This window comes from Lampris incognitus, chromosome 3, assembly GCF_029633865.1.
Source record: "Lampris incognitus isolate fLamInc1 chromosome 3, fLamInc1.hap2, whole genome shotgun sequence".
Taxonomy (NCBI): domain Eukaryota; kingdom Metazoa; phylum Chordata; class Actinopteri; order Lampriformes; family Lampridae; genus Lampris; species Lampris incognitus.
This window is the reverse complement of record NC_079213.1, coordinates 46,072,009-46,144,097: the sequence shown is the minus strand read 5'-3', so window position 1 is coordinate 46,144,097 and position 72,089 is coordinate 46,072,009.

Here is a 72,089-nt window from a genome sequence, read left to right as displayed (position 1 = left end):
TTGATAAAGCACACTGTTCAATTTGACAACGCACACTCTTCCCTTTGACGGCACACTCTTCCCTTTGACAACACACACTCTTGCCTTTGACAACACACTCTTCCCTTTGACAACATACACTCTTCCCTTTGACGGCACACTCTTCCCTTTGACAACACACACTCTTGCCTTTGACAACACACTCTTCGCTTTGACAACATACACTCTTGCCTTTGACAACACACACTCTTTCCTTTGACAACACACACTCTTCCCTTTGGCAACGCACACTCTTCCCTTTGACAACACACACTTCCATTTGAAACCACACATTCTTCCCTTTTACAAAACCAACTCTTGTCTTTGATAACATACCCTCTTCCCTTTTACAACACACACTCTTCCAATTGACACCACACACTCTTCCCTTATACAACACACACTCTTGCCTTTGACAACACACACTCTTCCCTTTGACGGCACACACTATTTCCCTTTGACAACACACTCTTCCCTTTGACTGAACACACCCTTCCTTTTGACAGCACACTCTTCTCTTTGACAATTTGACAATGCACACCCTTATCATTTACTACACACACTTATCCATTTGACAACGCACACTCTTCCCTTTCACAACACACACTCTTGCCTTTGACAACACACGCTTCCATTTGACACCACACATTCTTCCCTTTTACAAAACCCACTCTTGCCTTTGACAACACACACTCTTTCCTTTGACAACACACACGCTTCCCTTTGACAACCCACAATCTTCCCTTTGACAACACACACTCTTGCCTTTGATAACACACACTCTTTCCTTAGACAGCACACACTCTTCCCTTTGAAAATGCACACTCTTCCCTTTGACAAAGCACACTCTTACGTTTTACAACACACACTATTCCATTTGACAAAGCACACTCTTCCCTTTGACAACACACACTCTTGCCTTTGACAACACACACTCTTCCCTTTGACAACACACACTCTTGCCTTTGACAACACACACTCTTCCGTTTGACAGCACACACTCTTCCCTTTGATAAAGCACACTGTTCAATTTGACAACGCGCACTCTTCCCTTTGACGGCACAGTCTTCCCTTTGACAACACACACTCTTGCCTTTGACAACACACTCTTCCCTTTGACAACACACACTCTTGCCTTTGACAACACACAGTCTTCCCTTCAAAAACACACACTCCTCCCTTTGATAAAGCACACTGTTCAATTTGACAACGCACACTCTTCCCTTTGACGGCACAGTCTTCCCTTTGACAACACACACTCTTGCCTTTGACAACACACTCTTCCCTTTGACAACACACACTCTTCCCTTTGACAGCACACAGTCTTCCCTTCAACAACACACACTCCTCCCTTTGACAATGCACACTCTTCCCTTTAACAACACCGTCTTCCCATTGACAGCACGCACACTTCCTTTCGACAACACACTCTCTTCGCTTTGACAACACACACTATTTCGTTTGACAGCACACAGTCTTTCCTTTGACAGCACACTCTTTGCTTTGACAACACACCCTCTTCCGTTTTACAACACCCACTCTTCCATTTGACACCACACACTCTTCCCTTTTACAACACCCACTCTTGCCTTTGACAACACACCCTCTTCCCTTATACAACTCCCGCTCTTGCTTTTGACAACACACCCTCTTCTCTTTTACAACACCCACTCTTCCGTTTGACACCACAGACTATTCCCTTATACAACACACACTCTTGCCTTTGACAACGCACACTCTTCCCTTTGACAGCACACACTATTCCCTTTGACAACACACTCTTGCCTTTGACAACGCACACCCTTCCCTTTTACAACACCCACTCTTCCATTTGACACCACACTCTCTTCCCTGAAACAACACACACTCTTGCCTTTGACAACGCACACTCTTCCCTTTGACAACACACACTCTTCCCTTTGATAACGCACACTCTTCCTTTTGACAAGTCACACTCTTACATTTTACAACACACAATATTTCATTTGACAACGCACACTCTTCCCTTTGACAACATACACTCTTCCCTTTGACAACACACACTCTTGCCTTTGACCACACGCCATCTTCCCTTTGAAAACACACATTCTTGCCTTTGACAACACACACTCTTCCCTTTGACAAGACGCCCTCTTCCCTTTGATAATGCACATTTCCCTTTGGAGATGCACACTCTTCCCTTTGATAACACACACTCTTCGATTTGCCACCACACAATCTTCGCTTTTACAACACCCACTCTTGCCTTTGACAACACACACTCTTCCGTTTGATAGCACACACTCTTCCCTTTCATAAAGCACACTGTTCAATTTGACAACGCACACTCTTCCCTTTGACGGCACAGTCTTCCCTTTCACAACACACACTCTTGCCTTTGACAACACACACTCTTGCCTTTGACAACACACACTCTTTCCTTTGACAACACACACTTCCATTTGAAACCACACACTCTTCCCTTATACAACACACACTCTTGCCTTTGACAACACACACTCTTCCCTTTGACAGCACACGCTATTCCCTTTGACAACACACTCTTCCCTTTGACAACACACTCTTGACTTTGACAACACATACTCTTCCCTTTGACAACACATACTCTTCCCTTTGAAAACACATACTCTTCCCTTTGACTGAAAACACTCTTCCCTTTGACAGCACACTCTTCCCTTTGACAACGCACACATTTTTCCTTTGGACAACACACTCTTCCCATTCACACCACACATTCTTCCCTTTGACAACACACATTCTTGCCTTTGACAACACGCACTCTTCCGTTTGAAAGCACACACTCTTCCCTTTGATAAAGCATACTGTTCACTTTGACAACGCACACTCTTCCCTTTGACTGCACAGTCTTCCCTTTGACAACACACACTCTTGCCTTTGACAACACACACTCTTCCGTTTGACAGCACACACTCTTCTCTTTGATAAAGCACAATGTTCAATTTGACAACGCACACTCTTCCCTTTGACGGCACACTCTTCCCTTTGACAACACACTCTTCCCTTTGACAGCACACACTCTTCCCTTTGACAACGCACACTCTTCCCTTTAACAACACCGTCTTCCCATTGACAGCACGCACTCTTAGCTATGACAACCCATACTCTTCCCTTTGAAAACACACACTCTTCCCTTTGACAGCACATACTCTTCCCTTTTACATCACCCACTCTTCCATTTGACACCACACACTCTTCCCTTTTACAACACACACTATTCCATTTGACAACGCACACTCTTCCCTTTGACAACACACACTCTTGCCTTTGACAACACACATGCTTTTCTTTGACAACACTCACTCTTCCCTTTGACAACACACTTCCCTTTGAAAATGCACACTCTTCCCCTTGACAAGGCACACTCTTACGTTTTACAACACACACTATTCCATTTGAAAGAGCACACTCTTCCCTTTGACAACACACACTCTTGCCTTTGACAACACACACTCTTCCGTTTGACAGCACACACTCTTCCCTTTGATAAAGCACACTGTTCAATTTGACAACGCACACTCTTCCCTTTGACGGCACACTCTTCCCTTTGACAACACACACTCTTGCCTTTGACAACACACTCTTCCCTTTGACAACATACACTCTTCCCTTTGACGGCACACTCTTCCCTTTGACAACACACACTCTTGCCTTTGACAACACACTCTTCGCTTTGACAACATACACTCTTGCCTTTGACAACACACACTCTTTCCTTTGACAACACACACTCTTCCCTTTGGCAACGCACACTCTTCCCTTTGACAACACACACTTCCATTTGAAACCACACATTCTTCCCTTTTACAAAACCAACTCTTGTCTTTGATAACATACCCTCTTCCCTTTTACAACACACACTCTTCCAATTGACACCACACACTCTTCCCTTATACAACACACACTCTTGCCTTTGACAACACACACTCTTCCCTTTGACGGCACACACTATTTCCCTTTGACAACACACTCTTCCCTTTGACTGAACACACCCTTCCTTTTGACAGCACACTCTTCTCTTTGACAATTTGACAATGCACACCCTTATCTTTTACTACACACACTATTCCATTTGACAACGCACACTCTTCCCTTTCACAACACACACTCTTGCCTTTGACAACACAAATGCTTTTCTTTGACAACACTCACTCTTCCCTTTGACAACACACGCTTCCATTTGACACCACACATTCTTCCCTTTTACAAAACCCACTCTTGCCTTTGACAACACACACTCTTTCCTTTGACAACACACTATTCCCTTTGGCAGCACACACTATTCCCTTTGACAACGCATACTCTTCCCTTTGACTACACACATTCTTCCCTTTGACAACACTCATGCTTTTCTTTGACAACACTCACTTTTCCCTTTGACAACACACTCTTCCCTTTGACAGCACACACTCTTCCCTTCAACAACACACACTCGTCCCTTTGACAATGCACACTCTTGCCTTTAACAACACCGTCTTCCCATTGACAGCACGCACGCTTCCTTTCGACAACACACTCTCTTCACTTTGACAACACACACTATTTCGTTTGACAACACACACTCTTGCCTTTGACAACACACTCTTCCCTTTGACAACACACACTCTTGCCTTTAACAACACACACTCTTTCCTTTGACAACACACACTTCCATTTGAAACCACACATTCTTCCCTTTTACAAAACCAACTCTTGCCTTTGACAACACACCCTCTTCCCTTTTACAACACACACTCTTCCAATTGACACCACACACTCTTCCCTTATACAACACACACTCTTGCCTTTGACAACACACACTCTTCCTTTTGACAGCACACACTATTCCCTTTGACAACACACTCTTCCCTTTGACAACAATCATGCTTTTCTTTGACTACACTCACTCTTCCCATTGACAACACACACTCTTCCCTTTGACAGCACACACTCTTCCCTTCAAAAACACACACTCTTCCCTTTGACAACACGCTCTTCCCTTTGACAACATACACTGTTGCCTTTGACAACACACACTCTTTCCTTTGACAACACACACTCTTCCCTTTGGCAACGCACACTCTTCCCTTTGACAACACACACTTCCATTTGAAACGCACATTCTTCCCTTTTACAAAACCAACTCTTGCCTTTGACAACACACACTCTTCCCTTTGACAGCACACACTATTCCCTTTTGACAACACACTCTTCCCTTTGAAAACACACACTCTTCCCTTTGATAGCACACACTTTTCCCTTTGACAGCACCACCCCTCCCTTTTACAACGCACACTCTTCCCTTTGACAACACGCACTCTTCCGTTTGAAAGCACACACTCTTCCCTTTGATAAAGCATACTGTTCACTTTGACAACGCACACTCTTCCCTTTGACTGCACAGTCTTCCCTTTGACAACACACACTCTTGCCATTGACAACACACTCTTCCCTTTGACAACGCGCACGCTTCCCTTTGACAACCCACCCTCTTCCCTTTGACAATGCACACTCTTAGCATTTGCAACCCACACTCTTCACTTTGAAAACACACACGTTTCCCTTTGACTGAAGACACTCTTCCCTTTGATAATGCACACTTCCCTTTGGAAATGCACATTCTTCCCTTTGATAACACACACTCTTCTATTTGCCACCACACGATCTTTGTTTTTACAACACCCACTCTTGCCTTTGACAACACAAGCTCTTCCATTTGACAGCACACACTCTTCCCTTTGATAAAGCACACTGATCAATTTGACAACGCACACTCTTCCCTTTGACGGCACAGTCTTCACTTTGACAACCGACACTCTTCCCTTTGACAACACAAACTTCCATTTGACACCACACATTCTTCCCTTTTACAAAACCCACTCTTGCCTTTGACAACACACCCTCATCCCTTTTACAACACACACTCTTCCAATTGACACCACACACTCTTCCCTTATACAACACACACTCTTGCCTTTGACAACACACACTCTTCCCTTTGACAGCACACACTATTCCCTTTGACAATGCACACTCTTCCCTTTGACAATGCATACTCTTCCCTTTGAAAACACACACTCTTCCCTTTGACTGAACACAGTCTTCCCTTTGACAGCACACTCTTCCCTTTGACAACGCACACATTTTTCCTTTGGACAACGCTCTTCCCATTCACACCACACACTCTTCCCTTTGATAACACTCATGCTTTTCTTTGACAACACTCACACTTCCCTTTGACAACACACACTCTTGCCTTTGACAGCACACACTCTTCCCTTCAAAAACACACACTCTTCCCTTTGACAACACAAACTCTTGCTTTTGACAACACACACTCTTCCGTTTGACAGCACACACTCTTCCCTTTGATAAAGCACACTGTTCAATTTGACAACGCACACTCTTGCCTTTGACAACACACACTCTTGCCTTTGACAACACACACTCTTCCGTTTGACAGCACACACTCTTCCCTTTGATAAAGCACACTGTTCAATTTGACAACGCACACTCTTCCCTTTGACGGCACACTCTTCCCTTTGACAACACACACTCTTGCCTTTGACAACACACTCTTCCCTTTGACAACATACACTCTTCCCTTTGACGGCACACTCTTCCCTTTGACAACACACACTCTTGCCTTTGACAACACACTCTTCCCTTTGACAACATACACTCTTGCCTTTGACAACACACACTCTTTCCTTTGACAACACACACTCTTCCCTTTGGCAACGCACACTCTTCCCTTTGACAACACACACTTCCATTTGAAACCACACATTCTTCCCTTTTACAAAACCAACTCTTGTCTTTGATAACATACCCTCTTCCCTTTTACAACACACACTCTTCCAATTGACACCACACACTCTTCCCTTATACAACACACACTCTTGCCTTTGACAACACACACTCTTCCCTTTGACAGCACACACTATTTCCCTTTGACAACACACTCTTCCCTTTGACTGAACACACCCTTCCCTTTGACAGCACACTCTTCTCTTTGACAATTTGACAATGCACACCCTTATCTTTTACAACACACACTATTCCATTTGACAACGCACACTCTTCCCTTTCACAACACACACTCTTGCCTTTGACAACACAAATGCTTTTCTTTGACAACACTCACTCTTCCCTTTGACAACACACGCTTCCATTTGACACCACACATTCTTCCCTTTTACAAAACCCACTCTTGCCTTTGACAACACACCCTCTTCCCTTTTATAATACCCACTCTTCCCTTTGACAACACACACTCTTTCCTTTGACAACACACTCTTCCCTTTGGCAGCACACACTATTCCCTTTGACAACGCATACTCTTCCCTTTGACTACACACATTCTTCCCTTTGACAACACTCATGCTTTTCTTTGACAACACTCACTTTTCCCTTTGACAACACACTCTTCCCTTTGACAATGCACACACTCATCCCTTCAACAACACACACTCGTCCCTTTGACAATGAACACTCTTGCCTTTAACAACACCGTCTTCCCATTGACAGCACGCACGCTTCCTTTCGACAACACACTCTCTTCACTTTGACAACACACACTATTTCGTTTGACAACACACACTCTTGCCTTTGACAACACACTCTTCCCTTTGACAACACACACTCTTGCCTTTAACAACACACACTCTTCCAATTGACACCACACACTCTTCCCTTATACAACACACACTCTTGCCTTTGACAACACACACTCTTCCCTTTGACAGCACACACTATTCCCTTTGACAGCACACACTCTTCCCTTCAAAAACACACACTCTTCCCTTTGACAACACACTCTTCCCTTTGACAACAATAATGCTTTTCTTTGACAACACTCACTCTTCCCATTGACAACACACACTCTTCCCTTTGACAGCACACACTCTTCCCTTCAAAAACACACACTCTTCCCTTTGACAACACACTCTTCCCTTTGACAACATACACTCTTGCCTTTGACAACACACCCTCTTTCCTTTGACAACACACACTCTTCCCTTTGGCAACGCACACTCTTCCCTTTGACAACACACACTTCCATTTGAAACGCACATTCTTCCCTTTTACAAAACCAACTCTTGCCTTTGACAACACACACTCTTCCCTTTGACAGCACACACTATTCCCTTTTGACAACACACTCTTCCCTTTGAAAACACACACTCTTCCCTTTGATAGCACACACTTTTCCCTTTGACAGCACCACCCCTCCCTTTTACAACGCACACTCTTCCCTTTGACAACACGCACTCTTCCGTTTGAAAGCACACACTCTTCCCTTTGATAAAGCATACTGTTCACTTTGACAACACACACTCTTCCCTTTGGCAACGCACACTCTTCCCTTTGACAACACACACTTCCATTTGAAACGCACATTCTTCCCTTTTACAAAACCAACTCTTGCCTTTGACAACACACACTCTTCCCTTTGACAGCACACACTATTCCCTTTTGACAACACACTCTTCCCTTTGAAAACACACACTCTTCCCTTTGATAGCACACACTTTTCCCTTTGACAGCACCACCCCTCCCTTTTACAACGCACACTCTTCCCTTTGACAACACGCACTCTTCCGTTTGAAAGCACACACTCTTCCCTTTGATAAAGCATACTGTTCACTTTGACAACGCACACTCTTCCCTTTGACTGCACAGTCTTCCCTTTGACAACACACACTCTTGCCATTGACAACACACTCTTCCCTTTGACAACGCGCACGCTTCCCTTTGACAACCCACCCTCTTCCCTTTGACAATGCACACTCTTAGCTATGGCAACCCACACTCTTCACTTTGAAAACACACACGTTTCCCTTTGACTGAAGACACTCTTCCCTTTGATAATGCACACTTCCCTTTGGAAATGCACACTCTTCCCTTTGATAACACACACTGTTCTATTTGCCACCACACGATCTTTGTTTTTACAACACCCACTCTTGCCTTTGACAACACAAGCTCTTCCATTTGACAGCACACACTCTTCCCTTTGATAAAGCACACTGATCAATTTGACAATGCACACTCTTCCCTTTGATAAAGCACACTCTTCCCTTTGACGGCACAGTCTTTCTCTTTGACAACACACACTCTTCCCTTTGACAACACACAATCTTGCCTTTGACAACACACACTCTTTCCTTTGACAACACACACTTCCATTTGACACCACACATTCTTCCCTTTTCCAAAACCCACTCTTGCCTTTGACAACACACCCTCTTCCCTTTTATAACACCCACTCTTCCCTTTGACAACACACACTATTCCTTTTGACAAAGCATACTCTTCCCTTTGACAACACACACTCTTCCCTTTGACTGAACACACTCTTCCCTTTGACAGCACACACTATTACTTTTGACAATGCATACTCTTCCCTTTGACAACACACACTCTTCCCTTTGACTGAACACACTCTTCCCTTTGACAACACACACTCTTCCCTTTGACTGAACACACTCTTCCCTTTGACAGCACACACTATTACTTTTGACAATGCACCCTCTTCCCTTTGACAACACACACTCTTCCCTTTGACTGAACACACGCTTCCCTTTGACAACACACACTCTTCCCTTTGACTGAACACACTCTTCCCTTTGACAGCACACACTATTACTTTTGACAATGCATACTCTTCCCTTTGACAACACACACTCTTCCCTTTGACAACACACACTATTACTTTTGACAATGCATACTCTTCCCTTTGACAACACACACTCTTCCCTTTGACTGAACACACTCTTCCCTTTGACAACGCACACTCTTCCCTTTGACAACACACACTCTTCCCTTTGATAACGCACACTCTTCCTTTTGACAAGTCACACTCTTACGTTTTACAACACACAATATTTCATTTGACAACGCACACTCTTCCCTTTGACAAAATACACTCTTCCCTTTGACAACCCACACTCTTGCGTACAACACGCCCTCTTCCGTTTGAAAACACACATACTTGCCTTTGACAACACACACTCTTCCCTTTGACAAGACGCCCTCTTCCCTTTCATAATGCACATTTCACTTTGGAAATGCACACTCTTCCCTTTGATAACAGACACTCTTCGATTTGCCACCACACAATCTTCGCTTTTACAACACCCACTCTTGCCTTTGACAACACACACTCTTCCGTTTGACAGCACACACTCTTCCCTTTGATAAAGCACACTGTTCAATTTGACAACACACACTCTTTCCTTTGACAACACACACTTCCATTTGAAACCACACATTCTTCCCTTTTACAAAACCAACTCTTGCCTTTGACAAAACACACTCTTCCCTTTTACAACACCCACTCTTCCAATTGACACCACACACTCTTCCCTTATACAACACACACTCTTGCCTTTGACAACACACACTCTTCCCTTTGACAGCACACACTATTCCCTTTGACAACACACTCTTCCCTTTGACAACACACTCTTGACTTTGACAACACATACTCTTCCCTTTGACAACACATACTCTTCCCTTTGAAAACACATACTCTTCCCTTTGACTGAACACACTCTTCCCTTTGACAGCACACTCTTCCCTTTGATAACGCACATATTTTTCCTTTGGACAACACACTCTTCCCATTCACACCACACACTCTTCCCTTTTACAACACTCATGCTTTTCTTTGACAACACTCACTCTTCCCTTTGACAACACACACTCTTTCCTTTGACAGCATACACTCTTCCCTTCAAAAACACACACTCTTCCCTTTCACAACACAAACTCTTCCCTTGAACAACACCGTCTTCCCATTTACAGCAGGCACTCTTAGCTATGACAACCCACACTCTTCCCTTTGAAAACACACACGCTTCCATTTGACAACCCACAGTCTTTGTTTTTACAATACCCACTCTTGCCTTTGACAACACAAGCTCTTCCGTTTGACAGCACACACTCTTCCCTTTGACAACCCACACTCTTCCCTTTGACAACACACAATCTTGCCTTTGACAACACACACTCTTTCCTTTGACAACACACACTTCCATTTGACACCACACATTCTTCCCTTTTACAAAACCCACTCTTGCCTTTGACAACACACCCTCTTCCCTTTTATAACACCCACTCTTCCCTTTGACAACACACACTATTCCTTTTGACAATGCATACTCTTCCCTTTGACAACACACACTCTTCCCTTTGACTGAACACACTCTTCCCTTTGACAGCACACACTATTACTTTTGACAATGCATACTCTTCCCTTTGACAACACACACTCTTCCCTTTGACTGAACACACTCTTCCCTTTGACAACACACACTCTTCCCTTTGACTGAACACACTCTTCCCTTTGACAGCACACACTATTACTTTTGACAATGCATACTCTTCCCTTTGACAACACACACTCTTCCCTTTGACAACACACACTCTTCCCTTTGATAACGCACACTCTTCCTTTTGACAAGTCACACTCTTACGTTTTACAACACACAATATTTCATTTGACAACGCACACTCTTCCCTTTGACAAAATACACTCTTCCCTTTGACAACCCACACTCTTGCGTACAACACGCCCTCTTCCGTTTGAAAACACACATTCTTGCCTTTGACAACACACACTCTTCCCTTTGACAAGACGCCCTCTTCCCTTTCATAATGCACATTTCCCTTTGGAAATGCACACTCTTCCCTTTGATAACAGACACTCTTCGATTTGCCACCACACAATCTTCGCTTTTACAACACCCACTCTTGCCTTTGACAACACACACTCTTCCGTTTGACAGCACACACTCTTCCCTTTGATAAAGCACACTGTTCAATTTGACAACGCACACTCTTCCCTTTGACGGCACAGTCTTCCCTTTGACAACACACACTCTTCCCTTTGACAACACACACTCTTCCCTTTGACAACACACACTCTTTCCTTTGACAACACACACTTCCATTTGAAACCACACATTCTTCCCTTTTTAAAAAACCAACTCTTGCCTTTGACAAAACGCACTCTTCCCTTTTACAACACCCACTCTTCCAATTGACACCACACACTCTTCCCTTATACAACACACACTCTTCCCTTTGACAACACACACTATTCCCTTTGACAACACACTCTTCACTTTGACAACACACTCTTGACTTTGACAACGCATACTTTTCCCTTTGACAACACATACTCTTCCCTTTGAAAACACATACTCTTCCCTTTGACTGAACACACTCTTCCCTTTGACAGCACACTCTTCCCTTTGACAACGCACATATTTTTCCCTTGGACAACACACTCTTCCCATTCACACCACACACTCTTCCCTTTTACAACACTCATGCTTTTCTTTTACAACACTCACTCTTCCCTTTGACAACACACACTCTTCCCTTTGACAGCACACACTCTTCCCTTCAAAAACACACACTCTTCCCTTTCACAACACAAACTCTTCCCTTTAACAACACCGTCTTCCCATTTACAGCACACACTCTTAGATATGACAACCCACACTCTTCCCTTTGAAAACACACACGCTTCCCTTTGACAACCCACAATCTTTGTTTTTACAACACCCACTCTTGCCTTTGACAACACAAGCTCTTCCGTTTGACAGCACACACTCTTCCCTTTGATAAAGCACACTGTTCAATTTCACAACGCACACTCTTCCCTTTGACGGCACAGTCTTCCCTTTGACAACACACACTCTTGCCTTTGACAACACACTCTTCCCTTTGACAACCCACACTCTTCCCTTTGACAACACACAATCTTGCCTTTGACAACACACACTCTTTCCTTTGACAACAAACACTTCCATTTGACACCATACATTCTTCCCTTTTACAAAACCCACTCTTGCCTTTGACAACACAACCTCTTCCCTTTTATAACACCCACTCTTCCCTTTGACAACACACACTCTTCCCTTTGACTGAACACACTCTTCCCTTTGACAGCACACACTATTACTTTTGACAATGCATACTCTTCCCTTTGACAACACACACTCTTCCCTTTGACTGAACACACTCTTCCCTTTGACAACACACACTCTTCCCTTTGACTGAACACACTCTTCCCTTTGACAGCACACACTATTACTTTTGACAATGCATACTCTTCCCTTTGACAACACACACTCTTCCCTTTGACTGAACACACTCTTCCCTTTGACAGCACACTCTTCCCTTTGACAACGCACACATTTTTCCTTTGGACAACACACTCTTCCCATTCACAGCACACATTCTTCCCTTTGACAACACTCATGCTTATCTTTGACAACACTCACTCTTCCCTTTGACAACACACACTCTTCCGTTTGACAGCACACACTCTTCCCTTTGATAAAGCACACTGTTCAATTTCACAACGCACACTCTTCCCTTTGACGGCACAGTCTTCCCTTTGACAACACACACTCTTGCCTTTGACAACACACTCTTCCCTTTGACAACATACACTCTTGCCTTTGACAACACACACTCTTTCCTTTGACAACACACACTCTTCCCTTTGGCAACGCACACTCTTCCCTTTGACAACACACACTTCCATTTGAAACCACACATTCTTCCCTTTTACAAAACCAACTCTTGTCCTTGATAACATACCCTCTTCCCTTTTATAACACACACTCTTCCAATTGACACCACACACTCTTCCCTTATACAACACACACTCTTGCCTTTGACAACACACACTCTTCCCTTTGACAGCACACACTATTTCCCTTTGACAACACACTCTTCCCTTTGACTGAACACACCCTTCCCTTTGACAGCACACTCTTCTCTTTGACAATTTGACAATGCACACCCTTATCTTTTACAACACACACTATTCCATTTGACAACGCACACTCTTCCCTTTCACAACACACACTCTTGCCTTTGACAACACAAATGCTTTTCTTTGACAACACACCCTCTTCCCTTTTATAATACCCACTCTTCCCTTTGACAACACACACTCTTTCCTTTGACAACACACTCTTCCCTTTGGCAGCACACACTATTCCCTTTGACAACGCATACTCTTCCCTTTGACTACACACATTCTTCCCTTTGACAACACTCATGCTTTTCTTTGACAACACTCACTTTTCCCTTTGACAACACACTCTTCCCTTTGACAGCACACACTCATCCCTTCAACAACACACACTCGTCCCTTTGACAATGAACACTCTTGCCTTTAACAACACCGTCTTCCCATTGACAGCACGCACGCTTCCTTTCGACAACACACTCTCTTCACTTTGACAACACACACTATTTCGTTTGACAACACACACTCTTGCCTTTGACAACACACTCTTCCCTTTGACAACACACACTCTTGCCTTTAACAACACACACTCTTCCAATTGACACCACACACTCTTCCCTTATACAACACACACTCTTGCCTTTGACAACACACACTCTTCCCTTTGACAGCACACACTATTCCCTTTGACAGCACACACTCTTCCCTTCAAAAACACACACTCTTCCCTTTGACAACACACTCTTCCCTTTGACAACAATAATGCTTTTCTTTGACAACACTCACTCTTCCCATTGACAACACACACTCTTCCCTTTGACAGCACACACTCTTCCCTTCAAAAACACACACTCTTCCCTTTGACAACACACTCTTCCCTTTGACAACATACACTCTTGCCTTTGACAACACACCCTCTTTCCTTTGACAACACACACTCTTCCCTTTGGCAACGCACACTCTTCCCTTTGACAACACACACTTCCATTTGAAACGCACATTCTTCCCTTTTACAAAACCAACTCTTGCCTTTGACAACACACACTCTTCCCTTTGACAGCACACACTATTCCCTTTTGACAACACACTCTTCCCTTTGAAAACACACACTCTTCCCTTTGATAGCACACACTTTTCCCTTTGACAGCACCACCCCTCCCTTTTACAACGCACACTCTTCCCTTTGACAACACGCACTCTTCCGTTTGAAAGCACACACTCTTCCCTTTGATAAAGCATACTGTTCACTTTGACAACACACACTCTTCCCTTTGGCAACGCACACTCTTCCCTTTGACAACACACACTTCCATTTGAAACGCACATTCTTCCCTTTTACAAAACCAACTCTTGCCTTTGACAACACACACTCTTCCCTTTGACAGCACACACTATTCCCTTTTGACAACACACTCTTCCCTTTGAAAACACACACTCTTCCCTTTGATAGCACACACTTTTCCCTTTGACAGCACCACCCCTCCCTTTTACAACGCACACTCTTCCCTTCGACAACACGCACTCTTCCGTTTGAAAGCACACACTCTTCCCTTTGATAAAGCATACTGTTCACTTTGACAACGCACACTCTTCCCTTTGACTGCACAGTCTTCCCTTTGACAACACACACTCTTGCCATTGACAACACACTCTTCCCTTTGACAACGCGCACGCTTCCCTTTGACAACCCACCCTCTTCCCTTTGACAATGCACACTCTTAGCTATGGCAACCCACACTCTTCACTTTGAAAACACACACGTTTCCCTTTGACTGAAGACACTCTTCCCTTTGATAATGCACACTTCCCTTTGGAAATGCACACTCTTCCCTTTGATAACACACACTCTTCTATTTGCCACCACACAATCTTTGTTTTTACAACACCCACTCTTGCCTTTGACAACACAAGCTCTTCCATTTGACAGCACACACTCTTCCCTTTGATAAAGCACACTGATCAATTTGACAACGCACACTCTTCCCTTTGACGGCACAGTCTTCACTTTGACAACCCACACTCTTCCCTTTGACAACACAAACTTCCATTTGACACCACACATTCTTCCCTTTTACAAAACCCACTCTTGCCTTTGACAACACACCCTCATCCCTTTTACAACACACACTCTTCCAATTGACACCACACACTCTTCCCTTATACAACACACACTCTTCCCATTCACACCACACACTCTTCCCTGAAACAACACTCATGATTTTCTTTGACAACACTCACTCTTCCCTTTGACAACACACACTCTTCCCTTTGACAGCACACACTCTTCCCTTCGAAAACACACACTCTTCCCTTTCACAACACAAACCCTTCCCTTTAACAACACCGTCTTCCCATTTACAGCAAGCACTCTTAGCTACGACAACCCACACTCTTCCCTTTGAAAACACACACGCTTCCCTTTGACAACCCACAATCTTCCCTTTGACAACACACACTCTTGCCTTTGATAACACACACTCTTTCCTTAGACAGCACACACTCTTCCCTTTGAAAATGCACACTCTTCCCTTTGACAAAGCACACTCTTACGTTTTACAACACACACTATTCCATTTGACAAAGCACACTCTTCCCTTTGACAACACACACTCTTGCCTTTGACAACACACACTCTTCCCTTTGACAACACACACTCTTGCCTTTGACAACACACACTCTTCCGTTTGACAGCACACACTCTTCCCTTTGATAAAGCACACTGTTCAATTTGACAACGCGCACTCTTCCCTTTGACGGCACAGTCTTCCCTTTGACAACACACACTCTTGCCTTTGACAACACACTCTTCCCTTTGACAACACACACTCTTGCCTTTGACAACACACAGTCTTCCCTTCAAAAACACACACTCCTCCCTTTGATAAAGCACACTGTTCAATTTGACAACGCACACTCTTCCCTTTGACGGCACAGTCTTCCCTTTGACAACACACACTCTTGCCTTTGACAACACACTCTTCCCTTTGACAACACACACTCTTCCCTTTGACAGCACACAGTCTTCCCTTCAACAACACACACTCCTCCCTTTGACAATGCACACTCTTCCCTTTAACAACACCGTCTTCCCATTGACAGCACGCACACTTCCTTTCGACAACACACTCTCTTCGCTTTGACAACACACACTATTTCGTTTGACAGCACACAGTCTTTCCTTTGACAGCACACTCTTTGCTTTGACAACACACCCTCTTCCGTTTTACAACACCCACTCTTCCATTTGACACCACACACTCTTCCCTTTTACAACACCCACTCTTGCCTTTGACAACACACCCTCTTCCCTTGTACAACTCCCGCTCTTGCTTTTGACAACACACCCTCTTCTCTTTTACAACACCCACTCTTCCGTTTGACACCACAGACTATTCCCTTATACAACACACACTCTTGCCTTTGACAACGCACACTCTTCCCTTTGACAGCACACACTATTCCCTTTGACAACACACTCTTGCCTTTGACAACGCACACCCTTCCCTTTTACAACACCCACTCTTCCATTTGACACCACACTCTCTTCCCTGAAACAACACACACTCTTGCCTTTGACAACGCACACTCTTCCCTTTGACAACACACACTCTTCCCTTTGATAACGCACACTCTTCCTTTTGACAAGTCACACTCTTACATTTTACAACACACAATATTTCATTTGACAACGCACACTCTTCCCTTTGACAACATACACTCTTCCCTTTGACAACACACACTCTTGCCTTTGACCACACGCCATCTTCCCTTTGAAAACACACATTCTTGCCTTTGACAACACACACTCTTCCCTTTGACAAGACGCCCTCTTCCCTTTGATAATGCACATTTCCCTTTGGAGATGCACACTCTTCCCTTTGATAACACACACTCTTCGATTTGCCACCACACAATCTTCGCTTTTACAACACCCACTCTTGCCTTTGACAACACACACTCTTCCGTTTGATAGCACACACTCTTCCCTTTCATAAAGCACACTGTTCAATTTGACAACGCACACTCTTCCCTTTGACGGCACAGTCTTCCCTTTCACAACACACACTCTTGCCTTTGACAACACACACTCTTGCCTTTGACAACACACACTCTTTCCTTTGACAACACACACTTCCATTTGAAACCACACACTCTTCCCTTATACAACACACACTCTTGCCTTTGATAAAGCATACTGTTCACTTTGACAACGCACACTCTTCCCTTTGACTGCACAGTCTTCCCTTTGACAACACACACTCTTGCCTTTGACAACACACACTCTTCCGTTTGACAGCACACACTCTTCTCTTTGATAAAGCACAATGTTCAATTTGACAACGCACACTCTTCCCTTTGACGGCACACTCTTCCCTTTGACAACACACTCTTCCCTTTGACAGCATACACTCTTCCCTTTGACAACGCACACTCTTCCCTTTAACAACACCGTCTTCCCATTGACAGCACGCACTCTTAGCTATGACAACCCATACTCTTCCCTTTGAAAACACACACTCTTCCCTTTGACAGCACATACTCTTCCCTTTTACATCACCCACTCTTCCATTTGACACCACACACTCTTCCCTTTTACAACACACACTATTCCATTTGACAACGCACACTCTTCCCTTTGACAACACACACTCTTGCCTTTGACAACACACATGCTTTTCTTTGACAACACTCACTCTTCCCTTTGACAACACACTTCCCTTTGAAAATGCACACTCTTCCCCTTGACAAGGCATACTCTTACGTTTTACAACACACACTATTCCATTTGAAAGAGCACACTCTTCCCTTTGACAACACACACTCTTGCCTTTGACAACACACACTCTTCCGTTTGACAGCACACACTCTTCCCTTTGATAAAGCACACTGTTCAATTTGACAACGCACACTCTTCCCTTTGACGGCACACTCTTCCCTTTGACAACACACACTCTTGCCTTTGACAACCCACTCTTCCCTTTGACAACATACACTCTTCCCTTTGACGGCACACTCTTCCCTTTGACAACACACACTCTTGCCTTTGACAACACACTCTTCGCTTTGACAACATACACTCTTGCCTTTGACAACACACACTCTTTCCTTTGACAACACACACTCTTCCCTTTGGCAACGCACACTCTTCCCTTTGACAAAACACACTTCCATTTGAAACCACACATTCTTCCCTTTTACAAAACCAACTCTTGTCTTTGATAACATACCCTCTTCCCTTTTACAACACACACTCTTCCAATTGACACCACACACTCTTCCCTTATACAACACACACTCTTGCCTTTGACAACACACACTCTTCCCTTTGACGGCACACACTATTTCCCTTTGACAACACACTCTTCCCTTTGACTGAACACACCCTTCCTTTTGACAGCACACTCTTCTCTTTGACAATTTGACAATGCACACCCTTATCTTTTACTACACACACTATTCCATTTCACAACGCACACTCTTCCCTTTCACAACACACACTCTTGCCTTTGACAACACAAATGCTTTTCTTTGACAACACTCACTCTTCCCTTTGACAACACACGCTTCCATTTGACATCACACATTCTTCCCTTTTACAAAACCCACTCTTGCCTTTGACAACACACCCTCTTCCCTTTTATATTACCCACTCTTCCCTTTGACAACACACACTCTTTCCTTTGACAACACACTCTTCCCTTTGGCAGCACACACTATTCCCTTTGACAACGCATACTCTTCCCTTTGACTACACACATTCTTCCCTTTGACAACACTCATGCTTTTCTTTGACAACACTCACTTTTCCCTTTGACAACACACTCTTCCCTTTGACAGCACACACTCTTCCCTTCAACAACACACACTCGTCCCTTTGACAATGCACACTCTTGCCTTTAACAACACCGTCTTCCCATTGACAGCACGCACGCTTCCTTTCGACAACACACTCTCTTCACTTTGACAACACACACTATTTCGTTTGACAACACACACTCTTGCCTTTGACAACACACTCTTCCCTTTGACAACACACACTCTTGCCTTTAACAACACACACTCTTTCCTTTGACAACACACACTTCCATTTGAAACCACACATTCTTCCCTTTTACAAAACCAACTCTTGCCTTTGACAACACACCCTCTTCCCTTTTACAACACACACTCTTCCAATTGACACCACACACTCTTCCCTTATACAACACACACTCTTGCCTTTTACAACACACACTCTTCCAATTGACACCACACACTCTTCCCTTATACAACACACACTCTTGCCTTTGACAACACACACTCTTCCCTTTGACAGCACACACTATTCCCTTTGACAACACACTCTTCCCTTTGACAACAATCATGCTTTTCTCTGACTACACTCACTCTTCCCATTGACAACACACACTCTTCCCTTTGACAGCACACACTCTTCCCTTCAAAAACACACACTCTTCCCTTTGACAACACGCTCTTCCCTTTGACAACATACACTCTTGCCTTTGACAACACCCTCTTTCCTTTGACAACACACACTCTTCCCTTTGGCAACGCACACTCTTCCCTTTGACAACACACACTTCCATTTGAAACGCATATTCTTCCCTTTTACAAAACCAACTCTTGCCTTTGACAACACACACTCTTCCCTTTGACAGCACACACTATTCCCTTTTGACAACACACTCTTCCCTTTGAAAACACACACTCTTCCCTTTGATAGCACACACTTTTCCCTTTGACAGCACCACCCCTCCCTTTTACAACGCACACTCTTCCCTTTGACAACACGCACTCTTCCGTTTGAAAGCACACACTCTTCCCTTTGATAAAGCATACTGTTCACTTTGACAACGCACACTCTTCCCTTTGACTGCACAGTCTTCCCTTTGACAACACACACTCTTGCCTTTGACAACACACTCTTCCCTTTGACAACACACACTCTTGCCTTTGACAACACACAGTCTTCCCTTCAAAAACACACACTCCTCCCTTTGATAAAGCACACTGTTCAATTTGACAACGCACACTCTTCCCTTTGACGGCACAGTCTTCCCTTTGACAACACACACTCTTGCCTTTGACAACACACTCTTCCCTTTGACAACACACACTCTTCCCTTTGACAGCACACAGTCTTCCCTTCAACAACACACACTCCTCCCTTTGACAATGCACACTTTTCCCTTTAACAACACCGTCTTCCCATTGACAGCACGCACACTTCCTTTCGACAACACACTCTCTTCGCTTTGACAACACACACTATTTCGTTTGACAGCACACAGTCTTTCCTTTGACAGCACACTCTTTGCTTTGACAACACACCCTCTTCCGTTTTACAACACCCACTCTTCCATTTGACACCACACACTCTTCCCTTTTACAACACCCACTCTTGCCTTTGACAACACACCCTCTTCCCTTGTACAACTCCCGCTCTTGCTTTTGACAACACACCCTCTTCTCTTTTACAACACCCACTCTTCCGTTTGACACCACAGACTATTCCCTTATACAACACACAGTCTTGCCTTTGACAATGCACACTCTTCCCTTTGACAGCACACACTATTCCCTTTGACAACACACTCTTGCCTTTGACAACGCACACCCTTCCCTTTTACAACACCCACTCTTCAATTTGACACCACACTCTCTTCCCTGAAACAACACACACTCTTGCCTTTGACAACGCACACTCTTCCCTTTGACAACACACACTCTTCCCTTTGATAACGCACACTCTTCCTTTTGACAAGTCACACTCTTACATTTTACAACACACAATATTTCATTTGACAACGCACACTCTTCCCTTTGACAACATACACTCTTCCCTTTGACAACACACACTCTTGCCTTTGACCACACGCCATCTTCCCTTTGAAAAGACACATTCTTGCCTTTGACAACACACACTCTTCCCTTTGACAAGACGCCCTCTTCCCTTTGATAATGCACATTTCCCTTTGGAGATGCACACTCTTCCCTTTGATAACACACACTCTTCGATTTGCCACCACACAATCTTCGCTTTTACAACACCCACTCTTGCCTTTGACAACACACACTCTTCCGTTTGATAGCACACACTCTTCCCTTTCATAAAGCACACTGTTCAATTTGACAACGCACACTCTTCCCTTTGACGGCACAGTCTTCCCTTTCACAACACACACTCTTGCCTTTGACAACACACACTCTTGCCTTTGACAACACACACTCTTTCCTTTGACAACACACACTTCCATTTGAAACCACACACTCTTCCCTTATACAACACACACTCTTGCCTTTGATAAAGCATACTGTTCACTTTGACAACGCACACTCTTCCCTTTGACTGCACAGTCTTCCCTTTGACAACACACACTCTTGCCTTTGACAACACACACTCTTCCGTTTGACAGCACACACTCTTCTCTTTGATAAAGCACAATGTTCAATTTGACAACGCACACTCTTCCCTTTGACGGCACACTCTTCCCTTTGACAACACACTCTTCCCTTTGACAGCACACACTCTTCCCTTTGACAACGCACACTCTTCCCTTTAACAACACCGTCTTCCCATTGACAGCACGCACTCTTAGCTATGACAACCCATACTCTTCCCTTTGAAAACACACACTATTCCCTTTGACAGCACATACTCTTCCCTTTTACATCACCCACTCTTCCATTTGACACCACACACTCTTCCCTTTTACAACACACACTATTCCATTTGACAACGCACACTCTTCCCTTTGACAACACACACTCTTGCCTTTGACAACACACATGCTTTTCTTTGACAACACTCACTCTTCCCTTTGACAACACACTTCCCTTTGAAAATGCACACTCTTCCCCTTGACAAGGCATACTCTTACGTTTTACAACACACACTATTCCATTTGAAAGAGCACACTCTTCCCTTTGACAACACACACTCTTGCCTTTGACAACACACACTCTTCCGTTTGACAGCACACACTCTTCCCTTTGATAAAGCACACTGTTCAATTTGACAACGCACACTCTTCCCTTTGACGGCACACTCTTCCCTTTGACAACACACACTCTTGCCTTTGACAACACACTCTTCCCTTTGACAACATACACTCTTCCCTTTGACGGCACACTCTTCCCTTTGACAACACACACTCTTGCCTTTGACAACACACTCTTCGCTTTGACAACATACACTCTTGCCTTTGACAACACACACTCTTTCCTTTGACAACACACACTCTTCCCTTTGGCAACGCACACTCTTCCCTTTGACAACACACACTTCCATTTGAAACCACACATTCTTCCCTTTTACAAAACCAACTCTTGTCTTTGATAACATACCCTCTTCCCTTTTACAACACACACTCTTCCAATTGACACCACACACTCTTCCCTTATACAACACACACTCTTGCCTTTGACAACACACACTCTTCCCTTTGACGGCACACACTATTTCCCTTTGACAACACACTCTTCCCTTTGACTGAACACACCCTTCCTTTTGACAGCACACTCTTCTCTTTGACAATTTGACAATGCACACCCTTATCTTTTACTACACACACTATTCCATTTCACAACGCACACTCTTCCCTTTCACAACACACACTCTTGCCTTTGACAACACAAATGCTTTTCTTTGACAACACTCACTCTTCCCTTTGACAACACACGCTTCCATTTGACATCACACATTCTTCCCTTTTACAAAACCCACTCTTGCCTTTGACAACACACCCTCTTCCCTTTTATATTACCCACTCTTCCCTTTGACAACACACACTCTTTCCTTTGACAACACACTCTTCCCTTTGGCAGCACACACTATTCCCTTTGACAACGCATACTCTTCCCTTTGACTACACACATTCTTCCCTTTGACAACACTCATGCTTTTCTTTGACAACACTCACTTTTCCCTTTGACAGCACACTCTTCCCTTTGACAGCACACACTCTTCCCTTCAACAACACACACTCGTCCCTTTGACAATGCACACTCTTGCCTTTAACAACACCGTCTTCCCATTGACAGCACGCACGCTTCCTTTCGACAACACACTCTCTTCACTTTGACAACACACACTATTTCGTTTGACAACACACACTCTTGCCTTTGACAACACACTCTTCCCTTTGACAACACACACTCTTGCCTTTAACAACACACACTCTTTCCTTTGACAACACACACTTCCATTTGAAACCACACATTCTTCCCTTTTACAAAACCAACTCTTGCCTTTGACAACACACCCTCTTCCCTTTTACAACACACACTCTTCCAATTGACACCACACACTCTTCCCTTATACAACACACACTCTTGCCTTTGACAACACACACTCTTCCCTTTGACAGCACACACTATTCCCTTTGACAACACACTCTTCCCTTTGACAACAATCATGCTTTTCTCTGACTACACTCACTCTTCCCATTGACAACACACACTCTTCCCTTTGACAGCACACACTCTTCCCTTCAAAAACACACACTCTTCCCTTTGACAACACGCTCTTCCCTTTGACAACATACACTCTTGCCTTTGACAACACCCTCTTTCCTTTGACAACACACACTCTTCCCTTTGGCAACGCACACTCTTCCCTTTGACAACACACACTTCCATTTGAAACGCATATTCTTCCCTTTTACAAAACCAACTCTTGCCTTTGACAACACACACTCTTCCCTTTGACAGCACACACTATTCCCTTTTGACAACACACTCTTCCCTTTGAAAACACACACTCTTCCCTTTGATAGCACACACTTTTCCCTTTGACAGCACCACCCCTCCCTTTTACAACGCACACTCTTCCCTTTGACAACACGCACTCTTCCGTTTGAAAGCACACACTCTTCCCTTTGATAAAGCATACTGTTCACTTTGACAACGCACACTCTTCCCTTTGACTGCACAGTCTTCCCTTTGACAACACACACTCTTGCCATTGACAACACACTCTTCCCTTTGACAACGCGCACGCTTCCCTTTGACAACCCACCCTCTTCCCTTTGACAATGCACACTCTTAGCTATGGCAACCCACACTCTTCAATTTGAAAACACACACGTTTCCCTTTGACTGAAGACACTCTTCCCTTTGATAATGCACACTTCCCTTTGGAAATGCACACTCTTCCCTTTGATAACACACACTCTTCTATTTGCCACCACACGATCTTTGTTTTTACAACACCCACTCTTGCCTTTGACAACACAAGCTCTTCCATTTGACAGCACACACTCTTCCCTTTGATAAAGCACACTGATCAATTTGACAACGCACACTCTTCCCTTTGACGGCACAGTCTTCACTTTGACAACCGACACTCTTCCCTTTGACAACACAAACTTCCATTTGACACCACACATTCTTCCCTTTTACAAAACCCACTCTTGTTTTTGACAACACACCCTCATCCCTTTTACAACACACACTCTTCCAATTGACACCACACACTCTTCCCTTATACAACACACACTCTTGCCTTTGACAACACACACTCTTCCCTTTGACAGCACACACTATTCCCTTTGACAATGCACACTCTTCCCTTTGACAATGCATACTCTTCCCTTTGAAAACACACACTATTCCCTTTGACTGAACACAGTCTTCCCTTTGACAGCACACTCTTCCCTTTGACAACGCACACATTTTTCCTTTGGACAACGCTCTTCCCATTCACACCACACACTCTTCCCTTTGATAACACTCATGCTTTTCTTTGACAACACTCACTCTTCCCTTTGACAACACACACTCTTGCCTTTGACAGCACACACTCTTCCCTTCAAAAACACACACTCTTCCCTTTGACAACACAAACTCTTGCTTTTGACAACACACACTCTTCCGTTTGACAGCACACACTCTTCCCTTTGATAAAGCACACTGTTCAATTTGACAACGCACACTCTTGCCTTTGACAACACACACTCTTGCCTTTGACAACACACACTCTTGCCTTTGACAGCACACACTCTTCCCTTTGATAAACACACTGTTCAATTTGACAACGCACACTCTTCCCTTTGACGGCACACTCTTCCCTTTGACAACACACACTCTTGCCTTTGACAACACACTCTTCCCTTTGACAGCACACTCTTCCCTTTGACAACGCACACATTTTTCCTTTGGACAACGCTCTTCCCATTCACACCACACACTCTTCCCTTTGATAACACTCATGCTTTTCTTTGACAACACTCACTCTTCCCTTTGACAACACACACTCTTGCCTTTGACAGCACACACTCTTCCCTTCAAAAACACACACTCTTCCCTTTGACAACACAAACTCTTGCTTTTGACAACACACACTCTTCCGTTTGACAGCACACACTCTTCCCTTTGATAAAGCACACTGTTCAATTTGACAACGCACACTCTTGCCTTTGACAACACACACTCTTGCCTTTGACAACACACACTCTTGCCTTTGACAGCACACACTCTTCCCTTTGATAAACACACTGTTCAATTTGACAACGCACACTCTTCCCTTTGACGGCACACTCTTCCCTTTGACAACACACACTCTTGCCTTTGACAACACACTCTTCCCTTTGACAACATACACTCTTGCCTTTGACAACACACACTCTTTCCTTTGACAACACACACTCTTCCCTTTGGCAACGCACACTCTTCCCTTTGACAACACACACTTCCATTTGAAACCACACATTCTTCCCTTTTACAAAACCAACTCTTGTCTTTGATAACATACCCTCTTCCCTTTTACAACACACACTCTTCCAATTGACACCACACACTCTTCCCTTATACAACACACACTCTTGCCTTTGACAACACACACTCTTCCCTTTGACAGCACACACTATTTCCCTTTGACAACACACTCTTCCCTTTGACTGAACACACCCTTCCCTTTGACAGCACACTCTTCTCTTTGACAATTTGACAATGCACACCCTTATCTTTTACAACACACACTATTCCATTTGACAACGCACACTCTTCCCTTTCACAACACACACTCTTGCCTTTGACAACACAAATGCTTTTCTTTGACAACACTCACTCTTCCCTTTGACAACACACGCTTCCATTTGACACCACACATTCTTCCCTTTTACAAAACCCACTCTTGCCTTTGACAACACACCCTCTTCCCTTTTATAATACCCACTCTTCCCTTTGGCAACACACACTCTTTCCTTTGACAACACACTCTTCCCTTTGGCAGCACACACTATTCCCTTTGACAACGCATACTCTTCCCTTTGACTACACACATTCTTCCCTTTGACAACACTCATGCTTTTCTTTGACAACACTCACTTTTCCCTTTGACAACACACTCTTCCCTTTGACAGCACACACTCATCCCTTCAACAACACACACTCGTCCCTTTGACAATGAACACTCTTGCCTTTAACAACACCGTCTTCCCATTGACAGCACGCACGCTTCCTTTCGACAACACACTCTCTTCACTTTGACAACACACACTATTTCGTTTGACAACACACACTCTTGCCTTTGACAACACACTCTTCCCTTTGACAACACACACTCTTGCCTTTAACAACACACACTCTTCCAATTGACACCACACACTCTTCCCTTATACAACACACACTCTTGCCTTTGACAACACACACTCTTCCCTTTGACAGCACACACTATTCCCTTTGACAGCACACACTCTTCCCTTCAAAAACACACACTCTTCCCTTTGACAACACACTCTTCCCTTTGACAACAATAATGCTTTTCTTTGACAACACTCACTCTTCCCATTGACAACACACACTCTTCCCTTTGACAGCACACACTCTTCCCTTCAAAAACACACACTCTTCCCTTTGACAACACACTCTTCCCTTTGACAACATACACTCTTGCCTTTGACAACACACCCTCTTTCCTTTGACAACACACACTCTTCCCTTTGGCAACGCACACTCTTCCCTTTGACAACACACACTTCCATTTGAAACGCACATTCTTCCCTTTTACAAAACCAACTCTTGCCTTTGACAACACACACTCTTCCCTTTGACAGCACACACTATTCCCTTTTGACAACACACTCTTCCCTTTGAAAACACACACTCTTCCCTTTGATAGCACACACTTTTCCCTTTGACAGCACTACCCCTCCCTTTTACAACGCACACTCTTCCCTTTGACAACACGCACTCTTCCGTTTGAAAGCACACACTCTTCCCTTTGATAAAGCATACTGTTCACTTTGACAACACACACTCTTCCCTTTGGCAACGCACACTCTTCCCTTTGACAACACACACTTCCATTTGAAACGCACATTCTTCCCTTTTACAAAACCAACTCTTGCCTTTGACAACACACACTCTTCCCTTTGACAGCACACACTATTCCCTTTTGACAACACACTCTTCCCTTTGAAAACACACACTCTTCCCTTTGATAGCACACACTTTTCCCTTTGACAGCACCACCCCTCCCTTTTACAACGCACACTCTTCCCTTTGACAACACGCACTCTTCCGTTTGAAAGCACACACTCTTCCCTTTGATAAAGCATACTGTTCACTTTGACAACGCACACTCTTCCCTTTGACTGCACAGTCTTCCCTTTGACAACACATACTCTTGCCATTGACAACACACTCTTCCCTTTGACAACGCGCACGCTTCCCTTTGACAACCCACCCTCTTCCCTTTGACAATGCACACTCTTAGCTATGGCAACCCACACTCTTCACTTTGAAAACACACACGTTTCCCTTTGACTGAAGACACTCTTCCCTTTGATAATGCACACTTCCCTTTGGAAATGCACACTCTTCCCTTTGATAACACACACTCTTCTATTTGCCACCACACAATCTTTGTTTTTACAACACCCACTCTTGCCTTTGACAACACAAGCTCTTCCATTTGACAGCACACACTCTTCCCTTTGATAAAGCACACTGATCAATTTGACAACGCACACTCTTCCCTTTGACGGCACAGTCTTCACTTTGACAACCCACACTCTTCCCTTTGACAACACAAACTTCCATTTGACACCACACATTCTTCCCTTTTACAAAACCCACTCTTGCCTTTGACAACACACCCTCATCCCTTTTACAACACACACTCTTCCAATTGACACCACACACTCTTCCCTTATACAACACACACTCTTGCCTTTGAAAACACACACTCTTCCCTTTGACAGCACACACTATTCCCTTTGACAATGCACACTCTTCCCTTTGACAATGCATACTCTTCCCTTTGAAAACACACACTCTTCCCTTTGACTGAACACAGTCTTCCCTTTGACAGCACACTCTTCCCTTTGACAACGCACACATTTTTCCTTTGGACAACACTCTTCCCATTCACACCACACACTCTTCCCTTTGATAACACTCATGCTTTTCTTTGACAACACTCACTCTACCCTTTGACAACACACACTCTTGCCTTTGACAGCACACACTCTTCCCTTCAAAAACACACACTCTTCCCTTTGACAACACAAACTCTTGCTTTTGACAACACACTCTTGCCTTTGACAGCACACACTCTTCCCTTCGACATTGCAAGCTCTTCCCTTTGACGGGACAGTCTTCCCTTTGACAACCCACACTCTTCCCTTTGACAACACACACTTCCATTTGACACCACACATTCTTCACTTTTACAAAACCCACACTTGCCTTTGACAACACACCCTCTTCCCTTTTATAATACCCACTCTTCCCTTTTACAACACACACTCTTTCCTTTGACAACACACTCTTCCCTTTGGCAGCACACACTATTCCCTTTGACAACGCATACTCCTCCCTTTGACAACACACACTCTTGACTTTAACAACACTCATGCTTTTCTTTGACAACACTCACTTTTCCCTTTGACAACACACTCTTCCCTTTGACAGCACACACTCTTCCCTTCAACAACACACACTCGTCCCTTTGACAATGCACACTCTTGCCTTTAACAACACCGTCTTCCCATTGACAGCACGCACGCTTCCTTTCGACAACACACTCTCTTCACTTTGACAACACACACTATTTCGTTTGACAACACACACTCTTGCCTTTGACAACACACTCTTCCCTTTGACAACACACACTCTTGCCTTTAACAACACACACTCTTTCCTTTGACAACACACACTTCCATTTGAAACCACACATTCTTCCCTTTTACAAAACCAACTCTTGCCTTTGACAGCACACCCTCTTCCCTTTTACAACACACACTCTTCCAATTGACACCACACACTCTTCCCTTATACAACACACACTCTAGCCTTTGACAACACACACTTTTCCCTTTGACAGCACACACTATTCCCTTTGACAACACACTCTTCCCTTTGACAACACACTCTTGACTTTGACAATGCACACTCTTCCCTTTGACAACGCATACTCTTCCCTTTGAAAACACACACTATTCCAATTGACACCACACACTCTTCCCTTATACAACACACACTCTTGCCTTTGACAACACACACTCTTCCCTTTGACAGCACACACTATTCCCTTTGACAACACACTCTTCCCATTGACAACACACACTCTTCCCTTTGACAGCACACACTCTTCCCTTCAAAAACACACACTCTTCCCTTTGACAACACACTCTTCCCTTTGACAACACACACTCTTGCCTTTGACAACACACACTCTTTCCTTTGACAACACACACTCTTCCCTTTGGCAACGCACACTCTTCCCTTTGACAACACACACTTCCATTTGAAACGCACATTCTTACCTTTTACAAAACCAACTCTTGCCTTTGACAACACACTCTCTTCCCTTTGACAGCACACACTATTCCCTTTTGACAACACACTCTTCCCTTTGAAAACACACACTCTTCCCTTTGATAGCACACACTTTTCCCTTTGACAGCACCACCCCTCCCTTTTACAACGCACACTCTTCCCTTTGACAACACGCACTCTTCCGTTTGAAAGCACACACTCTTCCCTTTGATAAAGCATACTGTTCACTTTGACAACGCACACTCTTCCCTTTGACTGCACAGTCTTCCCTTTGACAACACACACTCTTGCCATTGACAACACACTCTTCCCTTTGACAACGCGCACGCTTCCCTTTGACAACCCACCCTCTTCCCTTTGACAATGCACACTCTTAGCTTTGGTAACCCACACTCTTCACTTTGAAAACACACACGTTTCCCTTTGACTGAAGACACTCTTCCCTTTGATAATGCACACTTCCCTTTGGAAATGCACACTCTTCCCTTTGATAACACACACTCTTCTATTTGCCACCACACAATCTTTGTTTTTACAACACCCACTCTTGCCTTTGACAACACAAGCTCTTCCATTTGACAGCACACACTCTTCCCTTTGATAAAGCACACTGATCAATTTGACAATGCACACTCTTCCCTTTGACAACACGCACTCTTCCGTTTGAAAGCACACACTCTTCCCTTTGATAAAGCATACTGTTCACTTTGACAACACACACTCTTCCCTTTGACTGCACAGTCTTCCCTTTGACAACACACACTCTTGCCATTGACAACACACTCTTCCCTTTGACAACGCGCACGCTTCCCTTTGACAACCCACCCTCTTCCCTTTGACAATGCACACTCTTAGCTATGGCAACCCACACTCTTCACTTTGAAAACACACACGTTTCCCTTTGACTGAAGACACTCTTCCCTTTGATAATGCACACTTCCCTTTGGAAATGCACACTCTTCCCTTTGATAACACACACTCTTCTATTTGCCACCACACAATCTTTGTTTTTACAACACCCACTCTTCCCTTTGGCAACGCACACTCTTCCCTTTGACAACACACACTTCCATTTGAAACGCACATTCTTCCCTTTTACAAAACCAACTCTTGCCTTTGACAACACACACTCTTCCCTTTGACAGCACACACTATTCCCTTTTGACAACACACTCTTCCCTTTGAAAACACACACTCTTCCCTTTGATAGCACACACTTTTCCCTTTGACAGCACCACCCCTCCCTTTTACAACGCACACTCTTCCCTTTGACAACACGCACTCTTCCGTTTGAAAGCACACACTCTTCCCTTTGATAAAGCATACTGTTCACTTTGACAACGCACACTCTTCCCTTTGACTGCACAGTCTTCCCTTTGACAACACACACTCTTGCCATTGACAACACACTCTTCCCTTTGACAACGCGCACGCTTCCCTTTGACAACCCACCCTCTTCCCTTTGACAATGCACACTCTTAGCTATGGCAACCCACACTCTTCACTTTGAAAACACACACGTTTCCCTTTGACTGAAGACACTCTTCCCTTTGATAATGCACACTTCCCTTTGGAAATGCACACTCTTCCCTTTGATAACACACACTCTTCTATTTGCCACCACACAATCTTTGTTTTTACAACACCCACTCTTCCCTTTGACAACACAAGCTCTTCCATTTGACAGCACACACTCTTCCCTTTGATAAAGCACACTGATCAATTTGACAACGCACACTCTTCCCTTTGACGGCACAGTCTTCACTTTGACAACCCACACTCTTCCCTTTGACAACACAAACTTCCATTTGACACCACACATTCTTCCCTTTTACAAAACCCACTCTTGCCTTTGACAACACACCCTCATCCCTTTTACAACACACACTCTTCCAATTGACACCACACACTCTTCCCTTATACAACACACACTCTTGCCTTTGACAACACACACTCTTCCCTTTGACAGCACACACTATTCCCTTTGACAATGCACACTCTTCCCTTTGACAATGCATACTCTTCCCTTTGAAAACACACACTCTTCCCTTTGACTGAACACAGTCTTCCCTTTGACAGCACACTCTTCCCTTTGACAACGCACACATTTTTCCTTTGGACAACACTCTTCCCATTCACACCACACACTCTTCCCTTTGATAACACTCATGCTTTTCTTTGACAACACTCATTCTACCCTTTGACAACACACACTCTTGCCTTTGACAGCACACACTCTTCCCTTCAAAAACACACACTCTTCCCTTTGACAACACAAACTCTTGCTTTTGACAACACACTGTTGCCTTTGACAGCACACACTCTTCCCTTCGACATTGCAAGCTCTTCCCTTTGACGGGACAGTCTTCCCTTTGACAACCCACACTCTTCCCTTTGACAACACACACTTCCATTTGACACCACACATTCTTCCCTTTTACAAAACCCACTCTTGCCTTTGACAACACACCCTCTTCCCTTTTATAATACCCACTCTTCCCTTTTACAACACACACTCTTTCCTTTGACAACACACTCTTCCCTTTGGCAGCACACACTATTCCCTTTGACAACGCATACTCCTCCCTTTGACAACACACACTCTTGACTTTGACAACACTCATGCTTTTCTTTGACAACACTCACTTTTCCCTTTGACAACACACTCTTCCCTTTGACAGCACACACTCTTCCCTTCAACAACACACACTCGTCCCTTTGACAATGCACACTCTTGCCTTTAACAACACCGTCTTCCCATTGACAGCACGCACGCTTCCTTTCGACAACACACTCTCTTCACTTTGACAACACACACTATTTCGTTTGACAACACACACTCTTGCCTTTGACAACACACTCTTCCCTTTGACAACACACAGTCTTGCCTTTAACAACACACACTCTTTCCTTTGACAACACACACTTCCATTTGAAACCACACATTCTTCCCTTTTACAAAACCAACTCTTGCCTTTGACAACACACCCTCTTCCCTTTTACAACACACACTCTTCCAATTGACACCACACACTCTTCCCTTATACAACACACACCCTTGCCTTTGACAACACACACTCTTGCCTTTGACAGCACACACTATTCCCTTTGACAACACACTCTTCCCTTTGACAACACACTCTTGACTTTGACAATGCACACTCTTCCCTTTCACAACGCATACTCTTCCCTTTGAAAACACACACTATTCCAATTGACACCACACACTCTTCCCTTATACAACACACACTCTTGCCTTTGACAACACACACTCTTCCCTTTGACAGCACACACTATTCCCTTTGACAACACACTCTTCCCTTTGACAACAATCATGCTTTTCTTTGACAACACTCACTCTTCCCATTGACAACACACACTCTTCCCTTTGACAGCACACACTCTTCCCTTCAAAAACACACACTCTTCCCTTTGACAACACACTCTTCCCTTTGACAACATACACTCTTGCCTTTGACAACACACACTCTTTCCTTTGACAACACACACACTTCCCTTTGGCAACGCACACTCTTCCCTTTGACAACACACACTTCCATTTGAAACGCACATTCTTACCTTTTACAAAACCAACTCTTGCCTTTGACAACACACTCTCTTCCCTTTGACAGCACACACTATTCCCTTTTGACAACACACTCTTCCCTTTGAAAACTAACACTCTTCCCTTTGATAGCACACACTTTTCCCTTTGACAGCACCACCCCTCCCTTTTACAACGCACACTCTTCCCTTTGACAACACGCACTCTTCCGTTTGAAAGCACACACTCTTCCCTTTGATAAAGCATACTGTTCACTTTGACAACGCACACTCTTCCCTTTGACTGCACAGTCTTCCCTTTGACAACACACACTCTTGCCATTGACAACACACTCTTCCCTTTGACAACGCGCACGCTTCCCTTTGACAACCCACCCTCTTCCCTTTGACAATGCACACTCTTAGCTTTGGCAACCCACACTCTTCACTTTGAAAACACACACGTTTCCCTTTGACTGAAGACACTCTTCCCTTTGATAATGCACACTTCCCTTTGGAAATGCACACTCTTCCCTTTGATAACACACACTCTTCTATTTGCCACCACACAATCTTTGTTTTTACAACACCCACTCTTCCCTTTGGCAACGCACACTCTTCCCTTTGAAAACACACACTCTTCCCTTTGAAAACACACTTTTCCCTTTGACTGAACCCACTCTTCCCTTTGATAATGCACACTTCCCTTTGGAAATGCACACTCTTCCCTTTGATAACACACACTCTTCCATTTGCCACCACACAATCTTTGTTTTTACAACACCCACTCTTGCCTTTGACAACACAAGCTCTTCCATTTGACAGCACACACTCTTCCCTTTGATAAAGCACACTGATCAATTTGACAACGCACACTCTTCCCTTATACAACACACACTCTTGCCTTTGACAGCACACACTATTCCCTTTGACAACACACTCTTCCCTTTGACAACACACTCTTGACTTTGACAATGCACACTCTTCCCTTTGACAACGCATACTCTTCCCTTTGAAAACACACACTATTCCAATTGACACCACACACTCTTCCCTTATACAACACACACTCTTGCCTTTGACAACACACACTCTTCCCTTTGACAGCACACACTATTCCCTTTGACAACACACTCTTCCCTTTGACAACAATCATGCTTTTCTTTGACAACACTCACTCTTCCCATTGACAACACACACTCTTCCCTTTGACAGCACACACTCTTCCCTTCAAAAACACACACTCTTCCCTTTGACAACACACTCTTCCCTTTGACAACATACACTCTTGCCTTTGACAACACACACTCTTTCCTTTGACAACACACACACTTCCCTTTGGCAACGCACACTCTTCCCTTTGACAACACACACTTCCATTTGAAACGCACATTCTTACCTTTTACAAAACCAACTCTTGCCTTTGACAACACACTCTCTTCCCTTTGACAGCACACACTATTCCCTTTTGACAACACACTCTTCCCTTTGAAAACACACACTCTTCCCTTTGATAGCACACACTTTTCCCTTTGACAGCACCACCACTCCCTTTTACAACGCACACTCTTCCCTTTGACAACACGCACTCTTCCGTTTGAAAGCACACACTCTTCCCTTTGATAAAGCATACTGTTCACTTTGACAACGCACACTCTTCCCTTTGACTGCACAGTCTTCCCTTTGACAACACACACTCTTGCCATTGACAACACACTCTTCCCTTTGACAACGCGCACGCTTCCCTTTGACAACCCACCCTCTTCCCTTTGACAATGCACACTCTTAGCTTTGGCAACCCACACTCTTCACTTTGAAAACACACACGTTTCCCTTTGACTGAAGACACTCTTCCCTTTGATAATGCACACTTCCCTTTGGAAATGCACACTCTTCCCTTTGATAACACACACTCTTCTATTTGCCACCACACAATCTTTGTTTTTACAACACCCACTCTTCCCTTTGGCAACGCACACTCTTCCCTTTGAAAACACACACTCTTCCCTTTGAAAACACACTTTTCCCTTTGACTGAACCCACTCTTCCCTTTGATAATGCACACTTCCCTTTGGAAATGCACACTCTTCCCTTTGATAACACACACTCTTCCATTTGCCACCACACAATCTTTGTTTTTACAACACTCACTCTTGCCTTTGACAACACAAGCTCTTCCATTTGACAGCACACACTCTTCCCTTTGATAAAGCACACTGATCAATTTGACAACGCACACTCTTCCCTTTGACAACACGCACTCTTCCGTTTGAAAGCGCACACTCTTCCCTTTGATAAAGCATACTGTTCACTTTGACAACACACACTCTTCCCTTTGACTGCACAGTCTTCCCTTTGACAACACACACTATTGCCATTGACAACACACTCTTCCCTTTGACAACGCGCACGCTTCCCTTTGACAACCCACCCTCTTCCCTTTGACAATGCACACTCTTAGCTATGGCAACCCACACTCTTCACTTTGAAAACACACACGTTTCCCTTTGACTGAAGACACTCTTCCCTTTGATAATGCACACTTCCCTTTGGAAATGCACACTCTTCCCTTTGATAACACACACTCTTCTATTTGCCACCACACAATCTTTTTTTTACAACACCCACTCTTGCCTTTGACAACACAAGCTCTTCCATTTGACAGCACACACTCTTCCCTTTGATAAAGCACACTGATCAATTTGACAACGCACACTCTTCCCTTTGACGGCACAGTCTTCACTTTGACAACCCACACTCTTCCCTTTGACAATGCATACTCTTCCCTTTGAAAACACACACTCTTCCCTTTGACTGAACACAGTCTTCCCTTTGACAGCACACTCTTCCCTTTGACAACGCACACATTTTTCCTTTGGACAACACTCTTCCCATTCACACCACACACTCATCCCTTTGATAACACTCATGCTTTTCTTTGACAACACACTCTTCCCTTTGACAACACACACTCTTGCCTTTGACAGCACACACTCTTCCCTTCAAAAACACACACTCTTCCCTTTGACAACACAAACTCTTGCTTTTGACAACACACTGTTGCCTTTGACAGCACACACTCTTCCCTTCGACAATGCAAGCTCTTCCCTTTGACGGGACAGTCTTCCCTTTGACAACCCACACTCTTCCCTTTGACAACACACACTTCCATTTGACACCACACATTCTTCCCTTTTACAAAAACCACTATTGCCTTTGACAACACACCCTCTTCCCTTTTATAATACCCACTCTTCCCTTTGACAACACACACTCTTTCCTTTGACAACACACTCTTCCCTTTGGCAGCACACACTATTACCTTTGACAACGCATACTCCTCCCTTTGACAACACACACTCTTGACTTTGACAACACTCATGCTTTTCTTTGACAACACTCACTTTTCCCTTTGACAACACACTCTTCCCTTTGACAGCACACACTCTTCCCTTCAACAACACACACTCGTCCCTTTGACAATGCACACTCTTGCCTTTAACAACACCGTCTTCCCATTGACAGCACGCACGCTTCCTTTCGACAACACACTCTCTTCACTTTGACAACACACACTATTTCGTTTGACAACACACACTCTTGCCTTTGACAACACACTCTTCCCTTTGACAACACACACTCTTGCCTTTAACAACACACACTCTTTCCTTTGACAACACACACTTCCATTTGAAACCACACATTCTTCCCTTTTACAAAACCAACTCTTGCCTTTGACAACACACCCTCTTCCCTTTTACAACACACACTCTTCCAATTGACACCACACACTCTTCCCTTATACAACACACACTCTTGCCGTTGACAACACACACTCTTCCCTTTGACAGCACACACTATTCCCTTTGACAACACACTCTTCCCTTTGACAACACACTCTTGACTTTGACAATGCACACTCTTCCCTTTGACAACGCATACTCCTCCCTTTGACAACACACACTCTTGACTTTGACAACACTCATGCTTTTCTTTGACAACACTCACTTTTCCCTTTGACAACACACTCTTCCCTTTGACAGCACACACTCTTCCCTTCAACAACACACACTCGTCCCTTTGACAATGCACACTCTTGCCTTTAACAACACCGTCTTCCCATTGACAGCACGCACGCTTCCTTTCGACAACACACTCTCTTCACTTTGACAACACACACTATTTCGTTTGACAACACACACTCTTGCCTTTGACAACACACTCTTCCCTTTGACAACACACACTCTTGCCTTTAACAACACACACTCTTTCCTTTGACAACACACACTTCCATTTGAAACCACACATTCTTCCCTTTTACAAAACCAACTCTTGCCTTTGACAACACACCCTCTTCCCTTTTACAACACACACTCTTCCAATTGACACCACACACTCTTCCCTTATACAACACACACCCTTGCCTTTGACAACACACACTCTTGCCTTTGACAGCACACACTATTCCCTTTGACAACACACTCTTCCCTTTGACAACACACTCTTGACTTTGACAATGCACACTCTTCCCTTTGACAACGCATACTCTTCCCTTTGAAAACACACACTATTCCAATTGACACCACACACTCTTCCCTTATACAACACACACTCTTGCCTTTGACAACACATACTCTTCCCTTTGACAGCACACACTATTCCCATTGACAACACACTCTTCCCTTTGACAACAATCATGCTTTTCTTTGACAACACTCACTCTTCCCATTGACAACACACACTCTTCCCTTTGACAGCACACACTCTTCCCTTCAAAAACACACACTCTTCCCTTTGACAACACACTCTTCCCTTTGACAACATACACTCTTGCCTTTGACAACACACACTCTTTCCTTTGACAACACACACACTTCCCTTTGGCAACGCACACTCTTCCCTTTGACAACACACACTTCCATTTGAAACGCACATTCTTACCTTTTACAAAACCAACTCTTGCCTTTGACAACACACTCTCTTCCCTTTGACAGCACACACTATTCCCTTTTGACAACACACTCTTCCCTTTGAAAACACACACTCTTCCCTTTGATAGCACACACTTTTCCCTTTGACAGCACCACCCCTCCCTTTTACAACGCACACTCTTCCCTTTGACAACACGCACTCTTCCGTTTGAAAGCACACACTCTTCCCTTTGATAAAGCATACTGTTCACTTTGACAACGCACACTCTTCCCTTTGACTGCACAGTCTTCCCTTTGACAACACACACTCTTGCCATTGACAACACACTCTTCCCTTTGACAACGCGCACGCTTCCCTTTGACAACCCACCCTCTTCCCTTTGACAATGCACACTCTTAGCTTTGGCAACCCACACTCTTCACTTTGAAAACACACACGTTTCCCTTTGACTGAAGACACTCTTCCCTTTGATAATGCACACTTCCCTTTGGAAATGCACACTCTTCCCTTTGATAACACACACTCTTCTATTTGCCACCACACAATCTTTGTTTTTACAACACCCACTCTTCCCTTTGGCAACGCACACTCTTCCCTTTGAAAACACACACTCTTCCCTTTGAAAACACACTTTTCCCTTTGACTGAACCCACTCTTCCCTTTGATAATGCACACTTCCCTTTGGAAATGCACACTCTTCCCTTTGATAACACACACTCTTCCATTTGCCACCACACAATCTTTGTTTTTACAACACCCACTCTTGCCTTTGACAACACAAGCTCTTCCATTTGACAGCACACACTCTTCCCTTTGATAAAGCACACTGATCAATTTGACAACGCACACTCTTCCCTTTGACAACACGCACTCTTCCGTTTGAAAGCACACACTCTTCCCTTTGATAAAGCATACTGTTCACTTTGACAACACACACTCTTCCCTTTGACTGCACAGTCTTCCCTTTGACAACACACACTATTGCCATTGACAACACACTCTTCCCTTTGACAACGCGCACGCTTCCCTTTGACAACCCACCCTCTTCCCTTTGACAATGCACACTCTTAGCTATGGCAACCCACACTCTTCACTTTGAAAACACACACGTTTCCCTTTGACTGAAGACACTCTTCCCTTTGATAATGCACTCTTCCCTTTGGAAATGCACACTCTTCCCTTTGATAACACACACTCTTCTATTTGCCACCACACAATCTTTGTTTTTACAACACCCACTCTTGCCTTTGACAACACAAGCTCTTCCATTTGACAGCACACACTCTTCCCTTTGATAAAGCACACTGATCAATTTGACAACGCACACTCTTCCCTTTGACGGCACAGTCTTCACTTTGACAACCCACACTCTTCCCTTTGACAATGCATACTCTTCCCTTTGAAAACACACACTCTTCCCTTTGACTGAACACAGTCTTCCCTTTGACAGCACACTCTTCCCTTTGACAACGCACACATTTTTCCTTTGGACAACACTCTTCCCATTCACACCACACACTCATCCCTTTGATAACACTCATGCTTTTCTTTGACAACACACTCTTCCCTTTGACAACACACACTCTTGCCTTTGACAGCACACACTCTTCCCTTCAAAAACACACACTCTTCCCTTTGACAACACAAACTCTTGCTTTTGACAACACACTGTTGCCTTTGACAGCACACACTCTTCCCTTCGACAATGCAAGCTCTTCCCTTTGACGGGACAGTCTTCCCTTTGGCAGCACACACTATTACCTTTGACAACGCATACTCCTCCCTTTGACAACACACACTCTTGACTTTGACAACACTCATGCTTTTCTTTGACAACACTCACTTTTCCCTTTGACAACACACTCTTCCCTTTGACAGCACACACTCTTCCCTTCAACAACACACACTCGTCCCTTTGACAATGCACACTCTTGCCTTTAACAACACCGTCTTCCCATTGACAGCACGCACGCTTCCTTTCGACAACACACTCTCTTCACTTTGACAACACACACTATTTCGTTTGACAACACACACTCTTGCCTTTGACAACACACTCTTCCCTTTGACAACACACACTCTTGCCTTTAACAACACACACTCTTTCCTTTGACAACACACACTTCCATTTGAAACCACACATTCTTCCCTTTTACAAAACCAACTCTTGCCTTTGACAACACACCCTCTTCCCTTTTACAACACACACTCTTCCAATTGACACCACACACTCTTCCCTTATACAACACACACTCTTGCCTTTGACAACACACACTCTTCCCTTTGACAGCACACACTATTCCCTTTGACAACACACTCTTCCCTTTGACAACACACTCTTGACTTTGACAATGCACACTCTTCCCTTTGACAACGCATACTCTTCCCTTTGAAAACACACACTATTCCAATTGACACCACACACTCTTCCCTTATACAACACACACTCTTGCCTTTGACAACACACACTCTTCCCTTTGACAGCACACACTATTCCCTTTGACAACACACTCTTCCCTTTGACAACAATCATGCTTTTCTTTGACAACACTCACTCTTCCCATTGACAACACACACTCTTCCCTTTGACAGCACACACTCTTCCCTTCAAAAACACACACTCTTCCCTTTGACAACACACTCTTCCCTTTGACAACATACACTCTTGCCTTTGACAACACACACTCTTTCCTTTGACAACACACACTCTTCCCTTTGGCAACGCACACTCTTCCCTTTGACAACACACACTTCCATTTGAAACGCACATTCTTACCTTTTACAAAACCAACTCTTGCCTTTGACAACACACTCTCTTCCCTTTGACAGCACACACTATTCCCTTTTGACAACACACTCTTCCCTTTGAAAACACACACTCTTCCCTTTGATAGCACACACTTTTCCCTTTGACAGCACCACCCCTCCCTTTTACAACGCACACTCTTCCCTTTGATAACACACACTCTTCCATTTGCCACCACACAATCTTTGTTTTTACAACACCCACTCTTGCCTTTGACAACACAAGCTCTTCCATTTGACAGCACACACTCTTCCCTTTGATAAAGCACACTGATCAATTTGACAACGCACACTCTTCCCTTTGACAACACGCACTCTTCCGTTTGAAAGCACACACTCTTCCCTTTGATAAAGCATACTGTTCACTTTGACAACACACACTCTTCCCTTTGACTGCACAGTCTTCCCTTTGACAACACACACTATTGCCATTGACAACACACTCTTCCCTTTGACAACGCGCACGCTTCCCTTTGACAACCCACCCTCTTCCCTTTGACAATGCACACTCTTAGCTATGGCAACCCACACTCTTCACTTTGAAAACACACACGTTTCCCTTTGACTGAAGACACTCTTCCCTTTGATAATGCACACTTCCCTTTGGAAATGCACACTCTTCCCTTTGATAACACACACTCTTCTATTTGCCACCACACAATCTTTGTTTTTACAACACCCACTCTTGCCTTTGACAACACAAGCTCTTCCATTTGACAGCACACACTCTTCCCTTTGATAAAGCACACTGATCAATTTGACAACGCACACTCTTCCCTTTGACGGCACAGTCTTCACTTTGACAACCCACACTCTTCCCTTTGACAATGCATACTCTTCCCTTTGAAAACACACACTCTTCCCTTTGACTGAACACAGTCTTCCCTTTGACAGCACACTCTTCCCTTTGACAACGCACACATTTTTCCTTTGGACAACACTCTTCCCATTCACACCACACACTCATCCCTTTGATAACACTCATGCTTTTCTTTGACAACACACTCTTCCCTTTGACAACACACACTCTTGCCTTTGACAGCACACACTCTTCCCTTCAAAAACACACACTCTTCCCTTTGACAACACAAACTCTTGCTTTTGACAACACACTGTTGCCTTTGACAGCACACACTCTTCCCTTCGACAATGCAAGCTCTTCCCTTTGACGGGACAGTCTTCCCTTTGACAACCCACACTCTTCCCTTTGACAACACACACTTCCATTTGACACCACACATTCTTACCTTTTACAAAAACCACTATTGCCTTTGACAACACACCCTCTTCCCTTTTATAATACCCACTCTTCCCTTTGACAACACACACTCTTTCCTTTGACAACACACTCTTCCCTTTGGCAGCACACACTATTACCTTTGACAACGCATACTCCTCCCTTTGACAACACACACTCTTGACTTTGACAACACTCATGCTTTTCTTTGACAACACTCACTTTTCCCTTTGACAACACACTCTTCCCTTTGACAGCACACACTCTTCCCTTCAACAACACACACTTGTCCCTTTGACAATGCACACTCTTGCCTTTAACAACACCGTCTTCCCATTGACAGCACGCACGCTTCCTTTCGACAACACACTCTCTTCACTTTGACAACACACACTATTTCGTTTGACAACACACACTCTTGCCTTTGACAACACACTCTTCCCTTTGACAACACACACTCTTGCCTTTAACAACACACACTCTTTCCTTTGACAACACACACTTCCATTTGAAACCACACATTCTTCCCTTTTACAAAACCAACTCTTGCCTTTGACAACACACCCTCTTCCCTTTTACAACACACACTCTTCCAATTGACACCACACACTCTTCCCTTATACAACACACACTCTTGCCTTTGACAACACACACTCTTCCCTTTGACAGCACACACTATTCCCTTTGACAACACACTCTTCCCTTTGACAACACACTCTTGACTTTGACAATGCACACTCTTCCCTTTGACAACGCATACTCTTCCCTTTGAAAACACACACTATTCCAATTGACACCACACACTCTTCCCTTATACAACACACACTCTTGCCTTTGACAACACACACTCTTCCCTTTGACAGCACACACTATTCCCTTTGACAACACACTCTTCCCTTTGACAACAATCATGCTTTTCTTTGACAACACTCACTCTTCCCATTGACAACACACACTCTTCCCTTTGACAGCACACACTCTTCCCTTCAAAAACACACACTCTTCCCTTTGACAACACACTCTTCCCTTTGACAACATACACTCTTGCCTTTGACAACACACACTCTTTCCTTTGACAACACACACACTTCCCTTTGGCAACGCACACTCTTCCCTTTGACAACACACACTTCCATTTGAAACGCACATTCTTACCTTTTACAAAACCAACTCTTGCCTTTGACAACACACTCTCTTCCCTTTGACAGCACACACTATTCCCTTTTGACAACACACTCTTCCCTTTGAAAACACAGACTCTTCCCTTTGATAGCACACACTTTTCCCTTTGACAGCACCACCCCTCCCTTTTACAACGCACACTCTTCCCTTTGATAACACACACTCTTCTATTTGCCACCACACAATCTTTGTTTTTACAACACCCACTCTTGCCTTTGACAACACAAGCTCTTCCATTTGACAGCACACACTCTTCCCTTTGATAAAGCACACTGATCAATTTGACAACGCACACTCTTCCCTTTGACAACACGCACTCTTCCGTTTGAAAGCACACACTCTTCCCTTTGATAAAGCATACTGTTCACTTTGACAACACACACTCTTCCCTTTGACTGCACAGTCTTCCCTTTGACAACACACACTCTTGCCATTGACAACACACTCTTCCCTTTGACAACGCGCACGCTTCCCTTTGACAACCCACCCTCTTCCCTTTGACAATGCACACTCTTAGCTATGGCAACCCACACTCTTCACTTTGAAAACACACACGTTTCCCTTTGACTGAAGACAGTCTTCCCTTTGATAATGCACACTTCCCTTTGGAAATGCACACTCTTCCCTTTGATAACACACACTCTTCTATTTGCCACCAAACAATCTTTGTTTTTACAACACCCACTCTTGCCTTTGACAACACAAGCTCTTCCATTTGACAGCACACACTCTTCCCTTTGATAAAGCACACTGATCAATTTGACAACGCACACTCTTCCCTTTGACGGCACAGTCTTCACTTTGACAACCCACACTCTTCCCTTTGACAATGCATACTCTTCCCTTTGAAAACACACACTCTTCCCTTTGACTGAACACAGTCTTCCCTTTGACAGCACACTCTTCCCTTTGACAACGCACACATTTTTCCTTTGGACAACACTCTTCCCATTCACACCACACACTCTTCCCTTTGATAACACTCATGCTTTTCTTTGACAACACTCACTCTTCCCTTTTACAACACACACTCTTGCCTTTGACAGCACACACTCTTCCCTTCAAAAACACACACTCTTCCCTTTGACAACACAAACTCTTGCTTTTGACAACACACTGTTGCCTTTGACAGCACACACTCTTCCCTTCGACAATGCAAGCTCTTCCCTTTGACGGGACAGTCTTCCCTTTGACAACCCACACTCTTCCCTTTGACAACACACACTTCCATTTGACACCACACGTTCTTCCCTTTTACAAAAACCACTATTGCCTTTGACAACACACCCTCTTCCCTTTTATAATACCCACTCTTCCCTTTGACAACACACACTCTTTCCTTTGACAACACACTCTTCCCTTTGGCAGCACACACTATTACCTTTGACAACGCATACTCCTCCCTTTGACAACACACACTCTTGACTTTGACAACACTCATGCTTTTCTTTGACAACACTCACTTTTGCCTTTGACAACACACTCTTCCCTTTGACAGCACACACTCTTCCCTTCAACAACACACACTCGTCCCTTTGACAATGCACACTCTTGCCTTTAACAACACCGTCTTCCCATTGACAGCACGCACGCTTCCTTTCGACAACACACTCTCTTCACTTTGACAACACACACTATTTCGTTTGACAACACACACTCTTGCCTTTGACAACACACTCTTCCCTTTGACAACACACACTCTTGCCTTTAACAACACACACTCTTTCCTTTGACAACACACACTTCCATTTGAAACCACACATTCTTCCCTTTTACAAAACCAACTCTTGCCTTTGACAACACACCCTCTTCCCTTTTACAACACACACTCTTCCAATTGACACCACACACTCTTCCCTTACACAACACACACTCTTGCCTTTGACAACACACACTCTTCCCTTTGACAGCACACACTATTCCCTTTGACAACACACTCTTGCCTTTGACAACACACTCTTGACTTTGACAATGCACACTCTTCCCTTTGACAACGCATACTCTTCCCTTTGAAAACACACACTATTCCAATTGACACCACACACTCTTCCCTTATACAACACACACTCTTGCCTTTGACAACACACACTATTCCCTTTGACAACACACTCTTCCCTTTGACAACAATCATGCTTTTCTTTGACAACACTCACTCTTCCCATTGACAACACACACTCTTCCCTTTGACAGCACACACTCTTCCCTTCAAAAACACACACTCTTCCCTTTGACAACACACTCTTCCCTTTGACAACATACACTCTTGCCTTTGACAACACCCACTCTTGCCTTTGACAACACAAGCTCTTCCATTTGACAGCACACACTCTTCCCTTTGATAAAGCACACTGATCAATTTGACAACGCACACTCTTCCCTTTGACGGCACAGTCTTCACTTTGACAACCCACACTCTTCCCTTTGACAATGCATACTCTTCCCTTTGAAAACACACACTCTTCCCTTTGACTGAACACAGTCTTCCCTTTGACAGCACACTCTTCCCTTTGACAACGCACACATTTTTCCTTTGGACAACACTCATCCCATTCACACCACACACTCTTCCCTTTGATAACACTCATGCTTTTCTTTGACAACACTCACTCTTCCCTTTGACAACACACACTCTTGCCTTTGACAGCACACACTCTTCCCTTCAAAAACACACACTCTTCCCTTTGACAACACAAACTCTTGCTTTTGACAACACACTGTTGCCTTTGACAGCACACACTCTTCCCTTCGACAATGCAAGCTCTTCCCTTTGACGGGACAGTCTTCCCTTTGACAACCCACACTCTTCCCTTTGACAACACACACTTCCATTTGACACCACACATTCTTCCCTTTTACAAAAACCACTATTGCCTTTGACAACACACCCTCTTCCCTTTTATAATACCCACTCTTCCCTTTGACAACACACACTCTTTCCTTTGACAACACACTCTTCCCTTTGGCAGCACACACTATTACCTTTGACAACGCATACTCCTCCCTTTGACAACACACACTCTTGACTTTGACAACACACTCTTCCCTTTGAAAACACACACTCTTCCCTTTGACAGCACACACTCTTCCCTTCAACAACACACACTCGTCCCTTTGACAATGCACACTCTTGCCTTTAACAACACCGTCTTCCCATTGACAGCACGCACGCTTCCTTTCGACAACACACTCTCTTCACTTTGACAACACACACTATTTCGTTTGACAACACACACTCTTGCCTTTGACAACACACACTCTTTCCTTTGACAACACACACTTCCATTTGAAACCACACATTCTTCCCTTTTACAAAACCAACTCTTGCCTTTGACAACACACCCTCTTCCCTTTTACAACACACACTCTTCCCTTATACAACACACACTCTTGCCTTTGACAACACACACTCTTCCCTTTGACAGCACACACTATTCCCTTTGACAACACACTCTTCCCTTTGACAACACACTCTTGACTTTGACAATGCACACTCTTCCCTTTGACAACGCATACTCTTCCCTTTGAGAACACACACTATTCCAATTGACACCACACACTCTTCCCTTATACAAAACACACTCTTGCCTTTGACAACACACACTCTTCCCTTTGACAGCACACACTATTCCCTTTGACAACACACTCTTCCCTTTGACAACAATCATGCTTTTCTTTGACAACACTCACTCTTCCCATTGACAACACACACTCTTCCCTTTGACAGCACACACTCTTCCCTTCAAAAACACACACTCTTCCCTTTGACAACACACTCTTCCCTTTGACAACATACACTCTTGCCTTTGACAACACACACTCTTTCCTTTGACAACACACACACTTCCCTTTGGCAACGCACACTCTTCCCTTTGACAACACACACTTCCATTTGAAACGCACATTCTTACCTTTTACAAAACCAACTCTTGCCTTTGACAACACACACTCTTCCCTTTGATAGCATACACTATTCCCTTTTGACAACACACTCTTCCCTTTGAAAACACACACTCTTCCCTTTGATAGCACACACTTTTCCCTTTGACAGCACCACCCCTCCCTTTTACAACGCACACTCTTCCCTTTGACAACACGCACTCTTCCGTTTGAAAGCACACACTCTTCCCTTTGATAAAGCATACTGTTCACTTTCACAACGCACACTCTTCCCTTTGACTGCACAGTCTTCCCTTTGACAACACACACTCTTGCCATTGACAACACACTCTTCCCTTTGACAACGCGCACGCTTCCCTTTGACAACCCACCCTCTTCCCTTTGACAACGCACACATTTTTCCTTTGGACAACACTCTTCCCATTCACACCACACACTCTTCCCTTTGATAACACTCATGCTTTTCTTTGACAACACTCACTCTTCCCTTTGACAACACACACTCTTGCCTTTGACAGCACACACTCTTCCCTTCAAAAACACACACTCTTCCCTTTGACAACACAAACTCTTGCTTTTGACAACACACTGTTGCCTTTGACAGCACACACTCTTCCCTTCGACAATGCAAGCTCTTCCCTTTGACGGGACAGTCTTCCCTTTGACAACCCACACTCTTCCCTTTGACAACACACACTTCCATTTGACACCACACATTCTTCCCTTTTACAAAAACCACTATTGCCTTTGACAACACACCCTCTTCCCTTTTATAATACCCACTCTTCCCTTTGACAACACACACTCTTTCCTTTGACAACACACTCTTCCCTTTGGCAGCACACACTATTACCTTTGACAACGCATACTCCTCCCTTTGACAACGCACACTCTTCCCTTTGACTGCACAGTCTTCCCTTTGACAACACACACTCTTGCCATTGACAACACACTCTTCCCTTTGACAACGCGCACGCTTCCCTTTGACAACCCACCCTCTTCCCTTTGACAATGCACACTCTTAGCTTTGGCAACCCACACTCTTCACTTTGAAAACACACACGTTTCCCTTTGACTGAAGACACTCTTCCCTTTGATAATGCACACTTCCCTTTGGAAATGCACACTCTTCCCTTTGATAACACACACTCTTCTATTTGCCACCACACAATCTTTGTTTTTACAACACCCACTCTTGCCTTTGACAACACAAGCTCTTCCATTTGACAGCACACACTCTTCCCTTTGATAAAGCACACTGATCAATTTGACAACGCACACTCTTCCCTTTGACAACACGCACTCTTCCAATTGACACCACACACTCTTCCCTTATACAACACACACTCTTGCCTTTGACAACACACACTCTTCCCTTTGACAGCACACACTATTCCCTTTGACAACACACTCTTGCCTTTGACAACACACTCTTGACTTTGACAATGCACACTCTTCCCTTTGACAACGCATACTCTTCCCTTTGAAAACACACACTATTCCAATTGACACCACACACTCTTCCCTTATACAACACACACTCTTGCCTTTGACAACACACACTCTTCCCTTTGACAGCACACACTATTCCCTTTGACAACACACTCTTCCCTTTGACAACAATCATGCTTTTCTTTGACAACACTCACTCTTCCCATTGACAACACACACTCTTCCCTTTGACAGCACACACTCTTCCCTTCAAAAACACACACTCTTCCCTTTGACAACACACTCTTCCCTTTGACAACATACACTCTTGCCTTTGACAACACCCACTCTTGCCTTTGACAACACAAGCTCTTCCATTTGACAGCACACACTCTTCCCTTTGATAAAGCACACTGATCAATTTGACAACGCACACTCTTCCCTTTGACGGCACAGTCTTCACTTTGACAACCCACACTCTTCCCTTTGACAATGCATACTCTTCCCTTTGAAAACACACACTCTTCCCTTTGACTGAACACAGTCTTCCCTTTGACAGCACACTCTTCCCTTTGACAACGCACACATTTTTCCTTTGGACAACACTCATCCCATTCACACCACACACTCTTCCCTTTGATAACACTCATGCTTTTCTTTGACAACACTCACTCTTCCCTTTGACAACACACACTCTTGCCTTTGACAGCACACACTCTTCCCTTCAAAAACACACACTCTTCCCTTTGACAACACAAACTCTTGCTTTTGACAACACACTGTTGCCTTTGACAGCACACACTCTTCCCTTCGACAATGCAAGCTCTTCCCTTTGACGGGACAGTCTTCCCTTTGACAACCCACACTCTTCCCTTTGACAACACACACTTCCATTTGACACCACACATTCTTCCCTTTTACAAAAACCACTATTGCCTTTGACAACACACCCTCTTCCCTTTTATAATACCCACTCTTCCCTTTGACAACACACACTCTTTCCTTTGACAACACACTCTTCCCTTTGGCAGCACACACTATTACCTTTGACAACGCATACTCCTCCCTTTGACAACACACACTCTTGACTTTGACAACACACTCTTCCCTTTGAAAACACACACTCTTCCCTTTGACAGCACACACTCTTCCCTTCAACAACACACACTCGTCCCTTTGACAATGCACACTCTTGCCTTTAACAACACCGTCTTCCCATTGACAGCACGCACGCTTCCTTTCGACAACACACTCTCTTCACTTTGACAACACACACTATTTCGTTTGACAACACACACTCTTGCCTTTGACAACACACTCTTCCCTTTGACAACACACACTCTTGCCTTTAACAACACACACTCTTTCCTTTGACAACACACACTTCCATTTGAAACCACACATTCTTCCCTTTTACAAAACCAACTCTTGCCTTTGACAACACACCCTCTTCCCTTTTACAACACACACTCTTCCAATTGACACCACACACTCTTCCCTTATACAACACACACTCTTGCCTTTGACAACACACACTCTTCCCTTTGACAGCACACACTATTCCCTTTGACAACACACTCTTCCCTTTGACAACACACTCTTGACTTTGACAATGCACACTCTTCCCTTTGACAACGCATACTCTTCCCTTTGAGAACACACACTATTCCAATTGACACCACACACTCTTCCCTTATACAAAACACACTCTTGCCTTTGACAACACACACTCTTCCCTTTGACAGCACACACTATTCCCTTTGACAACACACTCTTCCCTTTGACAACAATCATGCTTTTCTTTGACAACACTCACTCTTCCCATTGACAACACACACTCTTCCCTTTGACAGCACACACTCTTCCCTTCAAAAACACACACTCTTCCCTTTGACAACACACTCTTCCCTTTGACAACATACACTCTTGCCTTTGACAACACACACTCTTTCCTTTGACAACACACACACTTCCCTTTGGCAACGCACACTCTTCCCTTTGACAACACACACTTCCATTTGAAACGCACATTCTTACCTTTTACAAAACCAACTCTTGCCTTTGACAACACACACTCTTCCCTTTGATAGCATACACTATTCCCTTTTGACAACACACTCTTCCCTTTGAAAACACACACTCTTCCCTTTGATAGCACACACTTTTCCCTTTGACAGCACCACCCCTCCCTTTTACAACGCACACTCTTCCCTTTGACAACACGCACTCTTCCGTTTGAAAGCACACACTCTTCCCTTTGATAAAGCATACTGTTCACTTTCACAACGCACACTCTTCCCTTTGACTGCACAGTCTTCCCTTTGACAACACACACTCTTGCCATTGACAACACACTCTTCCCTTTGACAACGCGCACGCTTCCCTTTGACAACCCACCCTCTTCCCTTTGACAACGCACACATTTTTCCTTTGGACAACACTCTTCCCATTCACACCACACACTCTTCCCTTTGATAACACTCATGCTTTTCTTTGACAACACTCACTCTTCCCTTTGACAACACACACTCTTGCCTTTGACAGCACACACTCTTCCCTTCAAAAACACACACTCTTCCCTTTGACAACACAAACTCTTGCTTTTGACAACACACTGTTGCCTTTGACAGCACACACTCTTCCCTTCGACAATGCAAGCTCTTCCCTTTGACGGGACAGTCTTCCCTTTGACAACCCACACTCTTCCCTTTGACAACACACACTTCCATTTGACACCACACATTCTTCCCTTTTACAAAAACCACTATTGCCTTTGACAACACACCCTCTTCCCTTTTATAATACCCACTCTTCCCTTTGACAACACACACTCTTTCCTTTGACAACACACTCTTCCCTTTGGCAGCACACACTATTACCTTTGACAACGCATACTCCTCCCTTTGACAACGCACACTCTTCCCTTTGACTGCACAGTCTTCCCTTTGACAACACACACTCTTGCCATTGACAACACACTCTTCCCTTTGACAACGCGCACGCTTCCCTTTGACAACCCACCCTCTTCCCTTTGACAATGCACACTCTTAGCTTTGGCAACCCACACTCTTCACTTTGAAAACACACACGTTTCCCTTTGACTGAAGACACTCTTCCCTTTGATAATGCACACTTCCCTTTGGAAATGCACACTCTTCCCTTTGATAACACACACTCTTCTATTTGCCACCACACAATCTTTGTTTTTACAACACCCACTCTTGCCTTTGACAACACAAGCTCTTCCATTTGACAGCACACACTCTTCCCTTTGATAAAGCACACTGATCAATTTGACAACGCACACTCTTCCCTTTGACAACACGCACTCTTCCGTTTGAAAGCACACACTCTTCCCTTTGATAAAGCATACTGTTCACTTTGACAACACACACTCTTCCCTTTGACTGCACAGTCTTCCCTTTGACAACACACACTCTTGCCATTGACAACACACTCTTCCCTTTGACAACGCGCACGCTTCCCTTTGACAACCCACCCTCTTCCCTTTGACAATGCACACTCTTAGCTATGGCAACCCACACTCTTCACTTTGAAAACACACACGTTTCCCTTTGACTGAAGACACTCTTCCCTTTGATAATGCACACTTCCCTTTGGAAATGCACACTCTTCCCTTTGATAACACACACTCTTCTATTTGCCACCACACAATCTTTGTTTTTACAACACCCACTCTTGCCTTTGACAACACAAGCTCTTCCATTTGACAGCACACACTCTTCCCTTTGATAAAGCACACTGATCAATTTGACAACGCACACTCTTCCCTTTGACGGCACAGTCTTCACTTTGACAACCCACACTCTTCCCTTTGAAAACACACACTCTTCCCTTTGACTGAACACAGTCTTCCCTTTGACAGCACACTCTTCCCTTTGACAACGCACACATTTTTCCTTTGGACAACACTCTTCCCATTCACACCACACACTCTTCCCTTTGATAACACTCATGCTTTTCTTTGACAACACTCACTCTTCCCTTTGACAACACACACTCTTGCCTTTGACAGCACACACTCTTCCCTTCAAAAACACACACTCTTCCCTTTGACAACACAAACTCTTGCTTTTGACAACACACTGTTGCCTTTGACAGCACACACTCTTCCCTTCGACAATGCAAGCTCTTCCCTTTGACGGGACAGTCTTCCCTTTGACAACCCACACTCTTCCCTTTGACATCACACACTTCCATTTGACACCACACATTCTTCCCTTTTACAAAAACCACTATTGCCTTTGACAACACACCCTCTTCCCTTTTATAATACCCACTCTTCCCTTTGACAACACACACTCTTTCCTTTGACAACACACTCTTCCCTTTGGCAGCACACACTATTACCTTTGACAACGCATACTCCTCCCTTTGACAACACACACTCTTGACTTTGACAACACTCATGCTTTTCTTTGACAACACTCACTTTTCCCTTTGACAACACACTCTTCCCTTTGACAGCACACACTCTTCCCTTCAACAACACACACTCGTCCCTTTGACAATGCACACTCTTGCCTTTAACAACACCGTCTTCCCATTGACAGCACGCACGCTTCCTTTCGACAACACACTCTCTTCACTTTGACAACACACACTATTTCGTTTGACAACACACACTCTTGCCTTTGACAACACACTCTTCCCTTTGACAACACATACTCTTGCCTTTAACAACACACACTCTTTCCTTTGACAACACACACTTCCATTTGAAACCACACATTCTTCCCTTTTACAAAACCAACTCTTGCCTTTGACAACAAACCCTCTTCCCTTTTACAACACACACTCTTCCAATTGACACCACACACTCTTCCCTTATACAACACACACTCTTGCCTTTGACAACACACACTCTTCCCTTTGACAGCACACACTATTCCCTTTGACAACACACTCTTCCCTTTGACAACACACTCTTGACTTTGACAATGCACACTCTTCCCTTTGACAACGCATACTCTTCCCTTTGAGAACACACACTATTCCAATTGACACCACACACTCTTCCCTTATACAAAACACACTCTTGCCTTTGACAACACACACTCTTCCCTTTGACAGCACACACTATTCCCTTTGACAACACACTCTTCCCTTTGACAACAATCATGCTTTTCTTTGACAACACTCACTCTTCCCATTGACAACACACACTCTTCCCTTTGACAGCACACACTCTTCCCTTCAAAAACACACACTCTTCCCTTTGACAACACACTCTTCCCTTTGACAACATACACTCTTGCCTTTGACAACACACACTCTTTCCTTTGACAACACACACACTTCCCTTTGGCAACGCACACTCTTCCCTTTGACAACACACACTTCCATTTGAAACGCACATTCTTACCTTTTACAAAACCAACTCTTGCCTTTGACAACACACACTCTTCCCTTTGATAGCATACACTATTCCCTTTTGACAACACACTCTTCCCTTTGAAAACACACACTCTTCCCTTTGATAGCACACACTTTTCCCTTTGACAGCACCACCCCTCCCTTTTACAACGCACACTCTTCCCTTTGACAACACGCACTCTTCCGTTTGAAAGCACACACTCTTCCCTTTGATAAAGCATACTGTTCACTTTCACAACGCACACTCTTCCCTTTGACTGCACAGTCTTCCCTTTGACAACACACACTCTTGCCATTGACAACACACTCTTCCCTTTGACAACGCGCACGCTTCCCTTTGACAACCCACCCTCTTCCCTTTGACAACGCACACATTTTTCCTTTGGACAACACTCTTCCCATTCACACCACACACTCTTCCCTTTGATAACACTCATGCTTTTCTTTGACAACACTCACTCTTCCCTTTGACAACACACACTCTTGCCTTTGACAGCACACACTCTTCCCTTCAAAAACACACACTCTTCCCTTTGACAACACAAACTCTTGCTTTTGACAACACACTGTTGCCTTTGACAGCACACACTCTTCCCTTCGACAATGCAAGCTCTTCCCTTTGACGGGACAGTCTTCCCTTTGACAACCCACACTCTTCCCTTTGACAACACACACTTCCATTTGACACCACACATTCTTCCCTTTTACAAAAACCACTATTGCCTTTGACAACACACCCTCTTCCCTTTTATAATACCCACTCTTCCCTTTGACAACACACACTCTTTCCTTTGACAACACACTCTTCCCTTTGGCAGCACACACTATTACCTTTGACAACGCATACTCCTCCCTTTGACAACACACACTCTTGACTTTGACAATACTCATGCTTTTCTTTGACAACACTCACTTTTCCCTTTGACAACACACTCTTCCCTTTGACAGCACACACTCTTCCCTTCAACAACACACACTCGTCCCTTTGACAATGCACACTCTTGCCTTTAACAACACCGTCTTCCCATTGACAGCACGCACGCTTCCTTTCGACAACACACTCTCTTCACTTTGACAACACACACTATTTCGTTTGACAACACACACTCTTGCCTTTGACAACACACTCTTCCCTTTCACAACACACACTCTTGCCTTTAACAACACACACTCTTTCCTTTGACAACACACACTTCCATTTGAAACCACACATTCTTCCCTTTTACAAAACCAACTCTTGCCTTTGACAACACACCCTCTTCCCTTTTACAACACACACTCTTCCAATTGACACCACACACTCTTCCCTTATACAACACACACTCTTGCCTTTGACAACACACACTCTTCCCTTTGACAGCACACACTATTCCCTTTGACAACACACTCTTCCCTTTGACAACACACTCTTGACTTTGACAATGCACACTCTTCCCTTTGACAACGCATACTCTTCCCTTTGAGAACACACACTATTCCAATTGACACCACACACTCTTCCCTTATACAACACACACTCTTGCCTTTGACAACACACACTCTTCCCTTTGACAGCACACACTATTCCCTTTGACAACACACTCTTCCCTTTGACAACAATCATGCTTTTCTTTGACAACACTCACTCTCCCCATTGACAACACACACTCTTCCCTTTGACAGCACACACTCTTCCCTTCAAAAACACACACTCTTCCCTTTGACAACACACTCTTCCCTTTGACAACATACACTCTTGCCTTTGACAACACACACTCTTTCCTTTGACAACACACACACTTCCCTTTGGCAACGCACACTCTTCCCTTTGACAACACACACTTCCATTTGAAACGCACATTCTTACCTTTTACAAAACCAACTCTTGCCTTTGACAACACACACTCTTCCCTTTGATAGCACACACTATTCCCTTTTGACAACACACTCTTCCCTTTGAAAACACACACTCTTCCCTTTGATAGCACACACTTTTCCCTTTGACAGCACCACCCCTCCCTTTTACAACGCACACTCTTCCCTTTGACAACACGCACTCTTCCGTTTGAAAGCACACACTCTTCCCTTTGATAAAGCATACTGTTCACTTTCACAACGCACACTCTTCCCTTTGACTGCACAGTCTTCCCTTTGACAACACACACTCTTGCCATTGACAACACACTCTTCCCTTTGACAACGCGCACGCTTCCCTTTGACAACCCACCCTCTTCCCTTTGACAATGCACACTCTTAGCTTTGGCAACCCACACTCTTCACTTTGAAAACACACACGTTTCCCTTTGACTGAAGACACTCTTCCCTTTGATAATGCACACTTCCCTTTGGAAATGCACACTCTTCCCTTTGATAACACACACTCTTCTATTTGCCACCACACAATCTTTGTTTTTACAACACCCACTCTTGCCTTTGACAACACAAGCTCTTCCATTTGACAGCACACACTCTTCCCTTTGATAAAGCACACTGATCAATTTGACAACGCACACTCTTCCCTTTGTCGGCACAGTCTTCACTTTGACAACCCACACTCTTCCATTTGACAACGCACACTCTTAGCTATGGCAACACACTCTTCCCTTTGACAACACACTCTTGACTTTGACAATGCACACTCTTCCCTTTGACAACGCATACTCTTCCCTTTGAAAACACACACTATTCCCTTTGACAACACACTCTTCCCTTTGACAACACACTCTTGACTTTGACAACGCACACATTTTTCCTTTGGACAACAAACTCTTCCCATTCACACCACACACTCTTCCCTTTGACAACAATCATGCTTTTCTTTGACAACACTCACTCTTCCCATTGACAACACACACTCTTCCCTTTGACAGCACACACTCTTCCCTTCAAAAACACACACTCTTCCCTTTGACAACACACTCTTCCCTTTGACAACATACACTCTTGCCTTTGACAACACACACTCTTTCCTTTGACAACACACACTCTTCCCTTTGGCAACGCACACTCTTCCCTTTGACAACACACACTTCCATTTGAAACCGCACATTCTTCCCTTTTACAAAACCAACTCTTGCCTTTGACAACACACCCTCTTCCCTTTTACAACACCCACTCTTCCAATTGACACCACACACTCTTCCCTTATACAACACACAGTCTTGCCTTTGACAACACAAACTCTTCCCTTTGACAGCACACACTATTCCCTTTTGACAACACACTCTTCCCTTTGAAAACACACACTCTTCCCTTTGATAGCACACACTTTTCCCTTTGACAGCACCACCCCTCCCTTTTACAACGCACACTCTTCCCTTTGACAACGCACACTCTTCCCTTTGACTGCACAGTCTTCCCGTTGACAACACACACTCTTGCCATTGACAACACACTCTTCCCTTTGACAACGCGCACGCTTCGCTTTGACAACCCACCCTCTTCCCTTTGACAATGCACACTCTTAGCTATGGCAACCCACACTCTTCACTTTGAAAACACACACTCTTCCCTTTGAAAACACACACTTTTCCCTTTGACTGAACCCACTCTTCCCTTTGATAATGCACACTTCCCTTTGGAAATGCACACTCTTCCCTTTGATAACACACACTCTTCCATTTGCCACCACACAAACTCTGTTTTTAAAACACCCACTCTTGCCTTTGACAACACAATCTCTTCCGTTTGACAGCACACACTCTTCCCTTTGATAAAGCACACTGATCAATTTGACAACGCACACTCTTCTCTTTGACGGCACAGTCTTCCCTTTGACAACCCACACTCTTCCCTTTGACAACACAAACTTCCATTTGACACCACACATTCTTCCCTTTTAAAAAACCCACTCTTGCCTTTGACAACACACCCTCTTTCCTTTGACAACACACTCTTCCCTTTGACAACGCGCACGCTTCACTTTGACAACCCACACTCTTCCCTTTGACAACACAAACTTCCATTTGACACCACACATTCTTCCCTTTTACAAAACCCACTCTTGCCTTTGACAACACACCCTCTTCCCTTTTAGAACACCCACTCTTCCCTTTGACAACACACACTCTTTCCTTTGACAACACGCTCTTCCCTTTGACAGCATACACTATTCCCTTTGACAACGCATACTCTTCCCTTTGACAACACACATTCTTCCCTTTGACAACACTCATGCTTTTCTTTGACAACACTCACTTTTCCCTTTGACAACACGCACTCTTCCGTTTGAAAGCACACACTCTTCCCTTTGATAAAGCATACTGTTCACTTTGACAATGCACACTCTTCCCTTTGACTGCACAGTTTTCCCTTTGAAAACACACACTCTTGCCATTGACAACACACTCTTCCCTTTGACAACGCGCATGCTTCCCTTTGACAACCCACCCTCTTGCATTTGACAACGCACACTCTTAGCTATGGCAACACACTCTTCCCTTTGACAACACACTCTTGACTTTGACAATGCACACTCTTCCCTTTGACAACGCATACTCTTCCCTTTGAAAACACACACTATTCCCTTTGACAACACACTCTTCCCTTTGACAACACACTCTTGACTTTGACAACGCACACATTTTTCCTTTGGACAACAAACTCTTCCCATTCACACCACACACTCTTCCCTTTGACAACAATCATGCTTTTCTTTGACAACACTCACTCTTCCCATTGACAACACACACTCTTCCCTTTGACAGCACACACTCTTCCCTTCAAAAACACACACTCTTCCCTTTGACAACACACTCTTCCCTTTGACAACATACATTCTTGCCTTTGACAACACACACTCTTTCCTTTGACAACACACACTCTTCCCTTTGGCAACGCACACTCTTCCCTTTGACAACACACACTTCCATTTGAAACCGCACATTCTTCCCTTTTACAAAACCAACTCTTGCCTTTGACAACACACCCTCTTCCCTTTTACAACACCCACTCTTCCAATTGACACCACACACTCTTCCCTTATACAACACACAGTCTTGCCTTTGACAACACAAACTCTTCCCTTTGACAACACTCACTCTTCCCATTGACAACACACACTCTTCCCTTTGACAGCACACACTCTTCCCTTCAAAAACACACACTCTTCCCTTTGACAACACACTCTTCCCTTTGACAACATACATTCTTGCCTTTGACAACACACACTCTTTCCTTTGACAACACACACTCTTCCCTTTGGCAACGCACACTCTTCCCTTTGACAACACACACTTCCATTTGAAACCGCACATTCTTCCCTTTTACAAAACCAACTCTTGCCTTTGACAACACACCCTCTTCCCTTTTACAACACCCACTCTTCCAATTGACACCACACTCTCTTCCCTTATACAACACACACTCTTCCCTTTGATAGCACACACTTTTCCCTTTGACAGCACCACCCCTCCCTTTTACAACGCACACTCTTCCCTTTGACAACGCACACTCTTCCCTTTGACTGCACAGTCTTCCCGTTGACAACACACACTCTTGCCATTGACAACACACTCTTCCCTTTGACAACGCGCACGCTTCGCTTTGACAACCCACCCTCTTCCCTTTGACAATGCACACTCTTAGCTATGGCAACCCACACTCTTCACTTTGAAAACACACACTCTTCCCTTTGAAAACACACACTTTTCCCTTTGACTGAACCCACTCTTCCCTTTGATAATGCACACTTCCCTTTGGAAATGCACACTCTTCCCTTTGATAACACACACTCTTCTATTTGTCACCACACAATCTTTGTTTTTACAACACCCACTCTTGCCTTTGACAACACAAGCTCTTCCATTTGACAGCACACACTCTTCCCTTTGATAAAGCACACTGATCAATTTGACAACGCACACTCTTCCCTTTGACGGCACAGTCTTCACTTTGACAACCCACACTCTTCCCTTTGACAATGCATACTCTTCCCTTTGAAAACACACACTCTTCCCTTTGACTGAACACAGTCTTCCCTTTGACAGCACACTCTTCCCTTTGACAACGCACACATTTTTCCTTTGGACAACACTCATCCCATTCACACCACACACTCTTCCCTTTGATAACACTCATGCTTTTCTTTGACAACACTCACTCTTCCCTTTGACAACACACACTCTTGCCTTTGACAGCACACACTCTTCCCTTCAAAAACACACACTCTTCCCTTTGACAACACAAACTCTTGCTTTTGACAACACACTGTTGCCTTTGACAGCACACACTCTTCCCTTCGACAATGCAAGCTCTTCCCTTTGACGGGACAGTCTTCCCTTTGACAACCCACACTCTTCCCTTTGACAACACACACTTCCATTTGACACCACACATTCTTCCCTTTTACAAAAACCACTATTGCCTTTGACAACACACCCTCTTCCCTTTTATAATACCCACTCTTCCCTTTGACAACACACACTCTTTCCTTTGACAACACACTCTTCCCTTTGGCAGCACACACTATTACCTTTGACAACGCATACTCCTCCCTTTGACAACACACACTCTTGACTTTGACAACACACTCTTCCCTTTGAAAACACACACTCTTCCCTTTGACAGCACACACTCTTCCCTTCAACAACACACACTCGTCCCTTTGACAATGCACACTCTTGCCTTTAACAACACCGTCTTCCCATTGACAGCACGCACGCTTCCTTTCGACAACACACTCTCTTCACTTTGACAACACACACTATTTCGTTTGACAACACACACTCTTGCCTTTGACAACACACTCTTCCCTTTGACAACACACACTTCCATTTGAAACCACACATTCTTCCCTTTTACAAAACCAACTCTTGCCTTTGACAACACACCCTCTTCCCTTTTACAACACACACTCTTCCAATTGACACCACACACTCTTCCCTTATACAACACACACTCTTGCCTTTGACAACACACACTCTTCCCTTTGACAGCACACACTATTCCCTTTGACAACACACTCTTCCCTTTGACAACACACTCTTGACTTTGACAATGCACACTCTTCCCTTTGACAACGCATACTCTTCCCTTTGAGAACACACACTATTCCAATTGACACCACACACTCTTCCCTTATACAAAACACACTCTTGCCTTTGACAACACACACTCTTCCCTTTGACAGCACACACTATTCCCTTTGACAACACACTCTTCCCTTTGACAACAATCATGCTTTTCTTTGACAACACTCACTCTTCCCATTGACAACACACACTCTTCCCTTTGACAGCACACACTCTTCCCTTCAAAAACACACACTCTTCCCTTTGACAACACACTCTTCCCTTTGACAACATACACTCTTGCCTTTGACAACACACACTCTTTCCTTTGACAACACACACACTTCCCTTTGGCAACGCACACTCTTCCCTTTGACAACACACACTTCCATTTGAAACGCACATTCTTACCTTTTACAAAACCAACTCTTGCCTTTGACAACACACACTCTTACCTTTGATAGCATACACTATTCCCTTTTGACAACACACTCTTCCCTTTGAAAACACACACTCTTCCCTTTGATAGCACACACTTTTCCCTTTGACAGCACCACCCCTCCCTTTTACAACGCACACTCTTCCCTTTGACAACACGCACTCTTCCGTTTGAAAGCACACACTCTTCCCTTTGATAAAGCATACTGTTCACTTTCACAACGCACACTCTTCCCTTTGACTGCACAGTCTTCCCTTTGACAACACACACTCTTGCCATTGACAACACACTCTTCCCTTTGACAACGCGCACGCTTCCCTTTGACAACCCACCCTCTTCCCTTTGACAACACACACTCTTGCCTTTGACAGCACACACTCTTCCCTTCAAAAACACACACTCTTCCCTTTGACAACACAAACTCTTGCTTTTGACAACACACTGTTGCCTTTGACAGCACACACTCTTCCCTTCGACAATGCAAGCTCTTCCCTTTGACGGGACAGTCTTCCCTTTGACAACCCACACTCTTCCCTTTGACAACACACACTTCCATTTGACACCACACATTCTTCCCTTTTACAAAAACCACTATTGCCTTTGACAACACACCCTCTTCCCTTTTATAATACCCACTCTTCCCTTTGACAACACACACTCTTTCCTTTGACAACACACTCTTCCCTTTGGCAGCACACACTATTACCTTTGACAACGCATACTCCTCCCTTTGACAACGCACACTCTTCCCTTTGACTGCACAGTCTTCCCTTTGACAACACACACTCTTGCCATTGACAACACACTCTTCCCTTTGACAACGCGCACGCTTCCCTTTGACAACCCACCCTCTTCCCTTTGACAATGCACACTCTTAGCTTTGGCAACCCACACTCTTCACTTTGAAAACACACACGTTTCCCTTTGACTGAAGACACTCTTCCCTTTGATAATGCACACTTCCCTTTGGAAATGCACACTCTTCCCTTTGATAACACACACTCTTCTATTTGCCACCACACAATCTTTGTTTTTACAACACCCACTCTTGCCTTTGACAACACAAGCTCTTCCATTTGACAGCACACACTCTTCCCTTTGATAAAGCACACTGATCAATTTGACAACGCACACTCTTCCCTTTGACAACACGCACTCTTCCGTTTGAAAGCACACACTCTTCCCTTTGATAAAGCATACTGTTCACTTTGACAACACACACTCTTCCCTTTGACTGCACAGTCTTCCCTTTGACAACACACACTCTTGCCATTGACAACACACTCTTCCCTTTGACAACGCGCACGCTTCCCTTTGACAACCCACCCTCTTCCCTTTGACAATGCACACTCTTAGCTATGGCAACCCACACTCTTCACTTTGAAAACACACACGTTTCCCTTTGACTGAAGACACTCTTCCCTTTGATAATGCACACTTCCCTTTGGAAATGCACACTCTTCCCTTTGATAACACACACTCTTCTATTTGCCACCACACAATCTTTGTTTTTACAACACCCACTCTTGCCTTTGACAACACAAGCTCTTCCATTTGACAGCACACACTCTTCCCTTTGATAAAGCACACTGATCAATTTGACAACGCACACTCTTCCCTTTGACGGCACAGTCTTCACTTTGACAACCCACACTCTTCCCTTTGACAATGCATACTCTTCCCTTTGAAAACACACACTCTTCCCTTTGACTGAACACAGTCTTCCCTTTGACAGCACACTCTTCCCTTTGACAACGCACACATTTTTCCTTTGGACAACACTCTTCCCATTCACACCACACACTCTTCCCTTTAATAACCCTCATGCTTTTCTTTGACAACACTCACTCTTCCCTTTGACAACACACACTCTTGCCTTTGACAGCACACACTCTTCCCTTCAAAAACACACACTCTTCCCTTTGACAACACAAACTCTTGCTTTTGACAACACACTGTTGCCTTTGACAGCACACACTCTTCCCTTCGACAATGCAAGCTCTTCCCTTTGACGGGACAGTCTTCCCTTTGACAACCCACACTCTTCCCTTTGACAACACACACTTCCATTTGACACCACACATTCTTCCCTTTTACAAAAACCACTATTGCCTTTGACAACACACCCTCTTCCCTTTTATAATACCCACTCTTCCCTTTGACAACACACACTCTTTCCTTTGACAACACACTCTTCCCTTTGGCAGCACACACTATTACCTTTGACAACGCATACTCCTCCCTTTGACAACGCACACTCTTCCCTTTGACTGCACAGTCTTCCCTTTGACAACACACACTCTTGCCATTGACAACACACTCTTCCCTTTGACAACGCGCACGCTTCCCTTTGACAACCCACCCTCTTCCCTTTGACAATGCACACTCTTAGCTTTGGCAACCCACACTCTTCACTTTGAAAACACACACGTTTCCCTTTGACTGAAGACACTCTTCCCTTTGATAATGCACACTTCCCTTTGGAAATGCACACTCTTCCCTTTGATAACACACACTCTTCTATTTGCCACCACACAATCTTTGTTTTTACAACACCCACTCTTGCCTTTGACAACACAAGCTCTTCCATTTGACAGCACACATTCTTCCCTTTGATAAAGCACACTGATCAATTTGACAACGCACACTCTTCCCTTTGACAACACGCACTCTTCCGTTTGAAAGCACACACTCTTCCCTTTGATAAAGCATACTGTTCACTTTGACAACACACACTCTTCCCTTTGACTGCACAGTCTTCCCTTTGACAACACACACTCTTGCCATTGACAACACACTCTTCCCTTTGACAACGCGCACGCTTCCCTTTGACAACCCACCCTCTTCCCTTTGACAATGCACACTCTTAGCTATGGCAACCCACACTCTTCACTTTGAAAACACACACGTTTCCCTTTGACTGAAGACACTCTTCCCTTTGATAATGCACACTTCCCTTTGGAAATGCACACTCTTCCCTTTGATAACACACACTCTTCTATTTGCCACCACACAATCTTTGTTTTTACAACACCCACTCTTGCCTTTGACAACACAAGCTCTTCCATTTGACAGCACACACTCTTCCCTTTGATAAAGCACACTGATCAATTTGACAACGCACACTCTTCCCTTTGACGGCACAGTCTTCACTTTGACAACCCACACTCTTCCCTTTGACAATGCATACTCTTCCCTTTGAAAACACACACTCTTCCCTTTGACTGAACACAGTCTTCCCTTTGACAGCACACTCTTCCCTTTGACAACGCACACATTTTTCCTTTGGACAACACTCTTCCCATTCACACCACACACTCTTCCCTTTAATAACCCTCATGCTTTTCTTTGACAACACTCACTCTTCCCTTTGACAACACACACTCTTGCCTTTGACAGCACACACTCTTCCCTTCAAAAACACACACTCTTCCCTTTGACAACACAAACTCTTGCTTTTGACAACACACTGTTGCCTTTGACAGCACACACTCTTCCCTTCGACAATGCAAGCTCTTCCCTTTGACGGGACAGTCTTCCCTTTGACAACCCACACTCTTCCCTTTGACATCACACACTTCCATTTGACACCACACATTCTTCCCTTTTACAAAAACCACTATTGCCTTTGACAACACACCCTCTTCCCTTTTATAATACCCACTCTTCCCTTTGACAACACACACTCTTTCCTTTGACAACACACTCTTCCCTTTGGCAGCACACACTATTACCTTTGACAACGCATACTCCTCCCTTTGACAACACACACTCTTGACTTTGACAACACTCATGCTTTTCTTTGACAACACTCACTTTTCCCTTTGACAACACACTCTTCCCTTTGACAGCACACACTCTTCCCTTCAACAACACACACTCGTCCCTTTGACAATGCACACTCTTGCCTTTAACAACACCGTCTTCCCATTGACAGCACGCACGCTTCCTTTCGACAACACACTCTCTTCACTTTGACAACACACACTATTTCGTTTGACAACACACACTCTTGCCTTTGACAACACACTCTTCCCTTTGACAACACATACTCTTGCCTTTAACAACACACACTCTTTCCTTTGACAACACACACTTCCATTTGAAACCACACATTCTTCCCTTTTACAAAACCAACTCTTGCCTTTGACAACACACCCTCTTCCCTTTTACAACACACACTCTTCCAATTGACACCACACACTCTTCCCTTATACAACACACACTCTTGCCTTTGACAACACACACTCTTCCCTTTGACAGCACACACTATTCCCTTTGACAACACACTCTTCCCTTTGACAACACACTCTTGACTTTGACAATGCACACTCTTCCCTTTGACAACGCATACTCTTCCCTTTGAGAACACACACTATTCCAATTGACACCACACACTCTTCCCTTATACAAAACACACTCTTGCCTTTGACAACACACACTCTTCCCTTTGACAGCACACACTATTCCCTTTGACAACACACTCTTCCCTTTGACAACAATCATGCTTTTCTTTGACAACATTCACTCTTCCCATTGACAACACACACTCTTCCCTTTGACAGCACACACTCTTCCCTTCAAAAACACACACTCTTCCCTTTGACAACACACTCTTCCCTTTGACAACATACACTCTTGCCTTTGACAACACACACTCTTTCCTTTGACAACACACACACTTCCCTTTGGCAACGCACACTCTTCCCTTTGACAACACACACTTCCATTTGAAACGCACATTCTTACCTTTTACAAAACCAACTCTTGCCTTTGACAACACACACTCTTACCTTTGATAGCATACACTATTCCCTTTTGACAACACACTCTTCCCTTTGAAAACACACACTCTTCCCTTTGATAGCACACACTTTTCCCTTTGACAGCACCACCCCTCCCTTTTACAACGCACACTCTTCCCTTTGACAACACGCACTCTTCCGTTTGAAAGCACACACTCTTCCCTTTGATAAAGCATACTGTTCACTTTCACAACGCACACTCTTCCCTTTGACTGCACAGTCTTCCCTTTGACAACACACACTCTTGCCATTGACAACACACTCTTCCCTTTGACAACGCGCACGCTTCCCTTTGACAACCCACCCTCTTCCCTTTGACAACGCACACATTTTTCCTTTGGACAACACTCTTCCCATTCACACCACACACTCTTCCCTTTGATAACACTCATGCTTTTCTTTGACAACACTCACTCTTCCCTTTGACAACACACACTCTTGCCTTTGACAGCACACACTCTTCCCTTCAAAAACACACACTCTTCCCTTTGACAACACAAACTCTTGCTTTTGACAACACACTGTTGCCTTTGACAGCACACACTCTTCCCTTCGACAATGCAAGCTCTTCCCTTTGACGGGACAGTCTTCCCTTTGACAACCCACACTCTTCCCTTTGACAACACACACTTCCATTTGACACCACACATTCTTCCCTTTTACAAAAACCACTATTGCCTTTGACAACACACCCTCTTCCCTTTTATAATACCCACTCTTCCCTTTGACAACACACACTCTTTCCTTTGACAACACACTCTTCCCTTTGGCAGCACACACTATTACCTTTGACAACGCATACTCCTCCCTTTGACAACACACACTCTTGACTTTGACAATACTCATGCTTTTCTTTGACAACACTCACTTTTCCCTTTGACAACACACTCTTCCCTTTGACAGCACACACTCTTCCCTTCAACAACACACACTCGTCCCTTTGACAATGCACACTCTTGCCTTTAACAACACCGTCTTCCCATTGACAGCACGCACGCTTCCTTTCGACAACACACTCTCTTCACTTTGACAACACACACTATTTCGTTTGACAACACACACTCTTGCCTTTGACAACACACTCTTCCCTTTGACAACACACACTCTTGCCTTTAACAACACACACTCTTTCCTTTGACAACACACACTTCCATTTGAAACCACACATTCTTCCCTTTTACAAAACCAACTCTTGCCTTTGACAACACACCCTCTTCCCTTTTACAACACACACTCTTCCAATTGACACCACACACTCTTCCCTTATACAACACACACTCTTGCCTTTGACAACACACACTCTTCCCTTTGACAGCACACACTATTCCCTTTGACAACACACTCTTCCCTTTGACAACACACTCTTGACTTTGACAATGCACACTCTTCCCTTTGACAACGCATACTCTTCCCTTTGAGAACACACACTATTCCAATTGACACCACACACTCTTCCCTTATACAACACACACTCTTGCCTTTGACAACACACACTCTTCCCTTTGACAGCACACACTATTCCCTTTGACAACACACTCTTCCCTTTGACAACAATCATGCTTTTCTTTGACAACACTCACTCTTCCCATTGACAACACACACTCTTCCCTTTGACAGCACACACTCTTCCCTTCAAAAACACACACTCTTCCCTTTGACAACACACTCTTCCCTTTGACAACATACACTCTTGCCTTTGACAACACACACTCTTTCCTTTGACAACACACACACTTCCCTTTGGCAACGCACACTCTTCCCTTTGACAACACACACTTCCATTTGAAACGCACATTCTTACCTTTTACAAAACCAACTCTTGCCTTTGACAACACACACTCTTCCCTTTGATAGCACACACTATTCCCTTTTGACAACACACTCTTCCCTTTGAAAACACACACTCTTCCCTTTGATAGCACACACTTTTCCCTTTGACAGCACCACCCCTCCCTTTTACAACGCACACTCTTCCCTTTGACAACACGCACTCTTCCGTTTGAAAGCACACACTCTTCCCTTTGATAAAGCATACTGTTCACTTTCACAACGCACACTCTTCCCTTTGACTGCACAGTCTTCCCTTTGACAACACACACTCTTGCCATTGACAACACACTCTTCCCTTTGACAACGCGCACGCTTCCCTTTGACAACCCACCCTCTTCCCTTTGACAATGCACACTCTTAGCTTTGGCAACCCACACTCTTCACTTTGAAAACACACACGTTTCCCTTTGACTGAAGACACTCTTCCCTTTGATAATGCACACTTCCCTTTGGAAATGCACACTCTTCCCTTTGATAACACACACTCTTCTATTTGCCACCACACAATCTTTGTTTTTACAACACCCACTCTTGCCTTTGACAACACAAGCTCTTCCATTTGACAGCACACACTCTTCCCTTTGATAAAGCACACTGATCAATTTGACAACGCACACTCTTCCCTTTGACGGCACAGTCTTCACTTTGACAACCCACACTCTTCCATTTGACAACGCACACTCTTAGCTATGGCAACACACTCTTCCCTTTGACAACACACTCTTGACTTTGACAATGCACACTCTTCCCTTTGACAACGCATACTCTTCCCTTTGAAAACACACACTATTCCCTTTGACAACACACTCTTCCCTTTGACAACACACTCTTGACTTTGACAACGCACACATTTTTCCTTTGGACAACAAACTCTTCCCATTCACACCACACACTCTTCCCTTTGACAACAATCATGCTTTTCTTTGACAACACTCACTCTTCCCATTGACAACACACACTCTTCCCTTTGACAGCACACACTCTTCCCTTCAAAAACACACACTCTTCCCTTTGACAACACACTCTTCCCTTTGACAACATACACTCTTGCCTTTGACAACACACACTCTTTCCTTTGACAACACACACTCTTCCCTTTGGCAACGCACACTCTTCCCTTTGACAACACACACTTCCATTTGAAACCGCACATTCTTCCCTTTTACAAAACCAACTCTTGCCTTTGACAACACACCCTCTTCCCTTTTACAACACCCACTCTTCCAATTGACACCACACACTCTTCCCTTATACAACACACAGTCTTGCCTTTGACAACACAAACTCTTCCCTTTGACAGCACACACTATTCCCTTTTGACAACACACTCTTCCCTTTGAAAACACACACTCTTCCCTTTGATAGCACACACTTTTCCCTTTGACAGCACCACCCCTCCCTTATACAACGCACACTCTTCCCTTTGACAACGCACACTCTTCCCTTTGACTGCACAGTCTTCCCGTTGACAACACACACTCTTGCCATTGACAACACACTCTTCCCTTTGACAACGCGCACGCTTCGCTTTGACAACCCACCCTCTTCCCTTTGACAATGCACACTCTTAGCTATGGCAACCCACACTCTTCACTTTGAAAACACACACTCTTCCCTTTGAAAACATACACTTTTCCCTTGGACTGAACCCACTCTTCCCTTTGATAATGCACATTTCCCTTTGGAAATGCACACTCTTCCCTTTGATAACACACACTCTTCCATTTGCCACCACACAAACTCTGTTTTTAAAACACCCACTCTTGCCTTTGACAACACAATCTCTTCCGTTTGACAGCACACACTCTTCCCTTTGATAAAGCACACTGATCAATTTGACAACGCACACTCTTCTCTTTGACGGCACAGTCTTCCCTTTGACAACCCACACTCTTCCCTTTGACAACACAAACTTACATTTGACACCACACATTCTTCCCTTTTAAAAAACCCACTCTTGCCTTTGACAACACACCCTCTTTCCTTTGACAACACACTCTTCCCTTTGACAACGCGCACGCTTCACTTTGACAACCCACACTCTTCCCTTTGACAACACAAACTTCCATTTGACACCACACATTCTTCCCTTTTACAAAACCCACTCTTGCCTTTGACAACACACCCTCTTCCCTTTTAGAACACCCACTCTTCCCTTTGACAACACACACTCTTTCCTTTGACAACACGCTCTTCCCTTTGACAGCATACACTATTCCCTTTGACAACGCATACTCTTCCCTTTGACAACACACATTCTTCCCTTTGACAACACTCATGCTTTTCTTTGACAACACTCACTTTTCCCTTTGACAACACGCACTCTTCCGTTTGAAAGCACACACTCTTCCCTTTGATAAAGCATACTGTTCACTTTGACAATGCACACTCTTCCCTTTGACTGCACAGTTTTCCCTTTGAAAACACACACTCTTGCCATTGACAACACACTCTTCCCTTTGACAACGCGCATGCTTCCCTTTGACAACCCACCCTCTTGCATTTGACAACGCACACTCTTAGCTATGGCAACACACTCTTCCCTTTGACAACACACTCTTGACTTTGACAATGCACACTCTTCCCTTTGACAACGCATACTCTTCCCTTTGAAAACACACACTATTCCCTTTGACAACACACTCTTCCCTTTGACAACACACTCTTGACTTTGACAACGCACACATTTTTCCTTTGGACAACAAACTCTTCCCATTCACACCACACACTCTTCCCTTTGACAACAATCATGCTTTTCTTTGACAACACTCACTCTTCCCATTGACAACACACACTCTTCCCTTTGACAGCAAACACTCTTCCCTTCAAAAACACACACTCTTCCCTTTGACAACACACTCTTCCCTTTGACAACATACATTCTTGCCTTTGACAACACACACTCTTTCCTTTGACAACACACACTCTTCCCTTTGGCAACGCACACTCTTCCCTTTGACAACACACACTTCCATTTGAAACCGCACATTCTTCCCTTTTACAAAACCAACTCTTGCCTTTG